We start from the raw sequence: 72,089 nt of genomic DNA, 5'->3' as shown, positions 1-72,089 counted from the left end.
GTTAAGCAGGGTGGAGCAGGGCAGAGGAGCCTGGGCCCTCAATGATATGCTCACACACCTGAGCCAGCCCCAGACCTCTAGGAAGGCAAGAAAAACAAACCTCTCTTGAGTTAAGCCAGTCATTGGGTTTCTGCCCCAAGTGGCCAAGTCCTAACTGTCAGGTCCTTGAAGGAGAGAGTCCAGGAAAGCCCAGGGGAGGGAAATAGAACATTCACGAGAGACGCAGGATGATTCCAGATGAGGGTGGAAATATATGTGACATATCTGGGGAACAAGGAGTTAGAACAGTCTGGAGAGTCATGAATCCTGGTGGGAAAGCATCCAATGAAATGAGGAAAGGTCAGGCACATATCCAACCGATGAACTATGGAAGTGCAAGCCTTTTAACATTCTGGGAAGACTAAGGAAAGTGTTTAGTGTTAATTATGTTGATCAGGCTTTCACTGATGATAGTTTTGTTATGGAAATAATGATTTAACTACAAATCACTATAACTTCTCAAGTAAACTTTCATAACAGATTCCATTGTATTATCCAACAGTTGGCTGATGGGTTTTTGGTGGTTGGGAAAACAGATGTTGTGTTCCTGGCATAAAATAATGATGTAGATTCTGCCTATGCAATCCAAAGTGCGAACCTAGTGATGGTTCTGACGGATTGTCTTTTTCTCTCTCTACTGAGTTACGCTTTATCATTCAGTTGGAATCCTTCAAGAGGTTCTGCGAATCCTCCAGCAGTGTCAAGCAGTGTCCTTCATCTTTGCAGTGGTTCTCTGATTTAAACAGGCATCAGATTTACTGTGTGTGATGGGGCTTGTACAGTCCAGCTTCCCGGGCCTGACTCTTGAGATTCTGGTACACCTGGTTTGGCTGATTGTTGGGAGTTTTCATTTTTAATAAGCGCCCCTAGTGATTCAGTTGCAGATGGTTTTCTGAGAGTCACTTAAGAAGCAGTGATCTATAGTTTCTTCTCCTCCCTTACTTCCTGTTCTCTTCTGTGCCCACCTTCCAGTGTTTTCCAGAGGAAAGGAGTTTCTGAAGATGAGGGTCTCATTTCATCTCCTGTAACTCTGCTAGTAGGTTTCATCAGATGGTACATTATGTTGTAGATCCTTCTCATACCTTTTAAATATTTTTGTTCTGATGAATTCCAAAGGAATACAAATTCAATAACTAGAAAACTTGTAAAAATTTTGGGAAGGAACAAATAAAAATGATCACTAGACAGAACCATTGTCAATATTTTGGGTAGTTCCTTTTCTTCTCTCTTTATATAAAAATTGAGATCAAATGTACTAGAGATCATTTAAGGTTTTTCATATCTTCCATGTTTGACTGGTGTCCTAATTGGGGTTCTAATTGCTAGTGTGGACATGAAGGCATTCTCTCTTTATGAATCTCCTGTTTGTTATCACTTTATATACCTCTTTAGAAGATTTGTGCAAATGTTTTTTTTTCTTTTTTCTTTCTTTTTTTTTAGTTAGAAGTGGACAGAATACCTTTTCATTTTATTTATGTGGTGCTGAGGATTGCACCTAGGGCCTCACACATGCCAAGACCTCTACCCGTGAGCGAGCCACAATCCCAGCCCCTGTGCAAATGTTTTTGTTTTGTCAAGAATAGATACACTTAACAGATGAACAACTGTTTTAAAAATTCTCATTGGTTTAACCCAAGCAGCATAATATTCATTTCAGGAGATTCCAACAGAAGTCATTTATTTTGATTGTTTTTGTTGAATTTATGTTATTAATAACTCTTTGTCATCTGCAATTAGTCTTTCATCTTATTGTGGAATAGGAGGACTCTATGGCATCAGATGCCCATTGTCACAGTGGTGGTGGTATATGAAGAGCCTAGATATTCAGCTCTTTCAATCAGCCAGGAAGCTTTGGTTGTAGGCAACAGAAAGTGACTCTGACTAGTGTGAAATGGGTGATTTACTGGTGTATGTGGGTAGTTAGTTGAATTGAAGGAAATGCAGAAGAACTGAGCTTCATTGAAGATGGGAAGGCAGCTAAGGAGATCTAGGTGACAGGTGCCAAAGGGTGGACTCAGAACTGGACTCAAAGGGTGAACTCTCTGCACTGGACTCAGAACGAATCTGCAGCAACAGTGTTCTGTTACTGTGCACTTATCTATTTGTTCATTTGTTGATTGCATATTTATTGAGTGTAAAGCATTTCTTTTTAGGTTCTAAGGTTACAATAGTGAACAAGCATAAAATGCCTGACATCATGGAGCTTATGATACCCTAGATAGAAAAGACAGACTAGCAATAAACTAACAAGAAAAAAAAATGAATAAAATGTGTCACATGTTAGATGATGATATGTGTTATGGAGAGTAGATGAAGTAGGATAAGGGGTGGTGGTGGTGATGCGATTTTAAATTGAGTGGCTAGAAAAGTCCTTGGAAGGTGATGCCCTAGTTAAGACCTAGAGCAAACTCGGAATGTTGGGAGATAGCTTTCCTGGTAGAGGGGAGAGTGCTGATTTGCATTTTAAAAGGATCACTCTGGCTGCTCTGTTGAGTATTCTGAAGGGAACACACAGAAGGGGTCCAAAGTAGAAAAAAGCCAGTGATGAGAGACCTCCTGCAATTTTACAGGTGGGAGATGATTTGGGCTTGGGTGAGAGCCATCTCAGTGAGCAATCTCAATGAGAAGAGATTGGTTTGGGAGCTCTTTTGAAGAAATGGCTGCCAGTATTTCAAGGTAGTTAGGCTATGGGGCTGAGAAGAAGGCACAAATCAATGATGACGCTCAGGTTTTGTTGTTTTTGTTTTTGCCTGAATAACTCTTAAGATGGAAAACCTGCAGGAAAAAAAAATGTGGGGCAGGGTATGGGAGGGTTAAAAACTTGCTTTGGACATGTTATGAGCAAGACCAGATGGAGGTATCACAAATAGGTAATTGGATATGCAAGTAGGCAGTTGGGGCTCAAGGGGAGGTCTGTGCTGAAGGTTTTAATTTGGGAGACATCAGTAATTGGTATTTATATCTGTGGAGTTGGTTGATATCTCTTTGGGAGTGAGTATAGGTGGAAAAGAGAAGAGTCTTGAGGGAGAGACTGGAAAAGGGGACTGAGAAGGAGTTACTTAATTGGTTGCCACAACTTGTATTCTGTGGCCATGGCTTGATCTGGGAGCAGGTGCCCCATGGTTGATAATCTCATCAAACCTGTAGGCAGTGGTGGAGGTGGTTCCCCAAAGTCATTATCAGAAGAAATGAACCCTCTGTACACATGAACAGCATACTCCTCTCTCCAGAACTTCATATATATATACACACACACACACACACACACACACACATATATATGCACACACACACACACATTTTTAGTGCTTTTCAAAAAAATATATGAGTTGTATATTAGGTACTAAGGCACATGGATGTGAATTATATAATGATATTGAATCCTTGTATAATTATTTCATTTCTTAATAAAAATAAACACAGGAGTCCCCTCTGTCTTTTGAAATCTTGAAACTCTTGGTATCCAAGGATTTAGCTGCTGAATTGGATACTAGGGTGTAAACCTTTAAGGCAAAGATTGTGTCTTATTTGTCTCCGTGTCTGTCCTGAACAGCAAACATAGAGTTTGACATAGGTGAGGTGTTATTTGCTTAAAAAAAAAAAATCAGTGCATGAATCATTTAAGACAACCAACACCTTTTATCTCCTTCTTGTATTGGCTAGTATACTTACCAGGATACTTACTTTTAAGATAGACATCTAGATAAAACTGTCTTAAATAAGAAACCAAATGTATTAAAATGCGGCAATGGCTGGACACCGATGTCAAGCAATACGTTCACGTCTCCCTCTCACTTTTGATAGTTCTTCCTTTTTCAAGGGCACCATTCCCATACAGGATCTCTCCCCACCCCTGTGTCTTTGTCATAAGGTAGTCACCAGCAAGTCAAGGTTTACGATTTACTGGCTTAGAAATATAGTGGAAAAGAAATATCTTTTTTCCTGAAGAAGTTCTCAGACATGGGTCATGTTTCTGTCTCTGAATCCATCACTGTGTGCAGGATGATGGAGCCTTTTCATTCTCTAGGCCTGGTCAGGTGTTCACCTGGAGTGCTGGGACCTTGGGGGGAACTCCACCCAAATTGCATCAGCAATTCCCCAGGAAAAACTAAGGTGCTAATTGCACTTGACAAAAGAATGGATAACTAGAAAGCAGAAGTGCAGGATCACCGCCCTAAGTATGAAGTATATCATAGGAGCAAGTGAGGGAAGGAATTTCTTTTGACTCTAGTGGTGACTATTCACACTGAGACTGTTACATCTGGTTTTCTGGTCTAACATAGTTTGCAGTGAGTCGGCAAATCATAAGCAGTTGTGTTTTAACTTTTTAAACTACAGAACCACTTGGACAATACTGACAGCCTGTTTCTCTCCCCTCTGCACCTTAGGCCTGGGAGAGCAGGTCCAGGCCTCGCTTTGTCCTCTGTAGGCTCACAGGCTGAGGCAGCCTGGAACCCTGCCCAGAGGACACCCTGTTAAAGACAGAGATAAAGTTATCATGGGCTTGGCCAATTCTCCTCTGGATTTTTTATGGTAATACCATCAGCCAAGGAGACAAAGCAAGACCTCGTGCTTTAGAACAATGAAGCCCCTTGGTGGAACGCCACAGACTTTGGAAAAAAGAACGACTATAACCCTGTGGGGAACTCACTGTAATTTTGAAGGTGTTTCACTCAGGAAAGGAGGCTGTGATTTGTGAAGCAAGACTAATCTGCTCATGGGAAGCTGCAGCATGAAATGAGACAAGGTGTGATAACCTGTCAAGTTCCAAAGAGCGATGATTTAGGGGGAGATAGCGGCTTGAAAATGTGAGGATGGGTGTTACTAACTTAATCCATATGATGCCTTCAAAACAAAAAGTATATTAGGGGCGAAAGGCATGAAACAGACATTATTCATTGTCTCCAGGTGAGATTTCTCTTGTGAGTTTACAAGCAAGCGTTGGCATGCTGTGCGCAGACATTTGTACAATAGATTAGAGCACCCAGATCGCCACAGATGAAAAGTAGGGGGAGACACCTTTGACTCTTTCCCTCCCCCTGTCTAATTTATCTATCTCATTTATTCCAGACAAGGGCTCCTTTACTTTGTGGAAATTAGAGACATCTGTAGTTATCCAACCCGAGTCAAGCACAATCAAAGCTCACGCTGCCAGGTGTGAACAGATTGCTTGTAGGTCAGGAAGGTGACTCTTTTCCTTCTCCTCCTCTTGTGGGCACCATCTCCAATCATCAAGAGGTGTTTCCCAGGAGTGGGTGGGGAGAGGGAAGAAGAATTGGTGGGAGAGGCAGATGCTGGCTGGACCAGGATGACTCATACAACTGGCAATGTGCTTCCAATTCCATAAAACAGTTCCACAGCCCCTGCTCTGGATTTTGGGGCTTGGGGTGATTCTGCAGAGAAGGAGCACAGCTCTTTGAATGCTCCATATCTGGGTAAGGCTCCAACTGCAACGACTTACTTTTTCTAAGATGTTCATGAGCATCCCCCAGACTGGGGAAAGACCTTCCAAGTTTAGGAGACAGATTGCCAGAATGGTCTATGGCCCCTGGGAAGATGGAACTACAAGAAGGTTCTAATTAGAGAGAAAATGGGAATGGGGTTCTAGAGTGATTCTCATATTTTTGTTTTAAATTTGAAATTTTATTTTTAAATTTAAAAACTGATGTATAGATCCATCACTGGGGAATATTTAAGTAGTTTAGAATCACTTGGATATGTCACCTACCTTTCCTTTTTAATAGACATTATGTTTCAAAGCAGTTTTAGGTTTACAGTAAAACTGAATAGAAGATACAGGAATTTCCTATATACCTTCTGCCCCTAAACATGCATAGCCTCCCCTGATATCAGCACTCCCTACAAGAATGGTTTATGTATTACAACAACATTCACCGACACGTCACCGCTGAAGTTCATAGTGTACATTCAGTTTCACTCTTAGTGTTGTGCACCCATGGGTTTTGACAAATATGTAATGACATGCATCTGCCATTATACACAGAATTGTTTCACTGCTCTCAAAAACTTCTGTGCTCTGCCTATTCATTCTTCCCTCCTAACCCCTGGCAACTTCTGCTCTTCTCACAGTCTCCATTGTTTTGCTATTTCTAGACTGATTCTCGTTGAAATCATACAGTTGGTAGCCTTTTCAGATTGGCTTCTTTCACTTAACAATATGCATTTAGGTTCCTCTGTCTTTTCATGGTTTGATAGCTCATTTATTTTCAGTACTGAATAACATTTCATTTTCTGGATATTTCATTCCTATATGGTTCTGAAATGACAGGTTTGCTCCTAAGGACAGGAGCAAATGGGGCAGATCTGGAGGACTGCATGAGACATGAACACATAGAAGCTTTCTTCTACTTGCTGACCCTGGAATGTCATTTGCTGCAGTGGTTTCAGGAGTATGGAAACCTTTTTTGTCTTTCCCCCTTTAATTTTTCTACTAGATTTCTGCTATCTTCTTTGAGAACAGGGATATCAAGTGGCAGGAAAAGGAAAAGAGCATGGAATCTGTGCTTCAGAGGATCTGTGTTTGATTTTAGTTCTGCTACTTAGGAACTATGGGTTCTTGGGAGAACCATTTTGCCTCTGTTTCTGAGCTATGGGTTCCCCATCGATGAATGGAAGACAGAGATCCCAACTCAAGGGAAACTTGTGAGAATTAAAATAGTGTGTCTTGTACCATTTCCTAATCTGTGCAGTGCCTTTTCAAGTGTTAATTTAATAATTGTTCCAAATGAAGTGAATGGGTTCCTGGTATTCTGGTTTTTGGCTTTCTTCTACTGTGTTCCTAGCTATTCCAGTAATGGGGATGGCAGGGCCATTTATTGTATCTTCATTTGCTGAAGGGCACTTTTTGCTAAACATGATAATTTTCAGGGGCTATATTTGCTTTGCACTTTTAACTCATTAATGATCTTTCCTACACCCTAACACATCCCATGAGCCCCCTAAGTCATACACTGGAGATCTTACAGGTTGACCTAAATAGATACTTGTCCCAAATTCAAGCTGTACCACCCTGAACTCAATCATAGCTGCCACAAAACAAACTTCCCCATTATCTGACAGCTGATTTTTAATATATTACTGGTTAGACTGTTTCCCCTGAATCTCTTGGGAGCAAAGCCAGTTTTGGGCGAATTTGAGGACACTGTTGCTTATGTAGACCCCCCAGAAACATAAACATGCCACAGGAGGTCTCATACCCATTACTAACTCCTCACAGAGGTCTTCATCAACTGGGAACATATTGATCTTTTCTCTAAGCTGTTCCACTGAAAATGCAATGCAGAAAGTCACTGCTGAGACCACTTATTGTTAGATTGCTGTCATAGAGTTTGCTTATTAATTTTGAACCTCTCTGACTCTCATCTGAGTGTAGACTTGGATCCTCCAGTATGAGGTAACCCTGTAAGGTCAGAGACACACAGCCCCTGACCTTTGTGAGAGCAATGGTTGGAGTACTTTGACTGGGAGGGGTATGAAAATAGTCCAGGGGCTTCAGATAAAAGGTCAGAATTGATTCCTAAATACTCAGCAATGGGAGGAGGAGATCACATCAGCAGAGCATGTGTAGACTTCAAGGCCATTGGGCCAACACTGGCATTAGAGTATTGCAGTGGGTTTGGATAAGGAAAGAGGTCCAGCAAAGAGAGAAGTTTGAAGGTTTATGGTTCCTAGTCTTTAGAGAAATGAGTTTCTTTAACCTTGATGTATTTGTTTTGAATCCTTTTTGGAAGCAGACATAGATATTAAAGGAAGAAAATAGATATTGAGGAAGAAAATTGGGGACTCTCTCAAGAAACTCTGTCCAAATTTATTCATAAAAAAAGGGAATTTTCCGGGTGTGGTGGCTCCTGCCTGTAATTCCAGATACTTGGGAGTCTGAGGTAGGAGGATGGTGAATTTGAGGTCAGCTTGGGGAATTTAGCCAGATCCTGTCTCAAAAAACAAGCAACAACAAAAGAGGTAGGAATCCTTTCTAAAGGATTCCTGATAGGCATTTAGTGTATGTATGTCTCAACACTTTCAATGACAGGGAATTTCTTAATACACATGGAGGAACATGGAACGATTCTTTGTCTTTGCTAGATTCTTTCCTCTATTGGCCACGTCTCTGAGTATAATTACTCTTTAAAAAGTTTTTCACTTGGAATCATTTTCATATTCCTTCCTTGGTTTATCCCACTCCTGGGTGGACAGTAGCTTTAAAATATGGAACACAGAATTTGAATAGTGTACTTGGGTGTGCCCAGGTCAGTAAGGCTGCTTTGGGACTTATGTTCATTATCCGGTCACCATGCTTCTCATGACATAGGCCTGGATGGTCTTGGTGTGCCTTTTTTAGTGGCTATGTACTTCATTATGTTGTTCACTTAAGTTTGTGGTCAACCAGTCATCAAGAGCTGTTTCCTGCAAGGTCAGAGCAAGACGAGTCTCTTGATTCAGAAAAATTGTTTTGACTTTATGACTGTTAATTTATTAATGGATATGTAGACTGAGCCTTACACACTGGGATCATTATGAAATGTAATGATTTGAAATTTATGCAATCAAGAGAATCCAGGGTTATTTATCATTTCATTAGTGAATGCATATTGAGAAACAAAAGGCATAGTTCTGGTTTTCAAGAAATATATTATCCAGTTGTGGGGAAAAGACCAAGATTTAGGGAGCAGTTGGTAGAGACGAGGATAAATGGTAAAGGGTTCTTTACACCAAAAATGAAAAGTTAGGTGGGAAAAAGAAAAGAAAGTTTCGCAGAGGCAGAGGGCACAAGACCTGAGTGAACTGGTACAGATGGTTGGGGTGGGTTTAATTGAGTGATTAGTGTGGAGTTAAAGCCCAGGGGAGAGAATGCCCACTGTCCCTAACATCTGTAAGGGCAAAAAGTGTCTGAGGAGCAGGTAACGATGGCGGGGGGCTACAGGGCCCACTACAGGTTAGTGCTCATTTGACCTGCCTTGAGTGTCAGGTGGAAGCAGTTCTTTTGCCCTCTGGTATCAAGTGGGTACAAGGCCTTGCTATGCAGGGGGTGAATTTAGCTTTGAGATGAGAGCCTCAGGGGAAGGGGTAGAATGGCAGAGGTGCTACTGAAGGAGGTCTAATCTGAAAGTGGTGTTCAGGACAGATTAGGAGCTGGGGACATATAATAAGAGAGCAATGATCACCATCCTTGAAGAAGCATTTTGAAGGAGAGAAGACAGGATATATTTGATGCGTGGAGATGAGGAAGAAGGTTTAGATAAATAGGACTTTAGTAATGCTTGGTTGATATGGATAATCATGATTCCACGGTTAGAGCTGAAGAAAGAAATGGTTTGGATGAGATGAGATGGTTTTGCTTTGGGCCATTTTGGGTGGTGGTGTGTTGCAGGGACAGCCTTCAAATGATCTGGTCCAGTAAACCATGTAGAGATGGGACCTAGTAAACTGCCACTGGAGAGAAGTGTGTCAACATGAGAATAACTTGTGAATGTACTTGTCTTTCTTTCTAATGCATGTCTGGTATTTGGCTGTGAGTAAGCTGGCAAATGTGTTTCTGGTACAGAACTAATGAGCAGGGACTTCAGAGTCAGAATGATCTGGGATTCAAACACCAGCTCTGCCCCTTACTAGCTGTGTGACTTGGGCAATCAGTGTGATTTCTCTGAGCCTCAGGATAGTCATGTATAAAATGAGGAGTAGTAATATTAGCCTCACAAATTATTTATTTTAGAGTGTTAAAATGAATAATTTCATCTGCAAATAAGCGTACCATGGCACATAGTACTTCACATGTCACGGATGCTGTCATTGTTATCACTGCTTCCTGGCTGTCTGTAATGACTGCTGTCTACCCAACACTGGGACTCTCAGGAGTTCGTGCTTAGGGACTGAGGCTGTTCTGAGTATGGGGGTCTTGTTGATAAATATTTCATCCCTCTGGACCTTCTGAGTGGGAATAGAAAAGCAGTTGCTCCTTCCTGAGAGCCTGGTTGGAGAAAGATGCCCTCGCCAGACGTGGGGAATATTGGCTTTGGCATAGTCCTCAGATCCTACCTACTTCTTGTCCTCCACAAAAGGTCTAGCTTTGTGCAGCTGCCATAACACACATATAGCTCTTCCCAGGTCCTTACCCACTGTCCTTCCCTCACCCCAGAAATTGTCTCAGCTCTGACCATGATGAATTTGAAATGACCAGGGGCAGTGGCCAAAGCACACAGCACTAGGACATTCCCCAAACACTCCAGATCCCATACAATGTGGGCTTTAATAGCCCTTCTGTGCCAGGGGCTCCAGATGCATTTTGGGCACTTACAGGTCACTTGGCAATAGCTGCAGGACCACATTGGAATTAACAGGCCAGCTAGTTCACATGCTGCTGTGTCAGCAAGTGCTGCACATGGACAAGCCGGAGTCTGCAAGCCCGGGTGTGGTAACGTGTGTGAAGGCAGCCGAGCTTGCACCAATGCAGCAAACCTAGGAAACATGAATGGGGACTCTGGCAATTTTTGGAGGAGCCAGATTCCTTAGCCCAGGACTTCAGAGACTGTTTGCCCTAGAGGGATTTTCCCCTCCTATTGAAGTAAAAGGTGAAACTCCTGGTACTGTATGAAAGTCTCCCTTCATATGTCAATTCATATGCCAACTTCTTGGGGAAGGACATTACCTGGACCATCTGCTACCCAGCCCCCATCCATGTGTGCAGCGTTTCAATTGAAGGACAAAGCAACTGCATTTCATTCCTCTGGACACATGATTTGAACCAGAAAGGCTCTGGGCTGTGTGCTGGCACCCACCAAATCCCCGTGGCTATGCTCATCCGGTCATTCCTATTTGGCACTTGGTAAGTGCAGTAAGTAGTCCCTTTATGTACTTAAATGTCATTGTGGGTAACATTAGGAGAGACAGATTTGCATAGGTAAGCCTCTCCTAGAGTATTTCTCTGAAAGCATTTACCTATGAGAAATGTGCAAGCCCAAAGGTAGGAGGAAGCTGGGGGAGGGGTGGGAGAGGAAGCGGGAATTGGGTACTAGAACATATGCTTTTCAGCTGCCCTGGGCAGACTGGAGCAGCTCACTCCTGGGAGAAGGGAGGCTCTGCAGGTTGCAGTGTGGATCGGAGAGATTTATGCCCTGCACACGGAATACATATCCATGACTCTCCACGGCACAATTTTGAAAAGGTGATTATGGGTCTGACATGAAGGAATATTTTATATGAAATTGCTGAAAGATCTCTGGGCACGAAGCAATAATCACCTTAGTACTTTAGAAAGTGTTCCAATTTGTTTCTCATTGGCTTCTTGGCAGCTGGGATTTGCATGCCATTTAGCATCTGATCCTGGGCATCCTACATGCCACCACTCTGAGTATAGGGGCTCCCCTTGAAGAAAAATGCACTGCAGTTTGGGGATAAGTCTCAGTAGCTTTCAAAACGTGCAGAGACTTGGAATCTATAATTCTACTTTTTGGGATATTCCAGGGGAAAAAATCAGAAAAAAATGTTCTTTGGAAAGATGTATCCTCAAAGATTTTACCCTAGTCTGATATTTTTTGTATCTGACCTTTCAGAATGTACTGCCATGCAATTGTGTGTACATACCCATTTTAACAAAGAAAAGCTGGAAAAAACTTATGTGCCAAAATAGAGGATTCCATGTTTTAAAAAGTACCACAGAATATTCTGTTTTATTAAATTAGGAAAATAAGCTGTAGAAAGGGATATGATTCTATATTTAGTAAATGAACATACACATATGTATATGGGAATGAATTCCAGAGGGACATATAGAAACATGCAAAGATGGCCATCCTTGGATGGTAAGAATTTGGCTGAATTTGCTTTGTAAAGCATTAGCCTGCCAGCATTTGCTGTAATAAACATGGATTTCTTCCCCTGTCTATTTGGTCTTTCCCCACCAGGGCTACTGCCCTGAACTCTGAGTTAGTGCTCATTTGATCTGCATCGAGTATCAGGTGGAAGCAGTTCTTTTGTCCTCTGGTATCCAGTGTGCAGGGCAGCTCTTGCATGGGCTGGAACTGCTTTTGAAAGTAGGCTTAGGTGCAGAGAAGGGTAGGCAGTTCCTCTGAAATTATAGTTGACGCCAAGGAAAGAAGCCATTGGTTAATTGACATCTTTTGTCAGCTGAGGTAGGGCCACCATATCAGACTCGCAAGGAGAACATGGACCTCTTCACCATTGCTGCAAAGGATTGTGTTTTGTAGTTAAATGTCACTGTACCAGAAGGTGGCTTTGTTTTCTGTTGGCTTCTCATTTTTCTTATTAAATTTGTAATATTCATTTACATGTTGATTTCGTTGGCATTATGAGTCTTTGCCTCTGAATCTAAACAAAGGATTCAGAAGCCCTTGGAATCTGGTGTATGTACTTTGTCATCCTAGTTAGCAAGTTGGCCTGAATTTTTTTTTAGTGTAAAGATTTAGAAATTGAACTGATTCATTATTGCTATATAGTTGCCATCAGAAAACTCTGTTACAGATTTCTTCCTTATATTTTATTTTTTAAAAAATTTAAAAAATTTATTTGTTTTATCTTCTCCAACTCCATCCATTTACCTGCAAATGCCATGATTTTATTCTCTTTTATTGCTGAGTAATATTCCATTGTGTATATATGCCACATTTTTTTTATCTGTTCCTCTACTAAAGGGCACCTATGTTGGTTCCACAGTTGTTGGAGAAGATAATGCTAAGTGAAGTTAGCCAATCCCCAAAAGACAAATGCCAAATGTTTTCTCTGATATAAGGTGACTGACTCATAGTGGGGTGGGGTGGGGGGAACATGGGAGGAATAGACAAACTCTAGATATGGCAGAGGGGTGGGAGGGGATGGGAGTGGGCAGGGGGTTAGCAATGATGGTGGAATGTGATGGACATCATTATTCAAAGTACATGTATGAAGACATGAATTGGTGTGAACATACTTTGTATACAAGCAGAGATATGAAAAATTGTGCTCTATATGTGTAATAAGAATTGTAATACATTCTGCTCTCATATATTTAAAAAATAAAATCAATTAAAAAATTTATTTGTTTTAATTAGTTATGCATGACAGCAGAATGCTCTTCAATTTACTGTACACAAACAGAACACAGTTTTTCACTTCTCTGGTTGTATACAAAGTAGGGTTACACCATTTGTGCAATCATACTTGGACCTAGGGTAATGATGTCTGTCTCATTCCACTGACTTTCCTATCCCCATACCTCTCCCCTCACACCCCTCCCCTTTGCCCAATCCAAAGTTCCTCCACTTATCCCATGCAGCCCCCCCATTATAGATTAGCATGAACTTATCAGAGAAAATATTTGGCCTTTGTTTTTTGGGTATTGGCTTACTTCATTTAGCATGATATTCTCCAACTCCATGCACTTACCTAAAAATGCCATAATTTTATTCTATTTTATTGCTGAGTAATATTCCATTGCATATTTGTATAGCAGTCTCTTTATCTATTCATCTATTGAAGGCCATCTAGGTTGGTTTCACAGTTTGACTATTGTGAATTATACTGCAATAAACATTGATGTGGCTGTGTCACTTTAGTATTCTGTTTTTTAAGTCCTTTGGGTATAAACCAAAGAATGGGATAGCTAGGTCATTCCAAGTTTTTAAAGGAATCTCCATACTACTTTCCAGATTGCTTGCACCAATTTGTAGTTCAACTAGCAGTGTATGAGTGTGCCTTTCCCCCCACATCCTCACCAACACTTATTGTTGTTTTTATTCTTGATAGCTGCCATTCTGAGTAGAGTGAGATGAAATCTTAGAGTAGTTTTGATTTTATTTCTCTAATTACTAGAGATTTGAGCATTTTTTTTTATATATTTGTTGATCAATTGTATATCTTCTTCTGAGAAATGTATGTTCAGTACCTTAGCCCATTTACTGATTGGGTTGTTTGGTTTTTTGGTACTAAGTTTTTTGAGTTCCTTATATATCCTGGAGATTAGTGCTCTATCTGATGTGCGTGTGGTAAAAATTTGTTCCCATGCTGTAGGCTCTTAACCTCATTGATAGTTTCTTTCGCTGAGAAGAAGCTTCTTAGTTTGAATCCATCCCATTTATTGATTCTTAGTTTTATTTCTTGTGCTTTGTTTTAGGAGTCTTGTTAAAGAAGTCGGGGCCTAAGCTGACATGATGAAGATTTGGGCCTACTTTTTCTTCTATTAGGTGGAGGGGATTGGCTACACCTTCTTCTATTTTTCTTCTTTTAGGTGTAGGGTTTCTGGTCTAATACTATATGTTCTTTTTAAAAGTGATATGAGAAGGGCTCAATTTTAAATGTACCTGCCCTCTAAGTGTCCCTGATTTTAAGTAGTTCTTGTCACATTCCACATTACCACCTTACATCCAGAGAAATGAAGTTTGATTAGAAGAAAATGCTCTAAGATCATTTCTAAAGCAAAAAGAAACTCCCTTCACTTATTATTATTATTATTGCCATCATCATCATCATCATTATTTTATCATGTGCTATCCTGGAGAAAAATCAGTGTAGCTATTCCTAAGCAAAGGGCCCAATGCTTACCTTGTGCAAATGAAAAATTATGTCTCAAAAATCAGATCTCAGTTTCTGTGCCACCACACAATAAAACAATGAGTGGCTACAATATCTGCATTAAAATTATAACTGGAATTTCCTTTGGTATTTCTGGTGTTGCATGGGTGAGATGTGTTTCTGGGAGTGAATATTTGGACAGCCTTCATTTTTTTTCCCAGTTTCAAATCTATACTAAAGATTCTGGGTATTTTAATTAGATCTTTGGCTGCTGTGGCAAAAAACCAAAACAAAACAAAACTTGACAAGCACAATTTTTCAGGAGGAAAAGTTTATTTTTTGGTTACGTTTTCAGAAATCTCGGTCTATAGATAGCCAATTCCATAGCTCAGGCTCCAAGGTGTGGCAGAACATCATGGTGAAAGGATAGGGCAGAGGAAAGCAGCCCAGGACGGGCAATCAGGAAGCAGAGAGACAGCTTGGCTCACCTGGGACAAAATATATACTCCAAAAGCACACCCCAAGGACCCCCCACCCTACCTGCCTACAGTTACCACCCAATAAGTCCCTATGAGGGGATTAATGCACTGATTAGGTCCAGGCTCTCATAACCTACTCATTTCATCTCTAAACCCTCTTGCATTGTCTCACACATGAGGTTGGGGGACACCTCACATCTAAACCATAAGAATGGGAAAGGGCAGTAAAGCGGAATAACATTTATTGGTGACCAGATCATGTTTTAATTCCTTGTTTCAGTCCATGTCTCATTGCAGAGTTTCGATTGCAGTTCATTGTTGTGATACTGCAGTTTGGGATGAGCGGATGGAACATGAAAGCAAAGTGGTGCTGCTTCTCCCAGAGCTAGCAGTTTGTTGCTCTTAATCTGTTTACTTTTTAACTTACAGTATATAAAAATTTTAATCAAAAGTCAAATTATTTTAACATTGTATAATATAGTGAATGTTTAAAATTACTGGATAGAGTCCTGGCTTAGAAAGAGACCATCTAACTGAGTTTTACAACTTTACAGATAAGAAAACTGAGATGAGAAGTGTTAAGGGATTTGTCAAGGTCACACAGAATTGCTGATCAGGCCCAGGAGCTCTCCACTGCTGTGTGGAGAGTTCTCCGTTACTGGTTGATGCCTTCTGAGAAGAGTTTTGTGTTCAGTTGACTTATTCCTCACCCTCACTGAAGTTCAGCCATTGCATGGTTGGTGTTCTTGCCAGGGATTTTGGCCACAGCAAGGAATTCAACCGTACCCTACCTCCCTACAGTTACCACCTAGCTAATCCCCCAGTGGATCTATCTACTGATTAGGTTTCAGTTCTCATAATCTAATCATTTACCTCTGAACATTCTTACATTGTCTCACATATGAGCTTTTGAGAAACATCTTACATCTAAACCACAACAGATGGTTTAGGAAGTGAAACTTTCCACCTGGATCCGATGAAAAGGGCAGGAAGAGCCATGCTTTCTGTATTCAGATGGCTCTATCACCATGAATCTATATGCCTATATCCTACCTTAGGCTCATATCTATGTTGAATCCTGAATGAGTGATGCAAAATAGAAACTCACTATGTAGAATATAGGAAAGCTGAAGTTTTGATGTAGCCCAACCCTTTTGGAACTTCCCACACAAGAAGAGAGAAGGCTAAAATGACTCATCTACCACTAAAGAGATGGCAGGTGAATCAAAAAAACCTTGTGACCAGTGACACTAAAAGTCACTGACTGATGCAAACCACTTTTGGCAAAGAGAGCTGGACTCCACAAGAGTCTTAGATCCCATTTTTCTATGTCTTGAAGTGGATTTCAAGTTAAACTCCATAGGTGGCAATGTGATGTTAGTGTATAGATAAAAATGTATGCAAGGTGCTGATATATAGAAAAAATATACAGAATTTCTATTTTCCTCTGCCATGAATTAATGTGTATGTTCTGTTGTCAAAAGTTCCACCATCCCCACCCCTCATTCTTTCTGGGTTGGAGTTTTCTTATGGTAGATAATGGCAGATATCATGTTCTTGCCTTGGTAAAGTTGCTCACAAACCAAATATCTCTCAGCCCAACCCTTACCACAGTGCTGCTTTGCTTTTCTACATTATTAATTGTTTGGAAAAACTGTGTTGGAAATTGAAAATATTATTTATATACAGATTTTTACAAATAATGTTTAAGTTTTCAACTTTTATTCTGGATAAAAGTTGAAAGCTGAGAAAGCCAAGGATCTGAGGGGCAATATAAGTTTGTCTAGGGTATGCAGCCACAGTGACAGTGGTACTTAAACATGGGACTTGGGCTCCATTTTAAATGATCTTTCAGACATATCAGAATTGATATTCATTTCCTATGATGGAGAAAAGCTGGGGTAGCACTCTTGTTTGACAAATGTTCAAACTAGGTATTGCTGTTAACTTTCTAAGCTGCCCATAGATTTAAAAATACTCAGGAATTTATTAACTAACTCTTCGATGATGGAGCTCAGTAGCAACCATGTTAATTAGACAGTAGGATGATTCCTATGGCCTTCATTGTCAGCTGATGACTTTCTTGTCTTCTTGGTCTACCATTGTCTTGGGATCAGAGCACAGTCTGTCAGTCTGAAGGACTTGGTTTAGGTTCCCAGCTATGCCATATGCTAGCATGTGACATGAGGCATGTTACTGAATATCTGTGAACCTTGGTTTCTTGAAAATGGAGAAAAATATGTACTTTACAAGGTGGTTGTGAGATTAAAAGGAAAAATGTAAATATAACACTCAGCACAGAACTTGACTAAATAAATAGTAACTATTGCTATTATTATTATTGATAGTTCTAAGAATGAGACAATGACATAAATTGTATGAAAGGCTGTCAATTTTAAAAACACTTGGAATCACAAAGATCATCTATTATTCAACCATCTACATCATTGAACGATACAGTTAATTCCCATAATAGCTAACAGAGTAGCTCATTAAGAAAGGGAAAAGGGTCTCTGGCATCCAAGTTCTAGCCGGAGCAGAAAGAACAGTTGATGGTATTTTCCTAAGGGACCTATGTGAAGCAGACCTTTGGAACTGCCACGTAACATGTAAGTCAGCAAAGCAGGAATTTGAACACATATTGATTTGGACTTGATAGCATGTTGAGTATTTCTAATATCACTTGCATGAATATCTCTGTGATACTAAAAGATAACAGTCCCGAAATCCCCCTTGTTGTTTAGAAGATTTATCATGGTGTCAAGCAATTATGAAATAGATTCACTTGTTTAATAGAGCAATGGGTCCACTGAGTTATTAAAAGACAGAACTTTCTGTCAGTGTTAGGGATCCTTTAAATGGAATTGACAGTGTTGATGATTTGAAAGTGTTTATTTATGTATTTATTTAGCTTTTACAAATAAGATGCAAATTATATGCAAACTAATGAGTTACAGGGCAAATTCATAATCATGATCTCATTTTTGGCTATGTTGTTTTACAATGAATGGAATAGAATATGGGAGAGTTGATTGATACCAAGATGATTTATTCTGGATTAAATTTTGTGCTCTATTAGTGAAGAATAGGTTTGAAGGGACTATTTAGAAGAGGCCTACCTCCTCATTAGGTAGTGACCTCTTCTTTCTAATCCTCATTTTGCAAAAGGCATTCCTAATCTTACCCTCAAGACTCAAGATATGTTTTCTCCAGCAATTAGAATTATATGCAAGCCCTGATTAGTCTTAAAAAACATTTAAATTTGAGATTCTCCCTTGGGGATGAATTGTTTTGTTTTTATTAGTTCTGCTCAGCCCTTTTGGTTACCTTGTGAGAAACAGCTGTCTCCTCTGTTAGTGTGACATGAAGATTTTCGTTGTGAAGGACCAGAGACAGGGAGAACAAGAAGAATGAGGGAAAGACAAGAGTAGGGAGATGAATGAAACCAAGTGGAGAGGCAGGAGAGACGGGATTGATAGAAAGAGATGGAGAGATATAAGTTATGGGAGACAAAGATGGAATGATGGAAAGAGAAAGAGACAGTAGGGACAATGGAGAGGGAGAAAGGGGAGAGAGAAGGAAAAAAAAAAACCAAGAAGGCAGGACCCCAACTCCTCCTGGGCCCAGCAGGGAGCTGGCAAGAAAGAATGTGAAGCCAGAGGGACATATTATCCAGAACCAGGAATTGAACCTAATTGTAAGCAGACTCTGCCCACCCCCTTCGGATGAGTGATGGACTCCTGGCATGTGACCTGGCTTGGCAATCTCCACCCCCTGTCCGGGCTGCCATAAGGAGATACGTAATGTCTAGAGTGATGGGAAAGTCATGCCTGCAGATGGTACAGATGGAGCTGCCTCATAAAATGACTCACTGTGAATCCTCACTGAAATCTCCACTATAAAAATGATAATGGAAAAAGCAAAAGAAAGCCTAAATGGGCTTGAAAGAAATTTGTTCCAGCTTGTGTAGCTCCCTTCAAATTTTGAAAAAGACCCTATTAGGAAATGCCAGCAAGATAATGTATCTTCTTCCCTCCCACTCGAGCCCTCCCCCACCTCCACGTCCTTTTGACATCAGAATAGAAGTGAAAGCAGCAAGGGAAAAAGAGGAAGAGTATTGGAGGAAGATGTAAGAATTATTTATGAAGCAGGAAGGCTGATGTTCTGGGTTGGGACGCTCTTTTGGAAGAAAGGGAGTGGTGTTTTGGAGAGCAAGGAGGCAGCCTCTCAGGGAGAAGGAGAAGTTGTGTTTTGCTTGGCATCTGGGATAGGATGTTGCCAGAGTGGAGGGGGCTCCCAGTGAGTGAGGTCAGATACTGGACAAAGAGGCATGTAGCAGAATTAGTCATCAGACCTCTGTAGCAAGATGAGGAAACTTTTAAATCTGAAGAGCATAGAATCTAACTTATTGACTTCTTCAGTGTCACCCAAAACCATGATATTTCTTTTTTTTTAAATTTGGTTATTTATTCTAATTTGTTATACATGACAGCAGAATGCATTTCAATTCATAGTACACATACAGAGCACAATTTTTCATTTCTCTGGTTGTACACAAAGTAAAGTCACACCATTTGGGTCTCCATACATGTACTTAGGGTAATGATGTCCATCTCAATCCACCAAGACCATGATGTGTCTTAATCTGATCAAAAATATAGCTCAATTTTGTGGATACAAAATCTGCCGGAATTTGAGGTGATTATTCAATGGAAAGTCTTATGACTTCCATCTCCTTGTGTTCCCTGGTAGAGTTGGGACTGCTTTAGGTGTTATCTAAAGTAGAGTTACAGGGTGGAGAGACAGGCATGGTGGCATCTCAGACTCTGAGCAGCACTTGGAAGCTGGGTGCAGTAGATCTTCATGTACACGATGATCTCATATTACTGATGATGAGTATAAGGTGGGTCAGAAGTTGTGTGTATGAATATTGTGCATAGAGACAATTGCAGGTCAGAAATGGCCCAGGCAGACAGTGAAGTCATGGGTGCCTTACTAGTGTAGTTGGGGTGTGTGGAGACCTAGTGCATAATTCCTGATGGTGCAGAGTCCAATGCCTGGGGTGTACAGCATGGCTGAGACACTTAGTGGGATGCAAAGGGTAAGAATGCCCTGTGTATGGGTCAGGTTTGGCTTAGGGAGGGGATGGGGTATGTGGTAGGTGGTATAGGATGGCAGGAAGGGCCTGGTGGCAGGTATGAGTTAGGGAGCTTGCAAGGCTTCCTAGGTTCCTTGGCTGTAAGCAATTGCCTTAGTTCTTGGTTCTGTCAGATGGGGTGGAGACAAGCATGCTGATGTCTTTGTTGTTCCATCCTGATGTGCTCAGGAACTGGGCTAGGCCTGAGACCTCCCGGTTGTTGGCATTGCTTCTAGGGGTGGGTGGGGAGGATTTACTTGATTGTTACCTGAAGGTGGTTTGTGTAGTTAGTCCACAAGGCAGAAGTCTTGGAAGAAGGGCCGGAAGTGAACAAGACACTAGAGAGTTAGTTTCCAGCAGCTGAAGGGCCCATATAGGGCAGAAGACTGGCTAAGGTGGCGTTCATACCTAGAAGGGCCTCCCAAATGAGATGAGTCTCGTTACAGCCAGAGCTTTTGTTTAGTTTCATTTGTGCTGAGGGCCAGTGTCCCTGTCTGTGCCTGGGTCCCCGAGAGTAGAGAGTAGAGCAGGTGTGGGGAATACTTGCTGAAGGCTGTGGCAGAGTTGGGAGGAGAAGTGGCAGTTCTGGGGAGACAGATCTTCACATCCTCTGATATTCAGCTCTACATTTTCTCTGATTTTCCTTGGAAAATGTGTCTTAAACATCTCTTCCTTGAATGAGACTTATACATAAAGGAGAGACTGTTCTACTTCAGGTTATATTAAAAGATCTGACATGAGCTGGTTTCTCCATTAGCTGATAATTAATTGACTCTGTCATGTATACACAGGGTACTTTTTTATTTCATGTGTTCATAAGTAATACTAAAATGAAAGTCAAAAGGTATATATTAAATATCCCTCTTTTTGGATGGCTGTAAAGAACACAATTGATTATTTCTAGTTATAGCTTAGGGCACATATTGTCATTTTTGTCTCTGTTTTGATACAACTCTACATTGTTATTTTTTGTCATTATCTTCCCAGTTTAGGAGGGAGTTATGTTCATGTGGCTGTGTAGCCATCTCTTAGGTTCCTCCTCTATAAATGAACCCTGATTTCTCATCATCCCTGGTCATCATTGTAGGCATAGCAACTACCATTAAATTTTGTATCCGTTATGTTTCTAGATTTAGATAGATTCAAAGTTAGAAAATTGAGAGTTGCCTAATGAATAAAAAAATCTTGTCCTTTGTGTCCTTGGATGATGTTGACGATGTTACTGATGCTATTTCCTGTGCAGGGGTGTGATTGGAAAGATTGATTCTGCTCATCCTTATTTGCAGAGAACATTTTGAGACCCCAGGGGCTGCCTCTGCTTGGCCCACCTCCCATCCCACCTCACACACTTAGACTTTTGAACCCCTTGGGCCTACTGTTTTCTGCCTTTTCTGAATGCTTTGTGGCATCTTGAAAATGGTTGATTCACAAGTCTTATCTCATAAGTGAGGTGATACTTAGAAACAATTATGAGACAGTTATAAGTGAAGAATAGAATTCATCATTTACTAAAAGTTTGGGGAGAATTATCTGAAATTCATATGTCTGGTTCCTGAAGTAAGTAGCTTCTAGAAATAAGCAATTGTATCAACATTCTTAGTGAAGATTCAGGTGCAGGATCATTATTGTATGTTTTATTATGCTTTTTGGATTTCCTCCATCCAGAATTCCATCTTCCTCTTTCTGCTTCACAGGTTGCTTATATAACATTTTGGATCTTATTTTCTAGCTCATTGTATCTGTAGGCTAAGCTAAGCCTGGGACTACATGCTCTGAGCATTTGCTACCCTAGAAGGATGGGCCCTATTAGGATGACCTTTTGTAACTGTGGAGGAGACTTTGTGTGATTCTTTACACAATGACCTTATGAACCAAGAATAGTTCATGTTAAGTGTTCTGCCCTGTCTCTGTAAGCATGTGAAAATTGTTTGAGTCTGTGTCCCCAGTTTTAATTTGGAAAACAATTCATACTTCTTTTCTCAGGATCTTCCTGATCCTCTAGCTGGGCTGGCGGTGGTGCCCCATGATGCCCCAGCTGGCCGGGCTGGCACCAGCTTTAGCCTGTACCTCCATGGTCCTTCTCACCCTGGAGTTCCAGTTTGCTTCCTGATCCATTAGCTTCCAGGGAGGAGTGGTCTTGGCTTTGGATAGGAATATATTACTTGGGGATTAAGACTGTTTAGCTTAGAAAGATAAAACGTTTCTCAGTGACCTTATTTCAGTCTCCTTATGGTGTATCTGGGCAGTTTGGGTTAAATACTTGCCCCAGCCAAGGACTAGAAGAAATCTCCAGAATGCCCTTAAAACCTTCCCCTTTTCCCCTGCACCTAGCCTGAGTAACAGACAAATGAGCAACTGGTGGTGCTTCCCTTCCCTATTACTTCCAAGAGAGGATAGGGTTATGCTCCTGATTTTTCTCTTGATGGCCCCGAAAGGCCCAGTTACCTTGCTTTTATAGGTTTCTGATTTATAGACTAAATCTACCTTTTCTTTCTTTCTTTTTTTTAAACTTTTGCTCATTTTTATATATAATTTAAAACGTTTGGAGTTAAGGCAGTCCTGCTGGAAGATTTTCTTGTAGCCTCTTTTGCCATTAAACTTTTATTTAGTACCCCTATAATACCTTTGTTTTTCTGCTTGTAAAAGCAATATGGAAAAGTATAAATAATTTATTTCCTTATGCCGATTCCTAGAAGCAAAAATACTGGGCTTCATGTAGAGCATAAATATTTCAGAGATTCTTAATATACTTATTAAAAATTATATTCTAAAAAGTTTGCATCCATTCACATCCTTGACAATTGAGTAAATTAACAATTTTTTAAAATTAGAATCAATATTGTTTCATCATTAATAGAGTCTTTGCTAACTTGATGGGCAAAATTATTATTTTACTGCATTTAATTACTAAATAGCTTTAATAAAATATATACATAAGCAAATAAATATGTATTTGTTAGCCTTCTGCACCTGACCTCCCCCCCCAAGGATAGAAGTGTGACATTATTGAGTGCTGAAGTATATTTATCCTTCCCTTGTTTCCCTTTTCACTTTCTATTGTTATTGTTATTGTTTCTATTGATCTCTATGCAGAGATCATCTATATTTTTCTTTAGAATTTTTTAATGATTTCATGTGAAAACAGATTTCTTGGTCTGAATGGCATTTGTTTTAATATGACTGTGTAACTAAGGATTTAAATCATCTTTTTATTAAAGTCAGTCATCAATTTTTACTAGCACCTTAGTTGTAAACAACAGGGTATGCTCCAGCTAAATTAAGCAGACATGGGATCACAGACTCACTGAGCTTGGGGGTGACCTTCTAGCAATGATGTTCAGAGCTGGGCCATAGGACTGGTTGTGTGAGGAATCTACCAGAGTGGGAAGGGAATTTTTCTGGAAATTATTTAGGGAGTACAGTCCTCACAGTGTAAGAAATTATCATAATACAGGGAGCATGGGCAAAGAGTGAATGATTGCATGTGACAGACAGGTAACTGATCCAACTGTCCCAGCATTTTTCGCCACTGATTAGTGATGTTACATTTCTCATTCACATGTTAAATGCATGTTCACAAGAGTATATATTAAAAGGGTCAGTTTTGGTGTAAGACATTAATTTTTTTTTGATTATTTTATAATCCTGTGCTCACACCACAAGTTTTAAAATTTTTTGTATGTTTTACCTACCACTTGTGTATGGTGCATTTATTTTTCAGCTGTTAGCTGTTCTTGCCTAATTAGTCTTTCAGATGAACTTTAAGGTTGTTTTATCAATTAACAAAAAATAAGTTAAACTGGTATTTTGATTAGCACTGTAGTAATCCTTCACATTAGCTTGACAAGAATTGACCTTATTAAATATTTATTCTTTCCATCTAAGTATGTGGTATATGTTTTCATTTAGTAAAATCATTTTTAATGTTCCTCACTAAAGTTTTCTACATAAACATATTTATATTTCCCATTAAAATTGTCCCCAAGTATTATATATTACTATTAATCTAAATCTAAACAGAATCACTTTTGCTGAGAGCCATAGCCAAGTAGGAATGACGCATGGCAATTTCCTTGTCAGCCTACCCAATGTTGCTTAGAGGGAGGACTCTCCATTGTGGAAATGGGCTTGCCTTGGACCCAGGTCATTTGCAGTGACATTGCATGAATGTTTGAGAGTTTTAGTTGAAAGGTGACCCTGCTCAGGGATTAGGGTGGATCCAGGTTTAGGGCGGTTCCAGGTTTAGGGTGGATCCTGCTGGGAATAGGGCATATCCTGCTGCCTCAGGTGCCGGATCCTTGAGTTCCCGTTGAGTTCTCGTGGGATTCAGAGGGTATTTGGTACGCAGAGCCCGGTGGAGGGTGTATTTTCCCAGAATGTGCGTGTAGAGTGCCCGTGACAGTTCGGGAATAAAGAGCTGCTGTTTGAATCTACAAGGCTTTTGTGGTGGCTTGGTTATTTTGTGCCCAGCCAGACTGCGGCACACTTTTCCTTTTATTTTCTGTTTTTTTCCCTCCTGGTAAGGAAAGCCATTAGATTTTGCATATGTATTTTGTGTTAGGCACTATAAAAATGTATTAATTCTAAAAGAACTTAGTTAATTTGGAGTTTTCTAAGCAAACACGGATATATGCAAATAGTAATTTTGGGACATGATAAAGTAAGCAACTAAAAGACATGAAAAATGATTTATTCATAATTAATTCAATAAGTTAGGTGTAAAAATACCCTGGAAGGGGAGATGGTTCTAATATTGTAATAATACTTGCATTCCCTCTGTATGGATATTCTAAGTAACATGTGTAAATCTGGTGATTTATAGCATCCAGATATGCTCTGTAGAGTCAATCACATGCCTTGGTTTCCCTGTCAATCTGCACCACATGTCCAGACACACATGGTGTTTCCTCCCCAAATGCAAACTCCACATTCAGATTCTGGATAGCAACACATTAATTCAAGCAGATTGATGCCTCCAGGAGTCTCTGTGGCCCTGCCTCTCCATTGCTTGCTGAGGAAAGGATTTCATAAATGAAAACAGGCCAGGACTTACTCTGCTCAGTCTCCCCCCTTGGAGCCTCTCTCTGCCTTTCCACAGCTAAGCCAGGTGTTTGGAGAACAGTGTTGACGCAGTTTGTGGAATGTTACACTTGGAAGGTAAAAAACAATCAGTAAATAAGCCCAAACAAGTGGAAAGAATTTGGTGAATGTTTGCTTTTAAGACATCAGAGACTCAAAATGATCCTGTCTTTCCCGGGCCAGCTAATGACTAAAAAGGGGGCATTAGTGACATAGAATTTCACTCAAAATCCATGGGAAGATTAATGCTTAGGGTTTATAATAGGCATTATTGGATAATAGCATTAATTCCATAGGGGATAAAATACAGAGAGAAATAAATATGTCCTGAATATGGATAGGATCCTGCTTGACAGATTTTTCTTTTAAAATGTTAATGTGTTCAGTTTTATTTGTAACCTTAACAACTCAAAGCCAGCCACATTCCTTGGTTACTCATTGGCCAGTATGAAATAGTATCACTTGCTGTCTAGAGTACAGATAATGAAGATGAGTGAACTTGACTGAATCTGCTTACTGGCTCACTCTGAGATCCGCAGGAAGGTGGGATTTGAGGGTGTTTTTGATGTAAGACAACTGAAGGTGCTCTCTGTTTCTTGAGGCTTTCAGCTTGTGGGACTCTCTTGTGACTGGTTATTATAGGGCAGTTTGTAATGAACTTAGGAATTTGCCTTTGAGCCTAAACCAAGCACAGCTCAGCTTCTGCTCTTTCTGGTCGGACATGGATCCATGTGATGGGATTTGGGGAGGCCTTCTGTTGACATGAGGAGGTGTGTTAAGTAAAATCTATTAAAAGACCAAGGTGGAAGCTTTCTTAATACTTGAAGGATTACAGGATATTTGAGATTGAGGGAGGTAGCATTTATAGGTGGAAGTGCAAGGAATCCTGCCACATCTTGGAGGGCTCTCTAGGATCTGTAACCTTCTCCAGCTGGGCTTCAATATTAGAATCCTTATGCAGCCTCTTTCATGCTCACCTTCAAAGCCTGCTGGGCCTGACTTTAGAGAGAAGCCACTGAGCAAGGCTCCTCACATTTCTTGCCAGTCTGGCAAAGACTAAGAGCATGTGATTGCTGAAAAGTTAAAAACAAAAAAAAAAAATAAAAATCAATTCGATGGTGTGTGGGTAACATCTTGGTGTGTGAAAAAAATTTTAGAATATATGTGTAATTAACCATTTTTTCTACTTGCAAAATGTTGCAAACTGATCTGGAAGAAAGGATATGATCTCCTTAAAGCTTAAAGCTCCTTTTGGGAGTGAACAGGAAGTCTTCTAGAGCAAAAATGAAGAGGCTGATTATTCAATAATCAGTTAATCATACTGGTTATCAACTTTATGAGGAAATGCTGTTTTTTTTTTTTTTTTTTTTTTAAGGAAAACCAACTTTCTCCTGCTTGAAATGACTGTGGGGGTTTTGAGACAAGGAAAGGTGAACCAAGTTTTTTCGAAGTTGCAAAATAAGGTTTCCTGCTTTTAAAATCTTTTCTTAAATATTTTTAAAAGAAACTTAAGTAATGGCATATTAATTATTTTAAGCTAATATAATAGGAAATTGTGTTTTTAAGTAGACGATGTGTGTGGAATAGTCTTGTTCAACTCTGGTATCTGTCTCTTCATAAGCTTTTATATTTGGATCACAAGATCCAGAAACCACCATCCACCTTTAGTGGTCAGGTACACCAGTGGTAGAGTATGGCAGAGTAGAACTATTCTATCTGCAGAAATTAAATGCAGGTACTAAGGGCAAAGCCCATTCCTTGTGATAGTTTTTATTTTCTCCTTAAATTAACTGCTGAGACTGTGTAGTTCTCAGTCTTTTTGAGAGATTAATTTGTTTCCTATTTCTTTCATGTATGGTCCCTTCATTTCCTCAGAGAAGCCAAAGGCAGGGTTAAAAGTGAAAAAGGAACTTCTCCATTCCTCTGGGCTTTTGTTCTCAAAGACCAAGCTAATAGGAGGGCTTCGAGGCTCTATCAAGGATGAGAAAAGTAGGAAGGGGTTGGCAGGAAAAAGCCAAGTGGCTTGGCAGGGGCTCCTAGAAGAGTTTGCTGCAGACAAGAAGAATATTCTTTGTGGCCAGATCAGGGAAAGGAACAAGGTCCCCAGGTCCTAGAGACATGGGGATCCTGACAGCATCCTGCAGGGGAGCGAGTCCTGAGAAGTTGTGTCTAGATAGATAAGACCAGAGACGTCTCATGGAAACCAGTGTCATTGGACCATGCAACAGCAGAGAGAAACTGGGCCTTGGGGAGCCACAGGGACAAGCCAGTGGCCATTTCTTGGCCAATCTGTGTAGATAAATGACTGATTATCAACAAACCCTCCCTCCTCTGTGCTCTTAGAACATAAACTAAGGAAAAGAGGAGTGACCACAGAAGCACCGTTTCTGTATTGTTTCCTACCAGCTTAAATTTGAAATTGATTTCCAGAAAAGCAAGATGTGTTAAGTCTTTCAGATTTGATATTTTAAAGCTGAGATTGATGTCTACAACAGTTGCTTAAATGGATCAGTTATCACCACAGCAGAAACTATAAAATCATTTGGGGTGTGTGCACAGTTTGAGAATGGTACTCCATACGATTCACTCCCTGAGTCAGAGTTCCTCTCGCCGGTGGGAGCAATGGTGAGAAAAGTATTCATATGCCATTTAAGAGAACAGTGACCCTGGACATTTAGAAATACAATTAAAATTAATTTACTTCATGAAAATAAAGTCACACCCCCATTGACTTTCATTAAAAATATCAGTCAGGGGCCCAGAAAGAAACAGGTGGAACATTCAAATTGAAAAATTTGAGACTAATCAAAAAGGGCCTATGCACTACAGGAGAGCAAAGAAGGGAAAGCAAAGAAGATGGCAGAGTCACCCGAGGCTAATAACAATGTTATTCCCATGCTAGGGCAAGGGAGCATGGTGGTTGATAAAGCCCACAGAGAGAAGGGGGAGGAGAGGAGGAGGAGTGGAGGAAGCAGAGAGACAGAGAGAAAAAGAGGAGGAGCAGGAGTATGAGAGCAAGCTTTAAGACCAGGGCTGCCTGTCAGGAGTTGTGGCCTTCAGTAGAGAGACAGAGTCAACCCACTGGGATTGGCAGGGAGGGAGCTGGGAGAATCTCTCTCCTCAACCTCATTCTTTCCTTTACAGTTTCCTACTGGTGCCTCTTGTTTTCCCCTCAAATCCAACAGAAGACTGGAGGATAGGGAGCTCAGTGAAGTTCAGTATAGATGAGCCTCCTGGGACACAGGGCAGAGGAGGACAGGAGCACAATAACTATTGGAGGAAGCAGTGATAATGAGCACTGCACAACCAAGTTGAAAGGTGGTCAGCTCTCGTAATATTAGATTATTTATATTTCCCCCCTGCTGCACACAATATAGAGAAGGAATAACAAGCTAAAAGTGAATTAGAAGTAAAAAAAAAAAAGGAGGGATGCTGTCTTAAATTCTACAAAAATTGTGGCTTGAGATAGTTATTTTCTACCAAGTCTTTGCTTTAATTGTCTTTCATGTTGATCAGTTTTCTTCTATTTGTTGGCAAACTCATCTGTAGCTATTTGTCATACTATAGACAGGTCCGGACTTGGAATGGCTATATGGTCATTATATTGAAGGAAACCTAATAGGATAAGTAGTTTCTGGAATAGACACAGGCACAGCTTTTCACAATCCAGAAAAGGTTGGAATAGAGAATAAATGACAATCCACATCTTACCAGTGCATCCATGTGAGTGGAGAGCCCTGGAGTTGCTTTACACTGGCCCTGGCTGCATTTTGAAAAACTGTGTTCACTCATCTGATGTTCAACTAATTTTATCTATAAAATGAGATTCTTACTAAATTTAACTTCATCATATGCCTTGAAAAGTAACTGTAACAAGAGATATTTGTTGAATGCTCACGGTGCCATATTTTATATTAAGTGCTTCATGTGTATGAGAGTCAGTTTTCTGAAATCAAAATAATCAGTCTCATTATTATTTTCACTGTAATGGTTTGAGGAAAGCAAGTCTCAAAGAGGTTCAGTGATTTACCTGTGTTTTCTCATTCTGATAAGTTTTAAAAGTGAAGTCACATTTTTTTTCCTGCTCATCAGAAGCCTGATTCCTCAGGATTGCAAGCTTTAAAAATATAAAATATACTGGTGACTACCATTAGCACTTCGTCACTGAATGATGTCAGCATGTCAGTTACAAAAACAAGGTGGAGACAGCAATTGTCAAAGCAGACCAGGTGTTCTGAGGTTCCATTTAGCCTGTAAATGAACTGGGTGTTACTGGAATGTGAAAGAATGCATTTTTTGCTGTTTACCTATGATCCCTGAGGGGATGATGTATCTGAACTGTGATTCAAACATTGTTCCATGAAAGATAGTCACACTTGACCTTTTCTGTGTTCTGTTTTGTCTGGTCACTTGTCTTTTTTGTACAAGACAGGTAGGCTACAAACATGATGTAAGTTAAATGGCCAGCTAATCAAATTAGAGAGTAATAAAAAGGTCAAGCTATAGCAGTACTTCACTATAATTCACAAAATATGTGAATAATTAAACAATTGATCCTGCAAAATGAACTGAATTTGTCACAAGACAGTGTGTCACTATAGGGTTGACTTCTTCCATCTGTGATGGTAATGGATGGGTGATGTATTTTCAATATGGTGATGGTTTTACCACAAAATATAAGAAATTTGATAGAACTGCTAAGAGGTATTAGAATATTCCAAACACCCTTCTTTTTTCCTGTCTTCCAGTTCCCGGTCTTAGGTTGGACTTCCTGGAAGTGGAAGTAGAGATAGGAAAATTGTGTATGATTGCTTAATTGAGGGTTTTTGGAGAAATCAGTTAGTAAGCAAGGGAAATGGGTGGAGCAGGGGAGAAGCTAAGTGCAAGGGGCCTCCCCTGGAGTGTAGCATCAGACTGAACCACTGGGGCTCTGGAGGAGAGCTGCACCACAGGGTCATTCTAACTGGAGGCAGTTTGGCTGGGCCTCTGATCCCTTATCAATCAGACATTGGCTGTGGGCTGCACCTGGGATGGGAGGGTGAGGGTTAACCTTCTGGGCATTTTCTGCAGGCAAAGGGCACTTAACCAAGGGAGGGGGCAAAACTCACAGGCATTGGTGTTGGTGATGAATGCACAGGCCTGGGAAAAGGGATTGTCCAGATAGGGGAACAGCTGCATCTACTATACTTTCCCGCTTCCACCTCACTTTTGGTAACTTGACCTTGGACTTCCCAGCCTCCAGAACTGTGAGGAGTCAATTTCCATTGTATAAATTACTTAGCTTGAGCTATTTTGTTTTAGCAGCATAACTGACTCAGACAGCTTCCTTCCTAACTCTTCTATATTGCAGGCAGATCAAGGTCAGCTGAATAAAGGTTTCAGGTACGTCAGTGTTTTACACGAAGTGAGGGTAAGAATTGCTTTGTGAAACTGTGTTCTGCGTGTACAGCATGTGTGAGGCCATCTTGGAAAAAATATATATATATTTTAAATTTGTTTTAATTAGTTATACATGAATTTATGCATCTATGCACTTTGATAGAATGCATTTATGCACTTTGATAGATCACACATAAATGGGATATAATTTCTCATTTTTCTGAGTGTAAATGTGCAGAATCATATTGGTCATGTAGTCACATAATAATGTCTGTTTCATTCTGCTATCTTTTCTATCCCCACTTCCCCAACCTTTCCATTCCATCACTTCCCTCTACCTAATGTAAGGTAATGCTATTCTTCCCTAGTGCCCCCACCTTATTATGAATTAGAATCCACATATTAGAGAAAACATTTGGCCTTTGGTTTTGTGGGATTGGCTTATTTTGCTTAGCATGATATTCTCCAACTCTAACCATTTACTGGCAAATGTCTTAATTTCACTCTTCTTTAGAACTGAGTAATATTCCATTGGGAAAAAATATATATATATGTCACATTTTTTATCTATTCATCTATTGAGGGATACCTAGGTAGGTTCCATAGTCTACCTATTGTGAATTGAGCTGCTATAAATAATGATGTGGGTAAGTCACTATAGTATGCTGATTTTAAGTCTTTTGGGTATAAACCAAGGAGTGGGATAGCTGGGTCAAATGGTGGTAAAGATTTGGGCCTGTTTTTTTTCTTCTATTAGTCACAGGGTCTCTGTTCTAGTGCCTAAGTCTTTGATTCACTTTGAGTTGATTTTTGTGCAGAGTGAGAGATAGAGGTTTAATTTCATTTTGCTACCTATGGATTTCCAATTTCCCCAGCACCATTCATTGAATAGGCTATATTTTCTCCAGTGAATATTTATGGCACCTTTGTCTAGTATGACATAACCATATTTATGTGGGTTTGTCTCTGTGTCCTCTATTCTGTACCATTGGACTACAAGTCTATTTTGGTGCCAATACTATGCCATTTTTATCACGATAGCTCTGTAGTATAGTTTAAGGTCTGGTATTGTGATGCCTCCTGCTTCACTTTTCTTGCGAAGGATTGCTTTAGCTATTCTGGGTCTCTTATTTTTCCAAATAAATTTCATGATTGCCTTTTCTATTTCTATGAAGAATGTCATTGGAATTTTAATAGGAATTGGATTAAATCTATAACGCTTTTGGTAGTATGGTCATTTTGACAATATTAACTCTGCCTATCCAGGACCATGGGAGATCTTTCCATTTTCTGAGGTTTTCTTCAATTTCTTTCTTTCATGTTTGATAGTTTTATTGTAGAGGTCTTTCACCTCTTTTGTTAGATTGAGTTCCACATATTTTTTTTTTGAGGCTATTGTGAATGGAGTAGTTTTCTTAATTTCTCTTTCAGTGGATTCATTTCTAATGTATAGGAATGCATTTGATTTATGGGTGTTGATTTTATATCCTGCTACTTTGCTGAGTTCATTTATTCTAGAAGTTTTCTGGTGGAATTTTTTGGATCTTTAGATATAGAATTATGTCATTAGCAAACAGAGATAGTTTGAGTTCTTCTTACCTATTTGTATCCCTTTAATTTCTTCCTTTAGTCTGATTTCTCTGGCTAGAGTTTCAAGGATGATGTTGAATAGAAGTGGTGAGAGAGGACGTCCTTGTCTTGTTTCAGCTTTTAGCGGGAATGCTTTCAATTTTTGTCCATTTAGAATGATGCAGGCCTTGGATTTAGCATATATAGCTTTTACAATGTTGAAGTATGTACCTACTATGCCTAGTTTTCCTAGTGTTTTGAACATGAAGCTGTGCTGTATTTTGTTAAATGCTTTTTTTGCATCTATTAAAATGATCAGATGATTCTTGTTTTTAAGTCTATTAATATGATGAATTACATTTATTGATTTCCATAAGTTGAACCAACCCTGTATCCCTGGGATGAATCCCATTTGATCATGGTGCGCTATCTTTTTAGTATGTTTTTGTATGCAATTTGCCAGAATTTTATTAAGAATTTTTGGATCTATGTTCATCAGGGATATTGGTCTGAAGTTTTCTTTCCTTGATGGGTCTTTGTCTGGTTTTGGTATCAGGGTGATATTAGGCTTATAGAATGAGCTTGGAAGGATTCCCACCTTTTCTATTTCCCAGAATACTTTGAGGAGTATTGATTGGTGTTAATTCTTCTTTGAAATTCTTGTAGAATTTGGCTGAGAATCCATTTAGTCCTGGGCTTTCCCTGGCTTTTCCCTGGTAGGCTTTTGATGGCATTTTCTATTTCATTGCTTGAAATTGGTCTGTTTAAAACATGTATGATCTCCTCTTTAAGTTTGGGCAGGTCATTTGTCTCTAGAAATTTGTTGATGTCTTTGATATTTTGTATTTTATTAGAGTATAAATTTTCAAAATAGTTTCTAAGTAACTTCTATATTCAGACATATCCTTTGTGATATTTCCTTGTTCATCTTGTATTTTATTAAATTCAGTTTTCTCTTCATTAGCATGTCCAGGGGTTTTTCTATTTTATTTATTTTTTCAAAGAACCAACTTTTTGTTTTGTCAATTTTTTCAATTGTTTCTTTTGTTTCAATTTCATTAATTTCAGCTCTGATTTTAATTATTTCCTGACTTCTACTGCTTTTGGTGTTGATTTTATTATTCTTTTCCTAGGGCTTTGAGATGCAGTATTAGGCCATTTATTTTTTGACTTTTTATTCTTTTAATGAATGCACTCAATGCAATAAACTTGACTCTTTGTACTGCTTTCATAGTGTCCCAGAGATTTTGATATGTTGTATCAGTGTTCTCATTTACCTCTAAATTTTTTAAATTTCATTTTTGATTTCTTCTACTATTCATTCATCATTCAATTGTGTATTATTTAGTCTCCATGTGTAACAGTAGCTTCTATTTTTTATTTTATCATTGATTTCTAATTTCATTCCATTGTGGTCTGATAGAATGCAGGGTATATATGGAAAATATATTTCTTATCTTGGGTAGTCAAGAAAGTTTGAAAGCAAAGTCCTCCATGGAGGACAGAATAGAGAGGCAGATTTTTTTGTTGTTAGTTGTGTAAACTTTATGTAGGGAGGTCTGTACTAATTGTTTTTACCTCAAAGCAGATGATTGGGAATGGGAATGACTAAAATTCTTTATTCTTTACATATCTATTGAGAACTTCAGTACTGTATTTCTCCCTCTATCCCTCATTCCCCATCCCTGCCACGTGAACTTTCTGCCGAACAGGTTCTTCCACACGTGAAAAAGCCCCATATTTGAAATGGGACACCTTTAAGGGCAAAGCTTCTCTCTCACTCTTTTTTTTTCATTTTAAAAAATCTGTAGTGGAGGGAACTCTGCCTTGGGAAGATGAATGAATGACTCATCTGATTGGTTAAATTTTGGAAGAATAACTGGTCATGCTTAACTTGGCTTTCTTCCCTTTCTCTTTAGGAACATGCATTTGTGCAGAGGACACGATTCCTCTGCTCTCATGCCAAATAGTGTGGTGGAGCCTCCCTCATGGAGAGAGAGCACTGCTCAGAGCAGCTTTGTCATGACTGAGGGAAGAGACTTATGTCTTTTTAATTCTGGGGATTAGTATTAGCAACCCCATTTGCCTCCAAGAATCATTTATGATAAAAGCTTTTACAAATGTTAGTAGAGGGAACTTTCTTAATCTGACTGAGGGAAACTACAACATTTGGATCAAAGCATCATAGTTGGTAGTAGAATGTTGAGAGCTTTGACTCGGGAACTCAGAACAGGACAAGAATGCTTGTCAGAACCATGTCTACTCAACCTTTTGAGGACTATTCTAGCTAGTGCAGGAGATAGGCTACAAAGCAAAAATCAAAGATTGGTATTGGAAGTGAAGATATAAAGCTGTCATTATTCAAGATGTAATAATTTTGTAAAAAAATGGAAACTAGTTTTTGAATAAGTTATTAGAGTTAATTAGCAAGGTTTGGCATGTTTTACCAATATGACAAAGTCAATTGAATTCCAGACAATAGCAATGATCAGTGAGACAATACAATTTCAAAGAGTTTTACACCTTATGATGACTACAAAACAATCAAATTCACAACAATCAATAAAAATGAAGTTCAAACCCTGAATCAAGAAACTTATGATACTACTACTCAATATGTCAAAATGCATTCTACTCTCGTGTGCAACTAATTAGAACAAATTAAAGAAAAAAGAAACTTATGATACTATTAAAGAGCTTTAAGTTCTAACTAAAAGGAGATATGTTTCATATAGTTGGGTCAAAAGACATTAGTACCTTTCATATTTCTTCACAGATTCATAGTAATTACAATCATCACTTATGTGTTCCTTTGTATGTATTGTATATTTCAAAATGAGTATAACTTGGGTCATAGTTGGCAGGATTCAAGATGTTGTGGGAAGATAGCACAGGCAGCAGATGACATTTGGGGAGCACAGGGAAGGAAAGTATGGTCTTTCTCTGCGTGGACCATGAGCTATAGGAACAGCAGTTTGGCTCACTGTCACCCATGAGCTCTTTCTAATAGATCTTGCTCTTTCATAATCTGTGATGGATATAGCTCTTGACAAGAGGAGGAAAACCATGGATTTGATTCTGAAGAAATCAGCAATGAAAATAATTATAGGAACACCCTGAGGACTTTGCAAAGAACTGAAGAGGAAGCCACAAAGGAAGGGCCTTTTACGCTCTTCTAGCAAGAATGAAGCCAAGGTACATTCTGACATCTTTAGAAGTCACAAAGCGTCCTGGGTTGCTGGGTGGTAAAGGCAGTAAAGTTACAGCTAATGTATAGCTCTGACTTGTGTCATGAGTGGTTGTTTTATTTCTAATAGCTGAAGTTCCTGTTCCCTAATAACTTCTAGTTTGAATAAGTTTCAGTGGCTAAAATGTTTCCCTAATGATATGTCCCTGTGTACTGATGTCCTAAAATAACCTTCTTGGATGGGGAGAAAAGGGTGATATTTCATATACAATACTGTGAATATTATTAGAATTTAGTTTAGTATTTGATTTCTCTGCCAGATATTCTTGTGTGTGTGGGCGGGGAGGTATAGGTTTTTATCACTTCTGACTTTGTCCATGGGCAAACTGTCATTGGTTATCTTTGTTGTTAAGAGGTTGTTGAGAACTGTTGGGCTGGAGTACTGTAGAACAGCACCATTGGGCTGCTTAGAAAAATACTGAGCCCTTACATAACCCCACAAAGTGATGTCAGCAAGTGGGATTAAATCTCACTAAGCAGCTGGAAACGTGCTGAAGGCATTCTGGAAAAGATACGGCCATTGTACAGCGTTCCTATGTAAGTCACAGCTATTAACTAAACGCGAAAGTCCAAACGGTCACACAGCCAACCTCTTTTTGAGGTGCGTTATTTCTGATTTCTCACAAATGCATCTTGAAAACTGGGGCAGTGAACAGAGAACAGCACACTATGGTTGCTTGGAGTCAGTGTTCCTGAGTCCTTCCTGTTCTTTCTGTGCCTGGGAGGAGTGGACACCAGCTGTGCCTCTGGAGGGACTGGTCTCCTGCCAAATGCTTCTTGCTCATCTGGAGGGATGGGGAGAGTGATTGACAAACCCTGCCGGCTCTGAATATGGATGGGAAAGTTGAGAAGCCACGTGTGGACAGTTGGCACGTTGGCACTATCAGATAAGGGAAGAGTGCAGGCCAGAGGCATTCTTCTCTTTTTGCTTAGTTGGATTGGAGGCCGACGAAGAAGTGGAAAGTTCACGTCTGGTCTTTTCTGGGACCCAGGCCAGCCTGGTGGAAGACTGATCACAGGGAGAGGATCGTGACATTCTCAGGAACTCGGAAGTGGCATGTCTCGTCAATTCTCATTTCCTCACCCCAGGAGTTCAGGCTACTGACTGCCTCTCAGAAATGAATTTGCAAAACATTAATGTGTTGCTGTTTTTCACTTTTTCCTATGTTCCGGTCAAAATCATTGCCAAACTGTTTTCTGTTTGGGCAGAAAAGTAAACGTTATTTAATGATTTTTAGTTTTGAATACAAGAAAAAAAAATGGTAAATCTAGATCTAAGCTTATTCTTTATATTTTAGACTTTTTTCCTTGAATAATGTATTTGATCTGTTATGCTGTTCTGTATAAATAAGGAATTATAAATTATTATAAATAAGGAATTTTTACAAAATTATACAGCTTTGTTAATAGATGAGTTAAAAATTCATCTAAAAATTCATTATGCTAGCAGACAACTACTTTCTAAGGAAGAATATTTATTGCTGTATAATCTATATGTACATGAAAATATTCTTCAGATAATATGATTTTTCATGTTGCTGCATATTCTTCAATCCATTACATAAAATAGACTATTAAGATTACAGATTCTTTAAAGAAAATATTGACAATAGAAACAATAAGTGAGAGAGCCACCGCCCACGCCCAGAACAGACCCAGTGTCCCGCCGGCGTGGTAGACACGTCACCCCAAATGAAGGAGGGACAGAACAGAGCCACCGCCCGCACCTGCAAGGTAGGCAGACCTGCGACTGACCTGCAGAACAGGCCTAGCGGCCCACCTGCAGGGTAGACACGTCACCCAAATTGGAGGAGGGGCAGAGCATAGCCGCCGCCCACACCTGCAAGGTAGGCAGACCTGCGACTGACCGGTAGAACAGGCCCAGCGGCCCGCTGGTGTGGTAGACACACCACCCCAATTGGAGGAGGGGAAGAGCCGCCACCCGCGCCTACAAGGTACGCAGACTTGCAACCGACAGGGAGAACAGACCCAGTGGTCTGCCAGCATGGTAGACACATCACACCAATTGGAGGAAGGGCCCAGCTGCCACCCGCAAGGTAGGCAGATCGCGAGTCCCAGAGAAGGGGCCCAGCGGCCTGCCGGCCTAGTTGAAAGATCACCCCGATTGGAGGAGGGGCACAGCCACCACCCGCGCCTGCAACGTAGGCAAACCTGCAACCTGGAGAACAGGCCCAGAAGCCCGCCAGCGTGGTAGACAGATCACCCCTATTGGAGGAGGGGCCCAGCAGTTGCCTGCAAGGTAGGCAGACCATGCGACCTGGAGAAGGGGCGCAGCGGCCCACTGACGTGATAAACAGATCACCCCAATTGGAGGAGGAGCACAGCTGCTGCCCGTCCCTGCAAGGGAGACTTTGCAACTATATAAGAGCAATATAAATATATAGGGGGAAAATTCAATAACACAACAGTTTCACTAAGCAGAAAGAAACGCGAGCAGTATGAAAAGACAAGGAAAGAAAGGACCACAAGCAATGCAGGTCAACTCAACTTTAGAAGAGGTAATAGCTGCAGCAGATGGAATGTCAGATAAAGAATTCAGGATTTACATGCTTCAGATGATCTGGAGTCTCAAGGAAGACATTAGACAGCAAAATCAGACAATGAAAGATCACTTCGACAATGAATTACATAAACAAATCCAAGAAGCAAAAGATCAAATAAACAGGGAGACAGAGGTTATAAAAAACAAACAAACAGAAATCCTAGAAATGCAGGAAGCAATAAACCAACTTAAAAACTCAAATGAGAATACTACCAGCAAAGTAGAACACTTAGAAGATAGAACATCAGACAGTGAAGACAAAGTATTTCAACTTGAAAAGAACATAGACAGCTCAGCGAGACTCTTAAGAAACCATGAGCAGAACATCCAAGAAATATGGGATAACATAAAGAGACCAAACTTAAGAGTCATTGGGATACAGGAAGGTATAGAGGTCCAAACCAAAGGAATGAGCAATCTGTTCAATGAAATAATAGAAGAAAACTTCCTAGATTTGAAGAATGAGACAGAATCCCAAATCCTAGAAGCCTACAGGACGCCGAATGTGAAAAATCATAAGAGACCCACACCTAGAAACATTATAATGAAGATGCCCAACATACAGAATAAGGAGATAATTTTAAAAGCTTCAAGAGAAAGGAAGCAGATTACATTTAGGGGTAAACCAATCAGGATAACAGCTGATCTTTCAACACAGACTCTGAAAGCTAGAAGATCCTGGAACAACATATTTCAAATGCTGAAAGAAAATGGGTTCCAACCAAGAATTGTGTATCCAGCAAAATTAAGCTTCAGGATGGAAGATGAAATTAAAACCTTCCACGATAAACAAAAGCTAAAAGAATTTGCAGCTAGAAAACCATCTCTTCAAAACATCCTCGGGAAAACATTACAGGAAGAGGAAATGGAAAATAACAATGAAAACCAACAGTGGGAGGTAGTACAGTAAAGGAAAAAAATAATCAAAGAGAAAAAACAAACCATGTTAAGTAACATAAATAAACAAATATGGCTGGAAGAACAATCCATATCTCAATAATAACCCTAAATGTTAATGGCTTAAACTCACCAATTAAGAGACACAGGCTAGTAGAGTGGATCAAAAAAAAAAAAAAAAACATCCAACAATATGCTGCCTACAGGAGACGCATTTGGTAGGAAAAGACATACATAGACTGAAGGTGAAAGCTTGGGAAAAATCATATCACTCATATGGACTTCGGAAACAAGCAGGAGTGTCCATACTCATATCAAATAAAATAGATTTCAAGCCAAAGTTAATCAAAAGGGATAAAGAGGGACACTACATACTGCTCAAGGGAACCATACACCAACAAGACATAACAATCATAAATATATATGCTCCAAACAATGGTGCAGCTATGTTCATCAAACAAACTCTTCTCAAGTTCAAGAGTCTAATAGACCACCATACAATAATTATGGGAGACTTCAACACACCTCTCTCACCACTGGACAGATCTTCCAAACAAAAGTTGAATAAAGAAACTATAGAACTCAATAATACAATTAACAACCTAGACTTAATTGACATATATAGAATATACCACCCAACATCAAGCAGTTACACTTTTTTTCTCAGCAGCACATGGATCCTTCTCAAAAATAGATCATATATTATGTCACAGGGCAACTCTTAGACATTATAAAGGAATAGAGATAATACCATGCATCTTATCTGATCATGATGGAATAAAACTGGAAATCAACAATAAAAGAAGGAAGGAAAAATCATGCATCACTTGGAGAATGAACAATAGGTTACTGAATGATCAATGGGTTATAGAAGACATCAAGGAGGAAATTAAAACATTCTTAGAGATAAATGAAAACACAGACACAACATATCAGAATCTATGGGACACAATGAAAGCAGTGCTAAGAGGAAAATTCATTGCCTGGAGTTCATTCCTTAAAAAAAGGAAAAACCAACAAATAAATGATCTCACACTTCATCTCAAAATCCTAGAAAAAGACGAGCAAAACAACAGCAAAAGAAGTAGAAGGCAAGAAATAATTAAAATCAGAGCTGAAATTAATGAAATCAAAACAAAAGAAACAATTGAAAAAATTGACAAAACTAAAAGTTGGTTCTTTGAAAAAATAAATAAGATCGACAGACCCTTAGCCATGCTAACGAAGAGAAGAAGAGAGAGAACTCAAATTACTAGCATACGGGATGAAAAAGGCAATATCACAACAGACACTTCAGAAATACAGAAGATAATTGGAAATTATTTTGAATCCTTATACTCCAATAAAATAGAAGATAGTGAAGGCATCGATAAATTTAAGTCATATGATCTACCCAGATTGAGTCAGAAGGATATAGACAACCTAAACAGACCAATATCAATTGAGGAAATAGAAGAAACCATCAAAAGACTACCAACTAAGAAGAGCCCAGGACCAGATGGGTATATAGCAGAGTTTTACAAAACCTTTAAAGAAGAACTAATACCAATACTTTTCAAGCTATTCCAGGAAATAGAAGAAGAGGGAGTACTTCCAAATTCATTCTACGAGGCCAACATCACCCTGATTCCTAAACTAGACAAAGACAATTCAAAGAAAAAAAACTACAGACCAATATCTCTAATGAATCTAGATGCAAAAATCCTCAATAAAACTCTGGTGAATCGGATACAAAAACATATCAAAAAAATTGTGCACCACGATCAAGTAGGATTCATCCCTGGGATATAAGGCTGGTTCAATATACGAAAATCAATAAATGTTATTCACCACATCAATAGACTTAAAGATAAGAACCATATGATCATCTCGATAGACGCAGAAAAAGCATTCGACAAAGTACAGCATCCCTTTATGTTCAAAACTCTAGAAAAACTAGGAATAACAGGAACATACCTCAATATTGTAAAAGCTATCTATGCTAAGCCTCAGGCTAGCATCATTCTGAATGGAGAAAAACTGAAGGCATTCCCTCTAAAATCTGGAACAAGACAGGGATGCCCTCTCTCACCACTTCTGTTCAACATAGTTCTTGAAACACTGGCCAGAGCAATTAGATGAAAGAAATTAAAGGCATAAAAATAGGAAAAGAAGAACTTAAACATCACTATTTGCAGATGACATGATTCTATTCCTAGCAGACCCAAAAGGGTCTACAAAGAAACTATTAGAGCTAATAAATGAATTCAGCAAAGTGACAGGATATGAAATCAACACGCATAAATCAAATGCATTCCTGTATATCAGCTACAAATTCTCTGAAATGGAAATGAGGACAACCACTCCATTCACAATATCCCCCCCAAAAATAAAATACTTGGCAATCAACCTAACAAAAGAGGTGAAAGACTTATACAATGAAAACTACAGAACCCTAAAGAGAGAAATAGAAGAAGATCTTAGAAGGTGGAAAAATATACCCTGTTCATGGATAGGCAGAACTAACATCATCAAAATGGCGATATTACCAAAAGTTCTCTATAGGTTTAATGCAATGCCAATCAAAATCCCAACTGCATTTCTTGTACAAATAGATAAAGCAATCATGAAATTCATATGGAAAAATAAAAGACCCAGAATAGCAAAAACAACTCTAAGCAGGAAGTTTGAATCAGGTGGTATAGTGATACCAGACTTCAAACTATACTACACAGCAATAGTAAAAAAAAACAGCATGGTACTGGTACCAAAACAGGCGGGTGGACCAATGGTACAGAATAGAGGACACAGAAACCAATCCCCAATATTACAACTATCTTATATTTAATAAAGGGGCTAAAAGCATGAAATGGAGGAAGGATAGCATCTTCAACAAATGGTGCTGGGAAAACTGGAAATCCATATGCAACAAAATGAAACTGAATCCCTTTCTCTCGCCATGCACAAAAGTTAACTCAAAATGGATCAAGGAACTTGATATCAAATCAGAGACATGGCGTCTGATAGAAAAAGTTGGCTCCAATCTACATACTGTGGGGTCGAGCTCCAAATTCCTCAATAGGACACCCATAGCCCAAGAGTTAATAACTAGAATCAACAAATGGGACTTACTCAAACTAAAAAGTTTTTTTCTCAGCAAAAGAAACAATAAGAGAGGTAAATAGGGAGCCTACATCCTGGGAACAAATCTTTACTCCTCACACTTCAGATAGAGCCCTAATATCCAGAATATACAAAGAACTCAAAAAATTAAACAATAAGAAAACAAATAACCCAATCAACAAATGGGTCAAGGACCTGAGCAGACACTTCTCAGAGGAGGACATACAATCAATCAACAAGTACATGAAAAAATGCTCACCATCCCTAGCAGTCAGAGGAACGCAAATCAAAACCACCCTAAGATACCATCTCACTGCAGTAAGACTGGCAGCCATTATGAAGTCAAACAACAAGTGCTGGCGAGGATGTGGGGAAAAGGGTTCACTTGTACATTGCTGGTGGGACTGCAAATTGGTGCAGCCAGTTTGGAAAGCAGTATGGAGATTCCTTGGAAAGCTGGAAATGGAACCACCATTTGACCCAGCTATTCCCCTTCTAGGTCTATACCCTAAAGACCTAAAAAGAGCATACTACAGGGACAGTGCTACATCGATGTTCATAGCAGCACAATTCACAATAGCAAGACTGTGGAATCAACCTAGATGCCCTTGAATAGATGAATGGATAAAAAATGTGGCATTTATACACAATGGAGTATTACTCTGCATTAAAAAATGACAAAATCATAGAATTTACAGGGAAATGGATGGCATTAGAGCAGATTATGCTAAGTGAAGCTAGCCAATCCCTTAAAAACAAATGCCAAATGTCTTCTTTGATATAAGGAGAGTAACTAAGAACAGAGTAGGGATGAAGAGCATGAGAAGAAGATTAACATTAAACAGGGATGAGGGGTGGGAGGGAAAGGGAGAGAGAAGGGAAATTGCATGGAAATGGAAGGAGACCCTCAGGGTTTTACAAAATTACATACAAGAGGAAGTGAGGGGAAAGGGAAAAAAAACAAGGGGGAGAAATGAATTACAGTAGATGGGGTAGAGAGAGAAGAGGGGAGGGGAGGAGAGGGGAGTGGGGATAGTAGAGGATAGGAAAGGCAGCAGAATACAGCAGACACTAGTATGGCAATAGGTAAATCAATGGATGTGCAACTGATGTGATTCTGCAATCTGTATACGGGGTAAAAATGGGAGTTCATAACCCACTTGAATCAAAGTGTGAAATATGATATATCAAGAACTATGTAATGTTTTGAACAACCAACAATAAAAATTAAAAAATAAATAAATAAAGTTTAATAAAAAGAAAAAAAGAGAAACAATTAGTGATTAAAAAAACTTAATTGAGGGTTGGGGTTGTGGCTCAGTGGCAGAGCACATGCCTTGCATGTATGAGGCACTAGGTTGGATCCTCAGCACCACATAAAAATAAACACAGGTATTGTGCTCATCTTCAACTAAAAAAAATTAATTGAGCATATTTGAACATTTTGTTTCAGTCTATTTTAAAAATTCATGCTCTAAAACTACCAGACAATTCAGTATTCTGTTTTTGGTAATTAACATGGGAATTTTCCATGCTATTACATAATTGTCATACATATAAATGTGAATGGTTGTATTATATTCCACTTAGTAGATGTACCAATATATTTAAACATCCATCAATTACTGACATTTAGAATATTTTCTCTAGTTTTCTATTTTAAAAAGCTATTCTAAAATTCTCCCCACATGTAGTTTTTTTTTTTTTTTTAAACTTGGATTGTTTCTCTGCAACATTACTGGTTCAAAGGCTAATTAATTTTCTGGGTCCTCATGGCTTTTGCCACATGCCTTTCCAAAAATATTGCACCAATTTATGTAGATACAAACTTTGTACAATAGAGTCAGCTTCACTCAATTCTTAGCATGATAATTATGAATTTGTTAGATGTGTTTTAATTTTTATTTATTGAATTCATAGTGAAATTTCTTTTTTATTTTATTTATTGTAATTTGTTATATATGATAGCAGAATGCAATTCAATTCATATTACACATATAGAGCATAACTTTTCATGTCTCTGGTTGTACACAAAGTAGAGTCATACCATTTGTGTCTTCATACAAGTACTTAGGCTAATGATGTCCATCTCAATCCATCATCTTTCCTACTCTCATGCCCCCTCCCTTTCCTTCCCTCCCTTTCCTCCTACCTAAAGTTTGTCTATTCCTCCCATGCCCCCCATCCCCATTATTAATCAGCATCCTTATATGAGAGAAAACATTTGGCATTTGTTTTTTGGGGGATGGCTAACTTCACTTAGCATTATCTTCTCCAACTCCATCCATTTACCTGCATTATATGGAAGATAAGGAGATAAGAGGGAAATATACACTCAAAACACCAATATCATGATACAAACCTGGGTCAAAATAAAACCCACTGAATGCTATCTACAAGTGACCCAGGATTAAAAACAAAGTGATAGTCAAATGATAACTATAAAAAAAAAAGCAGGTATAGCAAGTGTCGGAGACTGCAGTTTTCTGCCTACTGTTTGATCTCCCATCTGTGGTGAGTTCTGGTTTTGTTGGGGAGTGGCAAGATGTCCACGTTAAGGCTTTATTTCTCATCCTCCCTTGCAGGTAGGTTGATCATGTGATGTGATTCTGACCAATGAGATTGAGCAGAACTTGTTGGGTGGGACTCCCTTCAGACTTCTTGAGAAGGGGGCCAAATTAAACTATGTTTTCCTTTTGTCTTTCCATCTTGGACTGGGCACAGGAAGGCTAAGGCTGCAGTGGACACCGTGTGACCATAAAGGGAAGGTCAAAAAGCTACAGAGACCTGTACACTGATGTTCTTGAGCTGCAAAATTAAAACCAACCTCCACTGATATCTGAACTTACTTGATGAGAGAAATAAAAGTGCTCATTTGTTTAAGTTAGGATTATGTGGGTTGCCGTCAGATGGAAATCCTGAACATCAAAGTAAAATTCAAACTGGACAATAAGGACTCTTTTGTATCTGTATTTAATCCATAATAATCCACAGTGCACATATAACAATTATGGATCTTCATGAATGACATCATGCAGGTACACGCAGTTCTGAACTTTTGTGTCACCCCAAAATTCATATGTGGAAATTTTAGCAAGTTGATGGAATTAGAAACTAGGACGGTTGGAACTGATTAGCCCTTTGAGAGGCCATGCCCTCATCAGTAGGATTAGTGCCCTTACAAAAGAGTTCTGAGAGCTTCTTCACCCCTTCTGCCATGTGAAGTTATAGCAAAAAGGCTGCCATCTGTGCACTAGGAAGCACATCCTCTCTGGAAACCAAGTTGCTGGCCCCTTATTTTGGACTTTTCAGCTTCTACAGCTGTGAGCAATAGGTTTCTGTTGTTTATAAGGCACCCGGTCTATGGTATTCTGTCAGTGCTGCCTGAATGCATCAGACAATAATAGGCTGGGACTCGTTTAAGAAAAAAGGTTGAAAACAAACCTGTGGAATCATGGTTGGTTTTTTAACATATCCTTATTTGACAGAACAAGTAGCTGCAAATAAATAACTTTAGAAAAGAGTTTAATAAAATGGAATACTTAGTAGGACTATGTTGAATATACTAAACCCTACAAGAAAAAAGTGCACTTACTTTTTGATCTTTTTTTGAGGGGTGTGTTGGTGATGGGGATCAAACCCTCGTGCCTGCTAGACAAGTGCTCTACCTCTGAGCTATACCCCAGACCTACTTTTTAAGCATCTATTAATCATACTAGGTCAGTGAGGACCTTTATTAGTGTTAAAAATTATTCGTGTATCCCTTGAGTGTGAAATTCACAATATTACCACTCAGTTGTAAATTCAAGTGAAGGGGTAGACGTGGTTATCATAAAATTAAAGTCAGGGTAGATATCTAGTAGGCAAGGAAAATAGAAGGTGGGTGTTCTGAAAGGTTGATTGAATTGAAACTGTAAAATGGGAGAATGCTTTTTCTTTTTCTTCAATCCTCTCATGCTTTTTTCCAAAATGTTCTCTGATGAGTAGGGAGGTTAATAAGAAAAAAATGCTTTTTGTTGGAAATTTCTTATCAGCTACAATGTAGTTATAGATACAGCCCTTTTCTCTGCTTTAATCATTAAATTGAAAGCAGATTATTTAAGCTGGTGACATTAAAAACCCACGTATGATCTATCTCTGAGATTACATCTTGTTTGGTTAAATTAGTTGACAAATGGAAAGCTATCAGAAACATGTCCTGCACATAGTAGTTGCTCAATAAAGGGCAGCAGTTATTACTCAACAATGCCATACCTTCCTGTATGTCTCTCAGAAGCCCTTCATCCTCAGAGTCTGGCTCAAGTCTCTTCTCAGGTGCTGTAAATAACCTCCATCAACCACATTATGGCATCTACTACACATTGCATCATTTATTTGTCTTCTAATTCTTGACTGGTGTTTGTGTTTCCCCCTCATGCTATACTGCAAGTGCCAGAGAGTACAAAGCTGCACCAAGTAATGAAGCTTTGTAGGTCAATGCAAGGTCATAGTGGAGACTGCTTGGGTTCAAAATCCTGTTCTTCTGCTAACTAGTCTTATGATCTGGTGCAAATTATTTAATATCTGAAAGTCATTAATACATTTGTATACAGAGATTTTTCTTTCTTCTGGTTTATTTTCTTCCCAGCTATAGGATAGTAGGGTGAGAAGATACTGCTTACACCTGTGGGACTTAGCAGATTACTTGCCTCTTCTGCCTCAATTTCCTCTCATGTAAAATGGGGATAATAGACTCCCTCATAGTATGACTCTCATGATTAACAGACAAAACATATGGTCTTTGGCAAGTAGCAAACAATATATGTTGATGCAAACTGTAAGTATTTTTTGGTTGAAAATTTTGTGTGAACAGTTCCTTCAGGTGATTAAACTTTGGTAAACTTTGGAAGAATATTTGACAACTGAAGCTGAAAAAAAATCACTGTTAGCTGAGTGAGACTTTTATATTATCTGAAGTTTGCCTTGTTGTCTGCCTTCCTGACTGTCTGTATTATGATGAATTAAAAGATTGACGAATTTCATATGGTGGCAGCTTTTTACAAGATCTACTTAAAACATGAACTATAAAAATAGTTCTTGGTAATCTGAAGGGGCAAAAGGAAAGGAGTGCCAAGCTTTTAGAATAAAATCCTAAATCTTTCTCTGCTGTCTAAGAAGACTGAATTTCCTCTGGCCTGTATAAACAATTTACTTTAGAACAGAACTTACGGAATGTAGATCTGGGATGGGGAGGCAAGATTCAATTTGTGGGGGTCACACTTGGTGAGAAAAGTGTTCCCAGGAATAATATTTGAAGAAGGATTACATTCTGAACCCTGGTCGATTTCTTACCTCCTGGCAAAATAAATGATGGCGCCAAGCGGGTTTCAAGCCCCTCAAATGCCAGAGTTGATATCCGATGAGGTTCTATTTAGGGCTTTTTACACACATTTTAAATGGCTGCCAAGACATTTGCCTTCTTGCTACATCTCTGTTAAGCACGAAAACTTGTGGCCTGATGTGCTGGATAAGCTGCAGAAGGGGGTGGGTTTTGACAGCTTGGTGGGTCCATAGACTCAACAAAACTGAGATCAGCTGGCAGCGGGAGAGAAGCAGTCCCAGGGTGAGGCACTTAGAAATGACTTTGATTTCCCTTATGGGGATAAGAAAAACTCTGTCCCTGCTCTTGAGAGAGTAAAGGAATATGGTTGAACGGTTTTGACTAAGGATTTGGAATAAACTTTTATGTGAGAGAGAGAGAGTGTGTGTGTGTGTGTGTGTGTGTGTGTATTTTAAAGTAAAATAACATATGTAATTATACCATAATACATGTTAATCTAATATAGTTGTATGACTGTGTGTAATACACATTGTGTATATTACATAAATTTTGTGTGTGTGTGTATATATATATACACACACACATACATGTATATATATATGTGTGTGTGTGTGTATGTATATTCTTTCACTATACCCATCTAAATACTCACAAATTTTGACACAAACTCACTCGCCTGTTTTAGGCCACTTTAAAAAAGAAAAAAAGACTGAGTTTATACAAAAAAAATTGGCAGTATTTATTAACAGACACTGAACTCTTGAATCTGCAGCTACCAAAGATTACAAGCCTGATTAATGCACATCATTAATTGAACCCTCTGACAGTACTGAACGTGGACTATCCATTGTGTGATAAATAGATACCCGTCTATTGTCAACATTCCTTACACAAAGATTAACTGAAGTCAATGGAGTTGTGTCAGGATGGAAAGACTAGATTAAACTGGAAAACAAAGCATGTGTAATTGAAATCATTAGACGACTACGAAATAGCTTATCAAGTAGATAAGAGAAAGAAATGCTTACAGCATACCCAGTGACAACCCCAAATCACCAGAATGGTATGGCTTCGCTTGCTGCTGGATTTGGTCTGAGTGGGGAAGGCAGATTTATGGTTAGTAATTTGTGTCCTTCAGAATTTAGAGGCAAGAGGCAGATGAAAATATAGTGCGCTCAGCAAAACCTCTCTACAGCTGACTGTTGGACAGAAACCTAGGTTTCCTGAAAACTCATGGAAAATCCATTCAGAGCCCTAACTCTGGACCCTTATTATGATTGTGGAGAAAATAACTTTTAAAACCTGATACATTCACTTATGCACAAAGGTATATTTTTACAGTATTGTGAAACAGGTAAATTAGGAATATTCTTATGTTCCAAATAATCTGGTATTATTTTATTTTGTCATAAATTGCACGTATCACAATGTGATTGAAACCCTACCAGGGTTTGAAGTTATAACCACAGCTAATGCATTTGAAAAAAGAAAAAGCTTTTTTGCCAGTATGGTTTCTGCTTCAAACTGTGTAAGACACACTTATTCTCCAAGATAGAAGGACTTTTTTCTTTCTTTCTTTCTTTTTTTTTTTTTAAAGAAAAACCTTGAAAGACTAAGCAGGAAATAACACATACTCATGGAGACATTTTAGCTAAAAAGGAATAATTGAATACAAGAGAGAAAGGGGATATATTTTAAATTAAGGAATTTTGACAGGCCAGCTAAAGAACAAAGGGCTGTGTTCTATATTACCTATTTTCCCAGGGGTTCAAGACTCTTATAGATTTTGATGGGAGGGCCACTCACAGGAGGGAGGCCTGGAGCTGAGGAAATGTGGATCAAAGCAATCATCTTAACATCTCTCAGTCTGCTTTCGATATGCCAGCTGTTCAGAAAGTTCTAGGGCCTACCATAGTCGGGTCTGCCCTTTCTGAAATGGCAACTTCAATACAGTTAAAATCCCAGTCTGAATTATTGGGTTTGGTTTAAAATACATTATTGGGCTTTTTTTCTATGTTTCTACCAGAGTTTGATGGGGGTTGATTGGCTTGAGTAGTGACCAGATTTTGGTGAATGGAAAAAAGAGAGTCAACATACCAATGGCTAATTCTTGGCTAAATAGCATGAAGAAGCCACTTCTTACTTAGAATGAGGCCTGTCCTTGGCCACTCTGTTCTCACAGTGTGACCTGCAGAATAGGGTATTCTGAATGATGAAAGTAAGATTTCACTAGTTCTGGGTTCAAATCCAGCCTCACCAGTGTGCTGCAAGGTGGTCTTAGATAAGACTCCTTCTTTCTTTGGGCCTTGATTTCTTCACATAAAATGGGGCTGATAATATGTACCTCAGGAAGTTTGGATGAGGATTAAGTGATAGATATCACGTGTGTCTAGTCCTTAACTGATCATTCCATTAAACAAATCAGTTAAGAGTTCAGTCTTGAGGGCTTCCAAACTAGGCTCATCTTGCTTTACTTAGCTGAATGACACAGGTAGGGCCCTTTAATCTTTCTGAATCATTGGTAAAATGCTAAGAGGTCCTAACTCAAAGGTTTGCTGAAAACAGCTAACTTTTAATACAAAGGGACAAAAACAACACATTTAATACAGAGCCTGTATATGGTAAACTCTCATAAAAAAGGTGTTCTCTCATATTATTGAGCCTGAGTTCTCAGTTTGCTTGGCTATTTTTTTCACCCCAGTTCCCATCTCCCAATCCCTATAGAATCTGAATCTTTCCTTTCAAACAGAAGCTTCCTACTGGTATATTACTGCAGAGCAGCCCCTTGGTCTATCTTCAGTGTTTGCAAACAACATAAGAATCTATTGCAAAATTGGTTGCAATATCATAGTGCCCCTCACCCCATACCCAACCCCTTCCCTCGATATTCTGATTTCATTACCCATGGGACAATAGAAGCAACAGTTTTGACATTAACTTGGCTGGATAATATCTTCTGATTCTGATAAGCTTACATAGAAAACTATACAGATTGTTAAAATCTTTTTCAGAGTGAGCATGTATTACTTCTTTACTCCTAAGGATCATGCATTTAAATAAAACAATTAAAATGTAAACTCAGTTGGAACAGACCTTCCCTTATTTTCCACTTCCTACTAACCAAGCCCCTCAAAATTAATACATGATACCAACTGAAGAATGTGTTGTGTAAGATGCATTTAAAACAGATAAACACAGGTCCTCCTCAAAGAAGGAAGATCCTTTGCATAGAGTGAGGTTCAACACTTAGAGTGCATATGAGCAGCAACCCTCACCCCCATGTCTGGCTAAGCTTCCCTCAGGAATTGATGGGTTGGTTAGATTTTCCTAGGGAGGTAGTGATGACAAAATGCCCTGGGAATCTTTTCATTGTTGAGTTTCCCCTTGTATCCCTAAGTCCTGAAGTGTTTTCTTGACAGTGGTTTGGACCAAAGCAGAATAAGTAAATTGTTTATGTCCCCAGTGTGGAATTGTAGAATTTATGCTGGCCTTGTTGGAAGATAAACTGAAACTCAGCTAACTTTCATAGTTACTTAACTGTGAAAATTAGGTGTGATAATGTAAATTAGGTGTTATGTAAATTAGTGTAATAATGCCTGTCTCTTCTAAACACAGTGCTTGTAAGATTTACATTAAAAAAAAAAAAAAAACATTGGAGGGCTGGGGCTGTGGCTTAGAGGTAGAGCACTCACCTACCATGCATGAGGCACTGGGTTCAATCCTCAGCACCACATAAAAATAAAATAAAGATATTGTTATAACTAAAAATAAATATTTAAAAGAAACATTGGAGAACCATGCTACATGATGTCAAGGCATGATTAGATCACATGTATAGTATGTTTATTCTGTTCCTATACCTGTTTATCATAATTATGTGAGTATCATTCATAGATAACCTATATATATATATATATACACACACATACAGCTAGCACATGACCATAATGAGTCAATGACTTGTAATTCTTAGTTATACCTGTATAGACTTTTATGCAGTGTTTGGGATCTAGCAGCATTAAATAGCCTGCATAAATGAAAGTTATCTTATTTTTATCACTGGGAAAGTTTCCAGGACATTATCAACACATGCTAAAGTTTCCTACATGGAATGTAATGCTGAAACCTCTGCTACCTTACGCTCGAGCTCACAGCTTCCATATGACATGCCTCTCACTTATGAAAAAAAGCCACAGAACTTGTCAGCCAAATTCCAAAGTGACACACCACAGTGGATATTTGGATTCAGTTTTGGTTTTGCTTTCAGACTGTCATAAAAAAAAGAAAAAAAAAAGAAAAGAAAAAAAAAGAAAAGAAAAAAAATACTACAAAAAGTTTGGTTCATATACGCCCTCCCCCACTCTCCTCACTTTCTTTTCTTCATTCCTTTTGCTAGAGCTCAACTGACATGTTAGTTTCAAAACCACTAATACACACGTTCACATACACACCTTCGGCAGGATTCTTAAGATATTGCTTCCCATATGTAGCTCATAGATCAATTTAACTATACAGCACTATTCTTGGTTATCCTCTCTCCTGAAACCATGTGGAATACTCATCTGCTCTAATCCTGGTCTATAGTATTTCCAAAGTACTTTACAAGCCTGGAGTAGCTGCCTCTAATGCCTCCCAGCAGTGGAGCTGGTAGCACACATGATATCTTAAATGTAACAATCAAAGGAGCATGCTGGATCTTGGTATTTCCGCTGGCTTGCAGATGTGCTGTGTCCAGACCCAAAATCTGTAATGTCAATTTTAGACAAAAGAAGCTTAAAACAGTCTCCCTGCCTTGTGTCAACAACGAGGCTAGAGCAAGGGAATGCTCCCTGATAGGGAGACTGTGTGTATTGTATATCAGTTATCTGACCCCTACAATAATTTTGGGGTGTGTGTGTGTGTCTGTGAGCAACCTTGCTCAAGATTTATGTAATGGAGGGCATTGTTTTATTAATCTTCGCCATGTGGAACTCTCCAGGTGCTAAGCTTTGATCTTCCTGCCCTCTGGTGCATTAAGTTTTCTAGTACTCATTGACAATGATGTTTGTGATTTAAAGCACTCTTTTTCCTTATTTCAGAGGGGGAAACAAAAAGGGTTCAGATAACTCCTTGAACCAGAGACCTTCGATTCCTTCCCTTGTTTGGTCTCCATTTGGTATAAAATTCACTCTGATTCTGTTTAGGAGAATTTGATCAGCACTCCAAGGAGTAAAAGAATATCTTTCTGAAACATTTTATGGCACATTAGATTACTGCTTGAAATGCCAGACTTGGCTGACTGGGGAGGCTTGGCCTTCATCAAAGCAGTGTGTGAAGATGGAAAGTAAAAGGCACAATTTTCCATTTCTGTCCTCTCAGAGAAGGAAAAAGGGGGTAGAAAGGACACAAATACAAATGCTCAGAAATCCAGGTCTGTCGTAAACCTAATAGCACTAAGGACAAAATGATATCGGTTTTCTAATAAAAAATAATCAAGAATCTTGATTATTATATCTCAGTAAATGCAGCATTATGTTGGAGGAAAATATTAAGAAACATAAGCAGGTCAAAGACAATCTCATGTATCCTAGTTGAGGACACAGACTCTGGTGTGCGAGTGTCTGGTCCAACTCCATTCCTCTGCTACTCAGCAGGGTCAGGTTCCCCATCTGTAAAATGGAGATAATGACAGTGACTACTTCCCAGGTCACAGGGAAGATGGAATGAGTACTTATGTAGGGACCATATATCTGAGTGCTGAGTGAGTGTGTTTTAATATTGTACCCACATCCTTTAGCTACAGTACTTGCAATTTTCAACATGGATAACTTTTACTTCTTCTTCTCAGTTCTATTATTAAATAGTGATGACATCTTTGAGTTTTCTGGCTGGCAGAGATGGAGCCTAGGTTCCTGTGAGGTATGTAAATAGAAATCCTTTTTATTGAGGTAGAGAATATCTTCCAACTACATAGATTTGTTTAAGAACACCATTATCAGAGGAAGAAATTAATGAAGAGGCACAGTGATATTCTGGGACCACAGAATCCCTGTGGATCTGTAAGTCCATCCCTGTCTCCTCCTTTGTGGATGAGGATTCTGTTTTTTTCAGACTTCTCCATCCATAGAATAAAAAAGGGTGCTCTTACCTTTAGTGTCCCAGATTGACTTTGCCTCATCTTAAACTACACACACATGGGATTATATGTTAGAAACTCTTTGTGTCTGGTTTTTGCACTCAATACCAAATCTAAGATTTATAATGCTTCTGCTAAATTAGTAGTTCTTTCTTTTTTATTGCTGTATAAAATTTCATTGGATGAATGTCACAATTCATTTACTCATTCTGTTGTTTTCAGTTTTAGATGTTATAAGTAAAACTTGGATACTAATTTAAAGGGCTTTTAATAGTATTCCCTTCCAACAGTTTTCTAGTGATACACAGACTATTATTCTTGTTTACCCTGAAGCTGTATTGAATTCAGGAAGCTTTTGTGTTTTTTTTCTTTTGGTATTTACTTTCTAAGTCATATTGTATTTTAAAGAAGGGTTTAATTTTTGTGACTTGGGTCAGTGCCAACCACTTTCATTAATCATATTAGTTAGCTGAATAGTAACTAGTACGATCAGAAGACATATCATGTTATTTTGTAAAACCACCGAGTGATTCCATGATTCACTTAGTCTAGTTCTAAAGAAAGTTTTGCAAAATGCCAAGATAGTGAGATTCACATTTCTAAACTAGAATGTGAAAGACAAAAGAGATTTTTCTAGAGAAGGTATCTGTGTCTACATTCATTTTGAGGAGATGAGTATGGGATGCTTTGAAGCCAGCTCCATTGCTACAGGTGTCTCAGGATTCAATTGCTTGCTCCTGTAATAGGAGGCAGAAGTATAAGAGAGAGGGTCCGTCTCTTTAGCATGTCACAGCCTTAGCATGTCCTGAACTCCTCATCAACAGCCAGGGCTAAAGACTCGGGGGCTTGTTAAAAATACCAGGGGATCCTGCCTTAGCCAGTACACTGTCTTAAAGCGTACTGGAGAGGCCTAGGAATGTGTATAATAAGTTCCCAGATGATTCTTATGAATATATGGTCACTAAAGTTTTATCACCCAGCTATAGTTTGGATGTTAAATGTCCCCCAAAGACTTGGTCCCTGGGGTCACTGTTGAGAGGTGATGGGACCTTGAAGAGGTGGGGCCTAGTGGGAGGCCTTTAGGTGCTTGGATGTGTGCCCTTGAAGGAGATCCTGGGACCACATATCCTCCTCCCTCCCTTGTTTCCTGGCCGCAGAGTGAACATGTTTTGTTCTACCAAGTGCTCCAGGCCATTTTATCTAACACCCTCACAGAGGCCTAAAAGCAACAAGTCTGCCTGATTATGGGCTAGACCTTTAAAACCATAAAACAAAATAAACCTTTTCTCTTTATAAATTGATTATCTCAGGTATTTGTTGTAGTGGTGGAAAGCTGACTGACACTGTTGCAGGTTTTTTACCTGAATGGGTGCTGAAGACCACTTGTTCCTGTAATTGCTCAATATTATCATTTATAATTTGGGCATTAGAGTTTACTGCAGGATACTAAACAGGAAAATACAAAAGGCCCCAAATCTTGGGGGAGCAGGCAGGCTATATAAACCAGTTCCTTCTGCTCACACAGTGCCCATCCCAGGTTGGCTGGAGCTGGGTTCTTATCTAGCAGCTGAGAGGAGTGTCTCACCCATGCTGCCCTGGCTCAGCTGCAGGATTCACTCTCTTGGATCATAAAGAGTGTCTTCTGTCACTGCAGTAGCAAATTTATCTTCCCTGGACAGAGACAGATGAGTCTTCCTGAGATCCTATTGAAAATCTCTGCCCTGTTGTCCCAGGGTCTTTAATTTCATCTCCTGTTGACCCCAGCGGGCTCTATGAGGAGGCCAAGGGCATGCACCAACTTGGTGTCACTTACATGACTTTTCTAATTTTACCCTTTCCCTCTTTCCCTTTCCTTTTGTGTTATACAATTGGCTTTCAGACAGTTGAGGGGGACAGAACATCTATATGAAGATGTCTTACCTTTAAACACCATCTCTTCACATTTTTCTGTGAAAGTACTCTACTGTATGATTCTGTGTGTATTAATTTAAGTATTAATAAGTAGTAACAATTGTACTGAATTCTTCTACATTATCTTCTTTTGAATATAAAATTCTTGAAGTAACAAAAATTGTTACAAATTGTGCTGTATATTGAATGTACTTCAGTGTCTTTATGGCTAAGCTGATTAATATTTTCTCCATATCCATTCACAAACCTTTCCTCACACCCAACCCTTGGCCCAGGCAAGAAAAACCAGACTAAACAGGCTTTGGACTTCCAGAGCATCAGAAATTGGCTGAAAGTCATTTGTCTTCAGAGGATTGATGTCCACCTTCACTGAGTTTAGTGGGTGTCCATGGTATTTTCTAAGACAAGGAAAGCCCGTTTTGTTCTTCTCCACCATGGTTTGACTCTTTCAACATTAGCCCAGCCTACTGCTTAGACTGTGTCTTAAGAATTCAGTTGGATCTGACATGGCTTGAGTGGCTTGCCTAAGGTGGGGTTGGCCCTTCACTGAGGTTATTGAAGTCATTCAAGATTGGTGATTGCAAGCTAGGATTGAGCTTCTTTAGCCACATTCTGTTCAGCTGAATATGTCTACATACAGACTTCTGAAATCCCATATTTCTTGATTAGTTAGATTTTTCAGTAGAAGGGAGGAAACCTTTTGTGTTCCCTCTTTGGGAATGTAGCACAGTTCAGAGGTCTGTGTGGCACAGCTGAGAGTCTCATTGCTGCAGCAGGTATGGGATTCCTCCAGGTGGTAGGGGAGAAGGAAATGAAGAGAGTAAATTTCAGACTGATGAGGTCTTAGGGGTATTCAGCCAGAACACTGGCTATACAATGACCTTGGCCCGAATCACATCAAGGGCAGAGATTCCTCCCACCTTAAAAAAAGGGGGGTGAGTGAGTAGGTGGAGAACAGAATGCATGCTGCTGTAGCCAAGTGAGTATGGACCAGGAAGATCCATTGTTCTTCCCTTTCCTGATAAATCCTGCCCAGATGCTGAGCAAGCCAGCTGTCTTACTGTTCAAATCTCTAGAGTGAACCACTCCTAACTAGATGAACTTACTCTCTGGGAACCTACGCCCCCAGCTGTACCTGCCTTTATCTAGTGACCTGGTAAATCAGTCTTCTCTTGCTATTATTAAACAAACCACCTCCAGATATGGTGGCATGAATGACAAGTATTTCTTATGTTCACATGTCTGTGGGGTGGCTAGGGTGGCTCTCCTCCATGGGTTCCTTCTGGGCTCAGGCAGACGGGGCAGTAACCAACAGGAGTTATGGAAGCACATCATGGTTCTTGGGGGCTGAGGTTCAGAACCAGCACACCATCACTTCCCCCCACATTCTGTTGGTCAAAGGAAGTCACTGACAAAGCCTGACATCGGTGGAACTAGGCAGTGTCTGCCCATGCAGGTGGGGGATAGAGTCTTGTTTGCTGGATGATACTCTCATCTGGAGTTTTCCTTTTGTCCTCTTGCACTAACCCCTCTGGGATTCCAAATGTATCAGTTGAGTATTTCTAGCAGGAGAATCCACTCATAGGATTTATTTATTTTTTCCATTCTTATTGGTACATTATAATTATACATAATAGTGGGATTTGTTGTTATATATTCATAACATGTATGCAGTATAATAATGTTATTTGGCCAATATCCTCCCCCCAAATTTACCCCCATTCTCCCTCTCCCAGTCCCTTTCCTCCACTCCACTGATCTCCTTTAGGTTTTTATGAGATTCATCCTAACATTTTTCTCCACCTTTTCCTCTTGTTTCTATATATGACAGAAAATATACAGTCCTGGATTTTCTGAGTTTGGCTTATTTTGTTTGACATAATTCTCTCAATTTTCATTCATTTTTCTGCAGATGACATAATTTCATTCTTTATGGCTGAATGAATCTCTGTTGTTTACATATGGTACATTTTCTTTATTCATTCATCCAATTGTGGATATCTAGGCTGGTTCCATAATTTGGCTATTATGAATTGTATTGTTATAAACTGGATAAGCTTGTGTTGCTATAGTATGCTGAACTTTTATTCTTTAGGATAAATATGGGGAGTCATATACCTAGGTCATATGGTGGCTCCTTTCCTAATCTTTAGAGGAATCTCCATACTGATTTCTATAGTGGTTGTACTAATTTATAGCCCCACTAACAGTGTAAAAGTGTTCCTTTCCCCTTACATATTCTCCAGCATTTATTATTGTTTGTATTCTAAAAAAATAGTCTTGAGGGGGTTACTGTGAATTGAACTCAGAGGGACTTAACCACTGAGCTATATCCTCAGCCCTATTTACTTTTTATTTTCAGACAGGGTCTTGCTATGTTGCTTAGGGTCTCACTAAGTTACTTAGGCTGGCCTCAAACTTGTGATCTTCCAGCCTTATCCTAAGTCACTGGAATTATAGATGTGCACCACTGCATCTGGTATTTTTATGTCACTAATTTTGATGGCTGCCATTATAGCTGGAGTGAGATTAAATCTCAGTGTAAGTTTGATTTATATTTCCCTAGTTGTTAAAGATGTTGAACTTTTTTTCCCCATATATTTGTTGGCCAATTGTAATTTTTCTTTTAAGAAGTGTATGGTAGTTCATTTGCAGTCTTATTGATTGGGATTTTTTTTGGTGGTGAGTTTTTTGATATCTTTTTATATTCTAGATATTAATCATCTGTCAGAAGAGTATCCAACAAAGATTTTCCACATTCTGTAGGCTCTCTAAACACTTTTAATTGTTTGCTCTGTAGCAGCTTTTTAATTTGATGCCATTCTATTTATTAATTCTTGTTATTATTTCCTGAGCTTTAGGATACCTATTAAAATCATTGCCTATGCTTATATGTTGGAGTGTTCACTTTGTTTTCTTCTAGGAATTGAAGTTTTTGACCTCATTCTTAAGTCTTTGATACAATTTTGAATTAAGTTTTGTGTAGGATGAGAGATAGGGACAACCAGTTTCCCCAGAACCATTTGTTAAAAGGCTATCTTTTCTCCAATGTTTTTTTGGCAGCTTTATCAAGGATCAGATGACTATAGATGTGTGGGTTTGTCTCTGTGTCTTCTGTTCCATTGGTCTATGTGTCTGTTTTTATGCCAACACCATGAAGTTTTAGTTACTGTAGCTCTGTAGCATAATTTGAAGATATGTATTATGATGCCTTTAGCATTGCATTTTTTTTCTGCTTAGAATTTGTTTGGTTTTTCTGGGTATTTTATTCTTTCAAATTCTTCCAAATGAATTTTAGGGCTTCTTTTTCTAGTTCTGTGAAGAATATCATTGTGTTTTGATGGGGGTTGTTTGATTCTTTGTATGGCTTTTAATAATAAATCCATTTTAACATTATTCTGCCTGTCCATGAACATGGGTGTCTTTCCATCATCTAGTGTCTTCTTCAGTGTTCTATAATTTTTATTGTAGAGGTCTTTCACCTCCTTGGTTAGATTTATTCTTTTTTTTTTGAGATTAACGTGAATGGGATTGATTTCTTGATTTCTTTTTCAGTGAATTCATCATTGGTATATTGGAAGGCTATTGATTTTAGGATGTTGACTTTTTATCCTGCACTCATAGGATTTAGATGGCTTTCATATCCCTGGTAGATTATGGAGTGGGCCTGCCAGAAGTATATGCATAATAAGTAGAACATGAGAGACTTGAATATACTCTGAATCTTTATTTTTAATGAAATATAGGTTTCTATAAGAAACTGTACATCTGAAAGAAATAGCAACTCAAGCTCTGACTAAGAAGTGTATTTGAATTTGATGAGGAGATGGCTCAACTCTGGGATGGCATTATAACCAAAATGAGCTTCACACCAGACATAGCTAGCTGATGTTAGCTTTCTTCTCTGCTGGAAGAGAATGTGGTTTTAGATAAAATTTCAAATTAGCACAGAGCGCTACTGCTGATACTCTGGATAATAAGATGTTCATGGTGGCATTCCTGATTCAGGAACTTGAACATATTAAGATGGAATTGAAAGTGTGACAGTGTGACATGTCCATGGGATTACAATTCTGAGAATGGTATTAGGCAGCACCAAACTCAGAGAAGGCTGGCCATAGGTCCTAGGTCAATACAATTCTTACATTAATGCTTCTGGTGTAAGGAAGATGGATCGGCAGGCCAACTGTATTTGGCAGTAAAAGATACTTTCTGGTGCTGAGGAAACCAAGTTTATAATAAGCCAGATTGAGAAAGTGACATAAAAGGCTGTCTTTTCTCCAATATATGTTTTTTTTATACCAGGAAATGGAGTTAAAGATCTGTCTCTAAAGTATTATCCAGGCAAAGACTTGCCAACTGTAAATTCAGGGGACATTTAAAAATGAATACCAGTCTAGGGCAAAGACCTGAGCTCCTGGAAATTATAAATTCTTTTGTTTCAGTTTCATTAAAGATGGTCACTTTTTGGTGAATCAGAAAGGGATGTTACCTCTAGTGACTCAGAAGCTAGGGTATGTCTTGGAAAGGTTGGGAGATTCTCTTAGATAATTAGGTTTGGGTAAAAACAAACTGGAATATGGAAGTACAGGAGAAGTAAAAATTCTAGGGAAGCTATTAGTGAAAAGACTGGACAAGCACAAATATGAATGCACCTTATAATAACTTATAGAAGGCATTTGGCAGAGAACTTTGCTGTAAATTTTGGGGGTACTTCTGCGGGTGTTATATGTATTACAGGAATGCACCCTCTGAAAATGGCAGAAAGATACACTATCTAGCCATTTGAGAGTGGTAACCCTGGGGAGGAGTCCAATAGAAGAACAAAGAGAATGGAGTTGGACTCTGGAGGGAGGGCTTGCCTTTCCAATTAGGCCAGTTGTAAAACTATTATTGAGTACAACCCCAGATCCTAGGCTAAATAAAGAATAGAATTGCTGTATCCACCATCTGGGGTACCAACAGCCATAGCTGTAAGATCTAATCTGGGGGCACAGGGACTGTTTGTTTTTTTGCCATAACTGTTATTACCAAAGCCCACCTCATTGCTTGGAGAGTGATATGTGCTCAAGGAGTACTGGTTGCTTTGAATGAGGTTTGAAAAATGGATCCAAGATATAAGATAGTTTGTGCTGGAGGAGGAGGTGGGATTAACTTTTATAAGATAAAAGAACAAATTTGACCCATGTCTAGGCTGCTGTGCATTGCTGGGAGGACCAGGGAGGATATCCCACACATTGCTCTGAATTTTTCTCACATGGAAGTAAGGGTCTCTAGAAAAGGGGGAAGAAAATTTACTAGAGTGTTTTAGTTTAAAATCTGGTCATTTCTCTACCTAACTTGAAGGAATTTTTGGTCTTGGTGGGAGATTTCACAATAGAATTTTTACTTTGCTGGGGAGAAGCCACAGAGTAATCCTAGCCTAAGGCTCATTGTGTCTGATTTTGGTTTCTGACTGTAGGGTGAATGGGTGAGGTAGACAGAGAAATCAGTTTATGTGGATCTATAGGCACAGGTCTGTAGATCCTCCTAGAAAAGAGGAAGCCATATAGACAAGTTGTCCAGTACCAAAACCTTAGGCATCCAAGAAGAAAGAGTTCAGGTCTGATGTTCAGGTCACCATCCCTGGGGTTTGTCTTCTGGGTCTTGTCAGCTTCAGATTGATCTCCAAGCATTAAACTGGAAGAAGATTTTTTAACTTAAAATTTTATGATATGTTCATTCCAAGAGTCTTTCTCCTTTGGGATCCACATGGAAAGTGTGTCCTTAAAAGGGAAGTTAGAAGTATTCTTTTCATTTTTCTTCTCAAGACACAGGACTTGGTCTTAGTTGCCCTGAGCATTCAAGTTCATCATCAATAGCAGTGCCTACCAGACACTGGTGGATCATGGGGAAGAGGCAATGTTGGCTGAAATTTGGCAGATATTATGATTCCTGCAGAAGCTACAGTAGCTGACAATGGATGGTGATATCCTATAGAACAACTAGAACTCCCCAGGGAGTGTCTCTGTGGGCAGTCATAGCTTTAGTGGTGGATATCACCAGGGGGTGGAGGAAGAGGAAAGAAAATGGCAGATGCTATATAGTAGCAGAAAGGAATGATTTATGATCAGATTTATGGACTCCATAAACAACCAGCAGTGGCAGAAGTGAATTCTAGGTGAAAAGGTGCACTTACAGGTAAAAAGCAGATCAGGAAAATAATGATCATCAATGTAAATTTGTTTCCTACTGAAATGCTGGTTTGGTGTGGCTTGGAATATCTAGGTCCAAGAAACTTAGAAAGGTCATGGAATCCTCTTTGAAGGACAAACATGCCTTAAAGGTTAGAATCTATACCTCAGTTAAGAAATGACCACTGATTATTATATAGAGTAGAGGTCAGAAGTGGGTCTGTTGTCTAACTTCTGCAATTTGTCCCTAGCTCTTCATTGTGTAGTTTTTTGTTCCTAGGGAAGTTACACAATTTCCCTGAGTTTCAGTTTCTTCTATTGGAGGTATAGTACCACTCTTAATAGTTTCTTTCCTCTTTTTGGGGAAGGGATAAGGGTTATGTGGCAAAATACTTAGGAAACCTAACAATAGTTCCTAAGTATAAATATCATTCACATAAAAATTTATCAATTAATTCAACAAATATTTATTGAGCACCCATTATGTACCAACTACATATCAGAGAAATAAGAAGCAAGGTCTTCACCACAGGGAGAAGGGGATGGAGAGGTTAAAGATTTGAGAGGGTATAATGGTTGACTTGAATTGTCACTTGATTAGATTAAGAGATGTCAATGATTAAGAGGCTTCTGGGTGTGTCAATGAGGGTGTGTCTAGGAATGATTGGCATGTGGGATAGCAAACCAAAGTGGAGTCCCTCCCTAAGTATGGGCAGTAAGTCCAATAGGATAGTAGCATGGATGGAATAAAAGTTGGCAGAACAAGGAAGCAGCAGTAGATGCAAGCTTGATTCTTCTTGATTGCTGCTGTGATCACCTGAAGATATCAGACTCTTACTCCTTCACTCTTCCAAATCAGTCTCTGCCAGTGATTCTTCAGGGAATTTCCAGAAGCCTTTGGTCTTGAACTATGGTAGCACTATTGATTTCTCTTGTTGTGAGGCTTCAGCCTCTTGGACTGCACAGCTACTGGTTCCTCCAGCTCTCCAGCCTGTAGATGGCCATTGTTGGCTATCCACCTTCTGGTCATATAAGCCAATCTAATAAATCCCCCTTTTATAATCATGCTTCCTGTTGATTCTGTTGCTCTAGAGAATCCTAATACAGGGGGAAAGAGGAGTTATGAATTAGTCACTGCTGAGTGAGAGAGTGCATTGATCAGGAAGACACAGAATTCCTAGACAGCAGAGGGACCTGAGAATTCCTCCTTAAAAGGTTGAAAAGTGTGACATTTCCTAACAGAGGCACTGTGAGTTTCAAGCCTTCATTTTATTTTAAGCAGATGATTTCTTCAAAGAAATCATAGTGAAGTACCTGTATTGATAGTAAAGAGCAGTTCTAGCTGAGGTAGCTGAGACCTCTTGTAAACATCCCTCTGTGAATGTCTTCTTTATTCTTCAGTGGAGTCTCCCCAGATTTAGGGAATATAATTTGAAAACTTCTATTAAGAAGTTCAGCTCAATAAAACCCTAGTCATCAAAGCATAAAAGGAACTCTAGATCTAGCATTCCACTTAACATTCAGATTTGTGAACAACCTAGTTTTCTGAATACTTACTTGTGAGTTTAATGGAGGTTGCAAAAAGCAAAGAAAACCCAAGAGTCATTTTGATATGAAAGGTTTTGTGATACTGCCATTTAAAAAATAGTATTACTTCAATGCTTCCATCATTTATTACTTCAATAATACTGCATAACAAACCACTCCAGAATTTTGGGGCTTAATTCATGATATTTTATCATCAAGCTCATGTTCTGAAGGTTGACAGGGATGGCTCTCATGTAGGATATGAATATGTAGGTCATCTGGGTGGGTTTTCCTCCTTTGTCACAGGCTAGCATCCAGGCTACCCAGGACAGGTTCTTATGGTGGCAGACTAAGCAGTAAGATGAGAGGCATAAGCATAGTTAAAGACATCTGCTCATGTCTTCTCTACTAACTTCTCCATGACCAAAGCATGTTACATGATCTAGGTAAGTCAAAGGGCAGGGAAGTGCTCTGTACCCATCATGAGGTCAGGATATAAGGGAGTGCAGAAGTGAGACCAGTAATTCAGTCCCCTACAGTAGCCATGTAGCACAGCATAATCATCAGCAGGGAGGATGACGATCCCCACCCCTTTGCCTGGACTGTAGCCTAATCCAGAGAATCCAAACCTGTGTGGGCACCTGGCTTGCGTGCATCAAAGGCAGCACCTGGTGGATGTAACAGAAGTGACCAGCAAAGTTGATGATGCTTGGTAAAGATACTGGACAGTGTGTTCTGGAAACAGTGTCAAGGGCCAACAAGCAGTTTAGTGTATCAGAGGATTCAGAAGGAGGCATTGGTAACAGCAGGAGAGTAGAAGAGAAAGAAAAGGCCAGATCTTGGCTAATAGGACTTGCGAGATCGCGTGATGAAGCATCCCCATAGACTCCTAGAAACAAGTTGGGGGTACTTTGAGGGGAAGTTAGAGATGGTTTATTGCTATTAATGCAGCAATGCATATTCCAGTAAGTTGATGTGCCTTGAGGAAACGCATTTCAACAACCTGAAATTGAATCTCAGTGAACCTTGACACATCTGGCTTGATGCTCTGCTGCATACCATTGCAGATAAGTCGTTCAGTGTCCATGTGAGCTCCTTCCATGACAGGACTCACTCCTACAAGGCAGCTCATCCAGCTTTAGATGCCAACATTGACAAGGACCTTCTAAGTATGCAACGCACAGGACCAGAATGCATGGAACCAGATACCAGGGAGGTGAAAGCCCAGAATGAGAGGTTTGTGAATCCTTACTAATTTAGAGAAAAGGTTCTTTTCATCATGTTCAGAGGGGAAAGAGAAGCTGACAGAAGATAGAAAGAATGGGAACTGTTCTCCTTTACTTTCATGTTTCTTATCATTTTGAAAATTCATTAATATGGTTCAAAAGCAATGAAACTTGAAGGGGAGGAAGTAAGAGTACATCTCACTACTTGTAACTGGTCATATCTGTGATGACCCAGGGTAGAGCGAGACCTTGAGAGTTAGATCCATAAGGGATTCTACTTTAGTAGACAAATTGAATCCGAGACCCAGCTGAGTTTTACTAGCTTAGTTTAGTTCTACTTGAATAAGCCCATTTTAAGAGCTGATAAAAAGTTGATGATGAGCCCAGGGTTGAAGTTTGCAGGTGGTTTATATAGTTATGAACTTTGCCCATAATGTTTAATTTGTAGGAGCCAAGGCAGCTCTCATATTGTTTCAATAATAACACCAAATCAGCTGTCAAATCAGTCAAGGCAGGGAGAAACTAGTCAGACTGGTTATTTAACTGCTTATGTATAACCAACCAAAAGAATAACAGCCATCACCAACAAAAGTTTAAAGGGTGAATTTTAAAGTCTTCAACAAGCTGTGTTGACATGTATCTACAACCTTAATGTGCAAACCACTTCAAGCAGAATGAGTTTTAAAAGCTGTAAATTAAAATCACATTTCTTCTGTGAGCCCTTGAAACCTTTGCAAAGCAAATAAATCAGTCAGATCGTCCCCTATTGAGAATCCCAAATTTCTTCAGGAAATTCAGAGCTCAAAAAGAAATTAAAGCAGAAACTGAAAATGTGGTTTTGGACTAGTGATTTACTGCCTGTCGGGGTGTATGACACACGTTGTTGTTCAATTTCATCGCACACTCTTTCCCTTAAACCTTTCCTCTTAACATCTGGGTTCAAATTCAGCCAGCATGCTGGTCAACTGCAGCTGGACTTGCCTGGGACATCCCCCATGTGGCGATGCCACCTCAGGGTGGCAGTCTGGCCAGAGTGGAGTAGTATGAATGTTTGTGGTTCCTGATGGCAATAGCCTGACTCTCAGGAGGGAAAAAGCCTTACAAAAGTGGACCAAAGCAGTTATTTTGTCAATGTGGTCAGAGTATATGAAGCAGGCATGATAGGGGAGGGAGGGCAGGTAAAGCTTGAAGAGGAGGGCAGCAGCCAGAAGGAGGGAGACAGGCTTGCAAACCATCAATAACCATGGAGTATAATATGTTTTACAAAAACTCCTTTAAAATAAAAAAATAAAAAAATAATTTTGATTAGAAATATTTTGTTCTAAAATTCCCATTATAAGAATTATAGACATTGAAATTTTTCAAAACCAGAATTGAGATGACATTGGTAATTCTGAGAAGACTAGGAATCATTATCACATTAAAATATACAAGATTTTGCTCAACAGTAAACTTGGTTCAAATGAACCCCACTATCATGTATAACTATGGTGTGCTAATCAAAACATTGAAGAAATAAAATAAACTCTGTCTACCTAGGTAGCTCTGGTTTTGCCTACCTCAAGAAAGGCATGAGGTTATTTCCAAGATCAGTTTGTATGTGTTCCTTTCTATTCTTTATGGGAATATATTTGAAAATTTTGGGATTGTGGCTGCACCCTGGGCAATGCCTTGATCTTTTTTTAAAAAAATTATTTATATATGATAGCAGAATACATTACCTTCATCTTCCTCATCATCCAGCATCCCCCACATCCAAGAGCAGGCAGAGTCACCTCTGTGGTTAAGGGATGGGGCAGAGGACCTTCACCATGCCTGAACTGCCTGTTAAGAATATGATGTCATGGGTTTTACAAAACAGTTCTTCAAGAGGGGCCCTCCTTGAAGGCACCGTGTGGTCCTGTAGTTGCCCCTTGTGACTTAGCTGGAGCTCTGCTTTCTAGAGAAAGGGCCGAGCAACAGCCATAGTTGTCATTCCATCCATCTTTTAGGTATGGCTGGAGCTGACAGTACTTGGGAATCACTAGAGAGGACAGTGGCCGGCATAGAGGCAGCAGGAGTAGCTACTCAGACATTTAAGAGGTAGAACCCACAAATTTCCAGCCTGTTCTTGTGTTACTACTGTTGTTATCATTTTTGGAGCAAAAAAAGAATGACTGGGGCTTTTTGTTGTGGTATTGGTAGGGTGAGATAGGTGGTGCCGATTGTTGAAAATAAAGCAGGAATGAGTTAAAAAAAATCATTGCAACAGGGAAATCCTGGGATTAGAGAGTGTGACTCAGACTCCTTATAAAGGATTAGAAATACCTAGTAACTCAGTTCCTACAAACACCTCAGACTCTTAGACTCAGTGGTAGGGGTGGGGAGAGGATTTCACTTATGCATGTTTATGATTTTTTTTTTTAATATTGTGAAACTTTTTTACCTAAATGCATTTGTTAACTTATTAATTTGACATCCATTGAGTATATATTTTGTGCCAGGATATGAAGTAGGTGATGAGGATATGAAGTAGGTGATGAGGATATGAAATCTGAATAGATATGAGTCTTGGTGTCTAAAGTATCACATAGTCTGGGGAAAGAGGGAGACAGGCTTGCAAACCATCAGTCACCATAGAGTATAATCTGTTTCATAAAGGCGTTAGGCAAGCAGAGTAGTGGGAACATCTAACTTGACCAGGATAAGGATGGCACTTGTGATGAGTTCAGGGAAATGAATAATAGTCCTCCTGATTAATATGGTTAAGGAGAGCATTTTTAGGTGATGAATACAGATGTGGAAAATATACCAAAATATTGCATAAAGGGAGCGATTATTTTGTCAGTGTGGTCAGAGTATATGAAGCAGGCATGATAGGGGAGGGAGGGCAGGTAAGGCTTGAAAAGGAGGGCAGCAGCCAGATCAGGAATGACCAGCCCCAGAGCCAGGATAGGGAAAGCATGGGAAGCCACTGAGAAAGGTTGAGCAAGGCCATGAATTTGTGATCTGAACTACTTCTGTATTTATTTTCTGAGCGTTGGTGATGGTGGATTTGTGCAGGTGTGGTTCTTTTTTTAGGCTCACATTGTCTCCCCATCATCTAGATCATGTCCTTGTTGGAAGCCCATGGTTGAACTTCAAAGGCAAATTCATGATCATCTAAGAAATTGGTATAAAATTAAGTCAATTGCAAGAGACAGAACACCTTCACCAGGTGGGCTTTTAAATCCTTTGAGGAGCCAGTTCTATCTGCTTATGTCCTCATGGTTCTGAGGCAGCTCAGGAGGAGGCATGGCAACACATTCATACTTGGGAATACTGTTCTGCCTGTATCAGGTGACAGAAGTTTGCTAGGCTTGGCTGGGCCTCAGAGTAATAAAAGGATATTCACTGGTCCAGCATGTGGTACAAACAATGCTGCTTTTTTGAGCTGTATGACTCAATAGATCCCCTGGTGTTAGAGGAATCTGTGTTAAAGGAGTCATGTGGAGATTCTAGCCAACTCCATGGGAGAGTCCCAGCATGAACCCCTAGGGCCCTTGAGCAGGGTCATCATCTATAGCAGAGAACTCTTCACTATTTGAAAAGCAGTTGTTGGCAAACTATTGGGCCTCAATAGAGACTAAATGTGCAATCATGGGGCAGCAAGTGACGGTGTGGTCAGTATCCATGATGAGCTTGGGATATTAGATGCACTAAGACAATAACTCATTGTAACAAGTAAGTGTAACATCTCGGGTCAGCTTGAGTAAGTTGGGAGGGTACAAGTAACTGAGTGAACAAATGGTGTGGATCACACCTATAGTTTCATGAGGGTTTCTCCTTGACCAACTGATACTAGAGAAAGAACCCTGAGTTTGGTTGGTGCAGTATTTTGGTGCAAGCCAGAAATAGAGCCTTTGCACTGCCACCTAAACTAGGAGGAGATGTAAAGGATAGTGCTATGGAGAATCCCCAGGGAGGGCAGAGCTTCTGTTAGAGAACCTGGCTATCTGTTTTGTGTGGGGTGAGAAGTGGTTCAAATTAAACATATATGCAGACATGGCATGGGAGATTGGCTTAACTGTTATGTGGGGCATGAAAAGAAAATGGTCCGGTAATTGGGGATGAGCTGATCTGGGGAAAAAGCATGTTGATGAGTCCATGGGATTGAGGACAAACTGAGAGGAACTTTGCATTACTCATCAGGTAATATCCACTGCAGAAGTGTCACTAAATAACAAAATGGATAGGGTGTTGGCCAACCCACTGGCAAGCTGATGACTTTGGAACATTTCTACCTGGAAGAAAAATCATCCTATGCAGGATTAAGACATCTTATGTATGACTTTTTCTGGTCTGCACACAGTGCCTTTGCCTGCACGGCTATCTGAGGACTCACAGAGTACATGTGAAGTTGACAGAGGTCCTGAAAAACACACCTTGAATCAAGGGACCCACTATGTGGCAAAGGGCCACCACAATGAGCACAGAACAGTAGAATCCACTGGACCTGCCCTAGGCCATGCCATCTGGAAATTGCCAGCCTAAGGGGCATGAACTCTTGCAGGCATCAACTGAGACTCCAACTGTAGATGCTATTGTCGGGTAGAGTAATACTATCCTTCAGAATGATATCTACTTCTTAAACCTGTGGCCATTCAGTAGAAAACATGGGTCTTGAGATCAGGGGTTGGAAAGAGGATGGTCCTGCTTACCATCACTCAGAGTGACCTACATGGGGAGATTTATGCTTCCTGTCTCTGCAATTTTAGGTTCTATGGATCTGTAGGTTTGGGATACTTTTATGAGGGTCAGAGTGGGAGTCAAAACTCAATTTAAAGCTATCAGTATGACTAGTTTGGACTTCTCATGCTCAAAGAAAAGCAGGCAAAAGAGGAAATTATTCTATTGGCAGGGGCAACTGATCCTATTCATTATAAGATAACAGGGTGTTATGATTTGGATGTGGGGTGTTCCCCAAAAGCTCATGTTAGACAATGCAAGAAGATTCAGAGAGAAATGATTGGATTGCAAGAGTCTTAATCCAATTAGTGATTTAATACTCTGAGATTAACTGAGTGGTAACTGAAGTGGTAGGGTGCAGCTGGAGGAGGTGGGAATTGGGGTGTGGCTTTGGGTATATATTTGTATCTGGCAAGTAGAGTCTCTCTCTCTGCTTCCTCATCATCACGTGAGCTGGTTCTCTCTGCGTACTCTTCTACCATGATGTTCAGCCTCCCCTCAAACCCTGAGGAATGGAGCTGGTTGCCTATGGACTAGGACCTCTGAAACCATGAGCCCTCAAATAAACCTTTCCTCCTCCACAATCATGCTGGTCTGGTCTTTTAGTCACAGCAGGAAAATAGCTGACTAAAACACAGGGCTTCTGCCATGCCATTGGGACAGGGAAGAAAATGTTTTATATTTAGATAATCCACTGGGCACCCCTTCCTTCCATGTCAAATCTAACTATAAATGGGCAGTTACAGGAACCTTGATCTGATAAAGGAATGGTAAGTAGGGGTTTATAGATACTTTAAAGATGAGGTCTGAACCCTCCTCCAAAGACCTGTTGACATCACTTAGACTAGCAGAAGTGCTAGCCTAGGGTGAAAAATTCTAGAGTGGGTGGTTGACGAGGGCAAATTGATGGCTGTGAGTTCTAGCCCAGGACTAACGGGCATCTGAGCCTGTACTCCCTCAGAGGGCAAGAGGCAGACTGAATGAGCTGCTGTCGGTGCCCTGTCTAGACCTGCTTGGTGGGACCAGTATGACCATCTCTAGCTGCTTTAGTGTTGGTTGCTAAGAGCCCACAACTCCACTTATCTATGGGGAAACCCCTCCAGATGGAATGGCATGCATCCCTCCCCTCTTGGAGGGCAATCTGCGACCAGTGGTTGGCAGTGACCACGTGATACAGTAGTAGTGGTTGTTGGGATACAGCCCAAAGTCATTTCAAGGGTAATTCTTGCTCCAGAGCTGCTAGCAGGATTGGGCTGAAGCTTGAGTTGGGTTGAAAGCACATCTTGGCTTAGCATCAGCTCCTCTTCTATCTTACTCATTTTACTCCCTTACAGGGTTTCTACTGAGCTTTAAGAATTCATCTTTTCGTCCTCCTTGCAGAGAACTCAACCTGATAGCTGGTTCAAGTTGAGGTTTCTTTTTCCTAGGCAGGGAGATGGTCCTTGACTTTGGGCTTAGACAATACTGTGCAGGCTCCCAAGATAACCCTGAGGCAGAAATGTATGGATCTGCCTGCAGAACACATAGTCAGCCTTCAAGACAGGTGGTCCCCTCCCAACACTGACCTTGGGCTACAGTATGGGCCTTACCAGGTAGTTATCTTTATAAAATTCAAACCCAGTAGGGTGGGGAAACAGAGCCTGCATCATTCCAGCTGACATCCTCTGGAATAATGTGAGGCTCCCTGTGGATCCCCTGCTCTTCATTTGCCTCAGGCTGCTCTTGTCAGCTTGAGCACAGAAGGGCAGTGGGTGGACAGCACCTGGCGAATAAATTTACACACTGGAATAATGGTTTCCATGTTGGTTTTCTATAATTAACTAAACAGGCTGGAGTTAAGTTTCACGTGTAAAAATCTCTTGACAAGAGATGGAAGTTGTTGAGGGGAGTTAAGGTTTTTGAAATCTTTTATCCTCCTTGAACTTTATTCTCCCTCTCTCCTCCTCCTCCTCCCCTCCTCCCCCCAGTTTCTCCCCCTCTCTGCTTCCCCTCCCCCTCTCTATTGCAACTTTCTTCCTTCTCCCTCATCCTCTTTCTCCTCATAAAACCTTCCTTGATCCTGTTTGGGTTTCCATGTATCCCTACAAACTTCACTTCTCAGCATGTGTGTGAAGAGAAAAGTAGTAACATCAACAGATTCTATTGGTCCTCCCATAATTTGAAAATTGCATCTGCAGATGTGTCTCTGATCTTGAAGGGGAAAGAAATTAAAGGCTTTGCTATGTCTCCAGCAAAATAGACTGGGAAAATAAATGGGGTGGCAGGTGTTGGAGCCGAGGGATGTCCAAGCCACAGCATTACCTGAGAGGCAGCGCTCTGCTTCTCAAGGTATCTCAGCAGCTCTGGAGGGTAGAGGGGGTGTTGTTGTGAGGGCATTGCTTCCTTGTGAAAATGAACCTGGCACTTCTCAGCTCCTCCACAAGCCTGACACATTTGCTGAGAGAACAAGGGACTTTATTCCAGTGCCTGGGTAGGAGTTTGGTATTTTGAAACTTCACAGTTCACGTTGCTAGCTGGGAGCATGCTGCTTTTTTATGTGATTTATGTGAAACGATACCCCATTGATACTTGGAGTTAAAAAGGCTAATTTTTTTTTTTTTTTTTTTTTTTGCCTTTTGGAGATTTTGCCTTTGTGATTCTATCCTGGTTATCCAAAAGCACTAGGGGGAAATTAGTTTGTTTGTTTATTTATTTTCACTTGACAATTGAAACAATGTTGAGATTGGCAATGATGGAGATCTCATTCTGCTGTTCACTCAGCACCACAAGCCCTAACAAAATAAGTTGCCAAGGAGGACTTTGAGAGCCTTAGGTCTCCATTAAGGCCTTCCAGGAACTGGGCATCTTTACCTGAGTGAGTAAAGATACACCTTCTGATTACATAAATAATCCATGCTGTTTTTTTTTTTTTTCCAGAGTGTACTTTTGTGAATAATATATTGTAGCAAGGGGTTCTGCAACCCCTTTGCTCTTTTTCAGATTCATTTTACTCTGACAATGGGAGGCCCCATTCTAGAATTCTTTGGGATGAAATACAGACTGTAGCTTCCTCTTACAGGCTCTCCTTGGGTGGATTAGGGGAGAAGATGGACATGCCAT

Source organism: Callospermophilus lateralis, chromosome 2 (assembly GCF_048772815.1).
Source record: "Callospermophilus lateralis isolate mCalLat2 chromosome 2, mCalLat2.hap1, whole genome shotgun sequence".
In the NCBI taxonomy this organism is placed as follows: Eukaryota; Metazoa; Chordata; class Mammalia; order Rodentia; family Sciuridae; genus Callospermophilus; species Callospermophilus lateralis.
The sequence above is the reverse complement of the archived record's forward strand: the minus strand, read 5'-3'. Positions refer to the sequence as shown.